General features: G+C 41.6%; 3 protein-coding genes, 1 non-coding gene and 2 pseudogenes across 4 annotated transcripts; 2 read left to right on the top strand and 4 right to left on the bottom strand.

Annotated features, from left to right (window-relative positions):
• Positions 1-11,940: 11,940 nt before the first annotated feature.
• LOC121826923 (U6 spliceosomal RNA) lies at positions 11,941-12,048 on the bottom strand. The gene has a single exon (XR_006069084.2). It is a non-coding gene; the product is annotated as a U6 spliceosomal RNA (small nuclear RNA).
• Positions 12,049-12,948: 900 nt separating this feature from the next.
• Positions 12,949-13,944, bottom strand: LOC102922982 (olfactory receptor 13A1-like; annotated as a pseudogene).
• Positions 13,945-29,995: 16,051 nt separating this feature from the next.
• LOC121826766 (olfactory receptor 13A1-like) lies at positions 29,996-40,301 on the bottom strand. Its single transcript, XM_076566964.1, has 3 exons — positions 40,094-40,301; positions 39,287-39,392; positions 29,996-33,324 (listed from the first exon to the last, which is right to left on the bottom strand). Exon 3 carries the CDS (start codon positions 33,214-33,216, stop codon positions 32,284-32,286), a length of 933 nt encoding a protein of 310 aa, XP_076423079.1. The 5' UTR covers positions 33,217-33,324; positions 39,287-39,392; positions 40,094-40,301; the 3' UTR covers positions 29,996-32,283.
• Positions 40,302-42,766: 2,465 nt separating this feature from the next.
• On the bottom strand, positions 42,767-43,647 carry LOC102922184 (NADH dehydrogenase [ubiquinone] 1 beta subcomplex subunit 10 pseudogene; annotated as a pseudogene).
• Positions 43,648-54,095: 10,448 nt separating this feature from the next.
• LOC143271146 (olfactory receptor 13A1-like) lies at positions 54,096-55,019 on the top strand. The gene has a single exon (XM_076563109.1). The coding sequence runs from the start codon at positions 54,096-54,098 to the stop codon at positions 55,017-55,019; it is 924 nt and encodes a 307-aa protein (XP_076419224.1).
• An 8,670-nt stretch (positions 55,020-63,689) lies between these two features.
• LOC102921876 (olfactory receptor 13G1-like) lies at positions 63,690-65,753 on the top strand. Its single transcript, XM_042270622.2, has one exon. The coding sequence runs from the start codon at positions 63,709-63,711 to the stop codon at positions 64,621-64,623; it is 915 nt and encodes a 304-aa protein (XP_042126556.2). The 5' UTR covers positions 63,690-63,708; the 3' UTR covers positions 64,624-65,753.
• The last annotated feature ends 6,336 nt before the right edge of the window (positions 65,754-72,089 follow it).

The following is a 72,089-nucleotide window of genomic DNA, read 5'->3' as shown; positions in this document are numbered from 1 at the left end:
CACTTGGCTATTCTTCAGATTATGATGGTAAGACACTATCACTGGAGACACCACTTTATGGGATCTCTAAACATGGAGAAATAAAGCGTGGACTGACCTGAAAGCTTCATCCCTACTTGCTAGCTTTTGCAGTTCTGGAAGATGCTATGTACACCACTTGAGGAAGAAAATCATCATCCATCTCACCCAGTTCGGAACTCTATGAACTACAACAGCAGTAGCTTGGCAAGATATGGCCACTGATGCAGGAGTGGCACAGTGCACTGGCTTTCTGGAGCCCATTGCCTATGGTGGGTGCCTTGCTCAGCCTTGGCACGGGGGAGGGGCTTGGTCCTGCCTCAACTGAATGTACCAGGCTTTCCTGACTCCCATGGGAGGCCTTACCCTTTTGTAGGACAGGACAGAGGTGTTTGGGGGAGAAAGGCTGAGGAGGTAGGGAGGAGGGATGAGAGGGGAATCTGTGGTTGGTATGTAAAATGAGTAAAAAAGTTCTTAAATAAAAAATAGAGTGGTGCAAATGTTATGGAGTAACTAACCACTTTCTGACTGAGTTTAAGGCCCACTTCATTAGATGGAATACACACCTGGTACTGTTCAAAAGGCCAAGACTATGTGGTTAGATAGATCATAGGTCTAAAGAAAACCTACTACTTTTCCTACTAAATAGATACAGTGTTAAAAAGACTCCTAGTGATTTACTGCTATACCATAGATCAGTCCATCATACAATCCTCATCAGAGATATTTCTTCTTACGGTAGATAACAATGAACAGAAAGGCTTATGATTGGTCAGTGTGCACAGAATAAGAAACTTTGGGGTGCTCAGACCTTATGGGACGTCTAGATCACTCTCCACAAGATTTGGAAATCTTCATGGAAGGGGAGAAGGAAATAAGATTGTAAAGGCCAGAGGAAGTAGATGACTTTATTTAGAAAGAAAAATAAATTCTAAGACTCTGCATCATATAGTGTCTACACTCTGGAATAGTTTTTTATTTATTAGAAATAGCAAAAAGGGGAGGAGCTCAAAGCTTGAGAAGACAGAGATGACAAAGTTACAGAAACACAAACATTTACTGAGAATGTGTGTAAAAATATTGACACATCAACCCATGTCCTGTCAACACATGCAATGATTTCTTGTTACAAGTAACAGTATTGACTGACAGCACTCAGGATAGCTACTGTTATTCATAATATCAACCCAAAAAAATACATCACAGAAAAGAAAGTTATAAACAAAGAACAGTGTGGCTGGAGTCCAAAATTTAAGATGTGCAAAATAGATGTTCACAGTGAAGTTATATGCTTTCATGTGGATGGATATGTACTCAAAAATGATTTGTAGCAGAAAATGCACATCTGTGTTACCTCTTAATTATTGTGACCTGAACAAGATCATTTAGAGGACTTTCAGTATCATGAAAATGTCCTCCATCTTTATGGAACTAGGATACATGAAAGAAAGCATCCTTAAAACACAAAATAGTTAAAAAAATGCAAACCTCTTCTTTAAATGTACATTGAAAACTATAAAGAAAGATTACTTTAATTTTTAAAGTTTTCTTTAACCAAAGCCTGGCTTGAAAATATTTTAAGTGTGTTAGAGCAAATGTTCAGAGTAGTAGATGCATATTCAGAGTAATGGGAGCACACACTTTAAAGTGGAGTCAGGAGACACCAATAAGAAAGTGGAGGGAGTGGGGAATTGGATTCTTGCTGGAGAGGTCACGATGGAGACATATGTTCTGAGCAGTGTACCAATGGCAACATCTACACTCATGCATTCATCATTGGCAATGATAGATAGAATGTGAGTGTGTGCACAGCACCAGGTAGGTCTAGAATGAACACAGGAAAACATCAATGATTCCTTAGCTTGTGTGCTGAATTTTATGATAAAACCTATACCAACCACATTGAAAAATAATATGTTCCAATCAATTCTACTTTGAACACTTAGAAGCCAGAACAGAACAATTACAATGAACATCTGAAGCCTGATAAACATGATCTCTCAGAAAAGGGATGAAGAGCTTGTTCAGGGCCTGGGCACAGACACTGCAGTGACAACTCTTAAGATCCTGTAGTGCCATGATGAATAATAAGCTCCTGTCCTAGGAGATAGACACCATGAGGGTTTGAGAACCCTGGAGCACCAAGAACTGGAAGCACTAGTGACATCAGACAGGTGTCTGATGCTGGGATTCCCAAGTCCACATTGAGACTGGCTAGCACACTGGAGGGACCTTTGCTGTTGAAGAACAAACTATGGGAAGCAGATTAGAAGATCATGATCATGAATCTGTGATGGGCAAATGCTGGATAAGATACAGGACTTTCACAGTCTCAGCTCCCTGCAGAGAATGTGCCTCTTCATAGGAAAAGTACTAACTTCACCCTGTGCTCCTCACCAATGGTACCAGTTGCTGCTTCTCATCAGTATGACACCAGGTATGCCCTGCAGAGTATCACAGAGAAGCCTCAGTATCTGTACTATCAGAGAAGATAAACCACAGAGAGAAGAGGTTGGTGGGAACTCACTTTGGTGGACAATGACTGTCATTTTGTCAGGTCTGGCCACCTGGGGCATGCTATGTACTGGTTATCCAACAGTCAAATGCAGAGATTTTCTGTGGGATCCTTTGCATGCATGACAGAGAGGAGAATGACACTTCTGGAAAACCATAGGTCACCAGTGAGTCTTCATACATGCTGTGTTTAATAAGCAATATTTTGATGCATGACATTCCTACAGTCCTAGCAGACAAGGCTATCTTATTTAGATGTGATACTGTCATACAGAGGGAAAAATAATTAATTTGCTTCCCAACTGTTCATCCATGTACACTGTGAAGCAGAGAGACAAGCTGCACCTACCTGAGCACTCTTTCTATAATTCCATCATGCTCTTTTGGGAATTAAGCTTTTATTGCTAGTGTGCTCGGTTGTGCCTAAGTGGACATGGAAGAATCTAGGACCCAGATGGGGAGTTTGTGGGAAGCAAATTCCCTACAGCCACACATGGCTACATGTAACTCAGATCTCAGCAAGACTGACTTGAAAACCTTCAGAAGCTGAGCCTCAACCAGAACCTAAGCTGCTGAGGATCCTCACCATGGTCACAGAATTGAGTGTCTGGACATTCCATGGTTTGTCCAGAAAATTTGGTGCAGGAAAAATCTACACATACTTCCCTGTTATCATAGTCCTTTCCTTCTTTGGCCATTTTATTGATACTTAAAGTTAGATACCAGGAATTGTTTCTTTAGGTGACTCCCAGTCATGCCAGCCAAGCTTTGCAGCAGACATGGCAAGGCTAACACCTATAGGGCTGGGCTGGTGCTTTTAACTCCATGGAAGGTGAAGGCCATTTCTGCCCCAGAAGAGTAGACTCTGGACAACAGGGCAAGGGAATCCCTTCTGTGGCATTTTCTTACCATTCTCTTTATGGCATGGCCAAAGAGGATAATATTTAAGTCCTTTCTAGTCATCAATATAGGTCTTAGATTCATCTAAATCTGTTGGTTTCATTTCTAAATTAGTGTGAGCACTGTGGGTGATGAATGAGTAAATATGAATTTGAACACAAGGCAAAATAACAGACAGGAATAAGCTCTTTGATCATAATTAGAAACTAGACAGTCTCCTGTCTATACAGTGGAGCATGAAACCAAATCTTTCTATCATCTTCTGACCTTTGACCTAGCCCTCTTCTTCATCAAACTCAGGACTCATTGAGAACATGGCTATCCTGTGTGCTTGTCCCTCTGTGCTGATTTCCAAGGTCTGGGACAAATGTCACTTTTATAGTGAGATATCTTTTTGCTTGGGAGTTCCATTATTAGCCTGAAGAATCACACAGTAGAATATAAGCCTTCACTCACCTTTCCCTGTCCCAGTGAGTTGAGGTGATGGGTGGGTCTCACACAGTGAATACTGCTGAGCACAGAGTCTCATTTCCTGCAAACATGGAGTCTTTAGTGTCCCTCTGAAGCTCTGTCTTCCTTCGTGCTGAGTGGCCACTGACCTTCAGAAATTCCTGTGATATTCTGAGACCCGGGGCAGGTGTTTGTCCTGGTGCCTCCTGGGATAGAAACTCAAGGAGAAAGCTCTTAGGATCAATTAAAGAAAGCTCTTGGCTTCATGACCCAAACTCCCTGAAGACTGGTGTGGAAGAGAGTGGTCAGGGGAGTCTCATAGTGTGGGTAGGAGTAGTTCACCCTCCAGATCCTCCTTCAACACTCTGCACTCATCTCCCAGAGTGTCTTTGGGATTTTCGTGTTCGTGTGGAAGGTCTCACTGTGGTAGAAATTGACTCCTCTGTATTCTGCTGAGAGTGCTTCATCTGAATTTGACATACATGCAATGAGTTTATTCTAAGAATCTTTTACTCTCTCTGCCTCCCCTTCCTATTCCTACATCTAAGCCTTCAATGTATTGTTATGAATTAATATAATCAACACTTACATTCTATTTGCTACATTTTTTAAGCCCTGAGAATATACATGCAGGTAGCATTATATAGACAGATCAAGTTTTATTTAGTAATATAGATATCCTTATATGCATTTAATATAATTAGTAAATTAAAAAGGGACATGAATTTGAAGAAGAGTGGTGGTTGGATATATGGAATGATTTTGTGAGGAAAATATGGGCAAAAATATTATAATCAAATTATAATCTCAAAAATTTCAAAGAAAAAATGTATTCAAAGTTTTAGATGTCATCAGATCCATTATAAAGGAAAACTTAAATAAAACCAATTTAATTACAATTGTTAACTGACACAATTTTTTTTCACACAAAATATTCTGATTCTGGTTTCCTCTCCCCATACTACTCTCAGAGCCTCCCACCACTCAACTCCATGTCTTTTCTTCCTCTCTGTCTTTAGGAAACAAACAAACAAAAAGCAAATAAAACAATGGGAAAAAAGAACAAACAGAAGAAACAAACACACATGACCAAAGACCATAAAAACACAAAACCAGCAACCATAATATACAAGCAAAGGGCCATTAAGACACATAAATGCCCAAGCAAAGAAATATGAGAGACAAAGTCTACAGAAACACCATTGAGCTCATTTTCTCTTGGTCATCTACTGCTGGTCATTGGGCCTACTTGTAAGTGAGGTTTATATATATTGTCATACTCTATTGGTGAAAATGGATCTTCCCTGAGTGTTCTAGGATTATCACTATTTGCACATTGTACAGTTGTGGGTTTCTGTATTTGTTCCATGTACTGCAGGGGGTGGCTTCTCTGAGAATGGGGGGAGTGAGACACTGATCTCTGCCTATAGTAGAATATTGTCAGGAGTCATTTAATTGGTACTTCCCTTTTGCAGATGTAGTATATAGTGTTTCCCTTGGTTTCTGAACTATTTCAGGTTCTTGGCCACATGAACAGTGTCAGGCATGGGTTCCATTTCATGGAGTGGTACTTACATTCACTTAGATACTGGTTGGTTACCCCTAAAACATTCTTGCCATTGTTGCAACAGTTTATCATGCAAGTACCAATGTATTAGATTAAGGGGTTTGTAGTTGGGAGGAATTTATTCTTCTCTTTCGATTTTTGTTATTTCTTATTTATTAACACCTGAAAGATTTCATTGTGTATATCTACCACTAATATTATGCATTCACCCATTGACAGACATCTAGAGTGTTCCACTTTCTGGGATTTATGAATAAAGTAGCACTGACATGGATTAGCAAGTGTCCCTGTGGTAGAATGTAGAGTCCTTGGGTACATGCCCTAAATGGTAAGCTTGATCTTCCCGAGGAGCCACCACACTGATTTCTATAGTGGCTGTACAAGTTTATACTACCACCAGCAATGGATGAATGTTCCCCTTACCCTACATTCTCACCAGGTTGAGCTTTTATTTGTTTTATTGAAATTAGCAACTCTGGCTGATGTAATATGAAATCTCAAAGTAATTTTAATATACATTTTCCTGATGACCAAGTATATTGAACATTTCTTTATGTGTTTCTCAATCATATGTGCTTCATCTTTTGAGAACCCTCTGTTTAGTTCTAATCTCAATTTTTAAATTGGGTTGTTTCTTGATGTCCAGTTTTTGAGTTCTTTATATATTTAGGTATTAGCTTTCTATCAGAGGTGTAATTGGTAAAAAATTCTTTTCCAATTCTGTAGCCAACCACTTTGTCTGAATGATGGTGTCCTTTGTCTTACAGAAGCTTTTTCCTTTCATGAGGTCCCATTTGTTAATTGTTGTTCTTAGTGCCTGTGCCATTGGTGTCCTGTTCAGAAAATCTTTGTTTGTGCCAATGAGTTCAAGATTATTCCCCATTTTCCCGCCTTTCAGAATCAGCATATCTTGCCTGATGTTGAGGTCCTTGACCCATTTGTGGTTTAATTTTGAACAGTGTGATAAGGATGGATCTACCAGGACCCTTCTACATGCAGCCTTCACATTAACCATTTGAAGATGCTGCCTTTTTTTCTCGAGTGTATTTCTGGCTTCTTTATAAAATATTAGGTGTTCATAGCTGTGAGGATTTATGTCTGGGTCTTCCACTTGATTCTATTGATCAATGTGTCTGTTTTTATATCAATAAAATGTTAATCACTATAGCTCTGTAGTACAACTTCAGATCAGGGGTCTTGATAACTCCAGCATTTCTTTTGTTATTCAGGATTTTTTAAACTATCCTTATTTTGTTCCATATGAAATGAAAATTGTCCTTTCATTTTCTGTGAAGAATTGCATTGTAATTTTGAGAAAGATTGCATTTAGTCTGTATATTGCTTTTGGTAGCGCATCCATTTTTACCATATTAATCATACTGATCCAAGTGCATGGGAGATATTTTCATCTTCTGATATTACTTCAAAATCTTTCTTCAATGTCTTAAAGTTTTTATCATATAAGTCTTTCACTTGCTAGATTAGAGTTACCCCAAGATATTTTTAAATTTTATTGTAAAAGATTGTTTCCCTGTTTCCTTTCCCAGCCTATTCATCATTTTTATATAGGAAGGCTACTGATTTTTATGTGTTCAATTGTATCTTTCTACTTTGCTGAAAGTGTTTATCAGCTATAAGGGTTTGCAGTGGAAATTTAAAGGTCTTTTATGTAAACAATTATTTCGTCTGCAAATAAAGACACTTTGACTTCTTCCTTTCCTATTTGTATCTTCTTGATTTCATCCAGTTGTCTTATTGCTCCAGCTAAGACTTCACATACTACAGAATAGGTGTGGGGAGAAAGGACATCTTTGTCTTGTTCCTGATTTAGTGGAAATGCTTTGAGTTTCTCTTTGTTTAATGTCATGTTGGATGTGGGCTGCTGCAAATTACCTTTATAATGTTGAGTTATGCCCTTTTATCTCTAGTCTCTCCAAGGCTTTTATTATAAAAGGGTTTTGAACTTTGTCAAAGGCCCTTATTGCATCTAATTAGTAATTTTTGTTTTTCAATCCATTTCTGTGGTAGATTACATTTATTGATTTACATATGTTATATCACACCTGTATCTCAGGGATAAAACTTATTTTCTCAAGGTGGATGACCTTTTCTATGTGTTCTTGGATTCGGTTTGGAAGTTTTTTTTTTTTAAATTGAGAATCTTATGTTTATATTTATAGGGGAAATCAGTGTGTAATCTACTTCCTTTGTTGGTTTAGGTATCAGTTTAATTGTGGCTTCATAGCAGAATTAAGCAATATTCCCTCCATTTCTATTTTGTAGAAAAACTGAGGAATATGATGTTAATTCGTTTTTGAAAGTCTGGTAGAATTCTGTGCTCAATCCATCTGGCCCTGAGCTTCTTTTGACTGAGAGACTTAGTTATTGTTTTTATTTCATTACGGGTTATAGGTCTGTTTAAGTTGCTTATCTGATATTGATTTAGCTATGGTAAGTGGTATATATCAAGTAATTTATCCATTTCTTTTAGGTTTTCCAGTTTTCTGGGGTACATATTTTTAAAATGTGTTTTAGAAATCTCTGAATTTCCATGTTTGTGTCCTTTTGGTCTCTAATTTTAATTTGAATCTTCTCTCTCCACCTTTTAGTTAATTTGGCTAAGGGTTTATCAACCATTGATTTGTTTCAATGAATCAAGTCTTTGTTTCATTGATTCTTTGTGCTTTTTTGTTGTTGTTTCTTGTTTATTGATTCCAATCCTGAGTTTGATTATTTATTGCCATCTACTCCTTTTGGGTGATATTTCTTCCTTTTGTTCTAGAACTTTCATTCTATGTGTGCCTTTAAGTTGGCAATAGGAATCTCTCCAGTGTTTCTGATGTGTGTAATTAGTGCTGTGAACTTGCCTCTTGATACTCCCTTCACTGTGTCTTGTAGGCTTGAGTATATTGAGCTTTCATTTTCATTCAATTCTAAAAAGCTTTTAATGTCTATCTTACTTTGTGTCTTGGCCCATTTTTCATTCAGTATGTCCAGCTTCCATGAGTCTGTACTTTCTGTTGTTGCCTTGTTTGGTGATATCCAAGTTTAATCAATGGTGGTCAGATAGAATGCAGGGTGTTTTCCATTTTTTTATATCTATTGAGACTTTCTTTGTATCTGAATATGTGACCAATTTTGAAAAAGTTCTACGAGCTGCTAAGAAGAAGGTATATTGATTTTTGTTTGGGTGAAATGTACTGTGCTGATGGCCATGTCAGAGGAGCTGTAGACAGCAATGGAGCTTATTTCAGGATATCAAAGCTACTCTGGATACATCCTGGAGAGGAAAGCCCTGGGAGGATTGTTAATGCCCCCCAGGTTCTGCTGGTCTTCCTTCTGTTTGCTGCTACTGGGTTTCTGCTCTGGGTTTTGGCATGGTATGATTACTATATGAAGGGATCTTACTGTATCTAGTATAGTGTGATTGTTACTTGGGAAAATCCCACTCCTCACTGGGCAATTTACTTGTGGATCATAATGAAGATGATTTTTATAAGAGCAATGATGATTAGCTAGATCTATGATTTAATTGGAGTCTTTGAGTTAGCCTAAAAGATACAGGTGATTAGACATTAGTAAAGATGATTAGGGACATGATTTAGGTTATTCTGACAATTGCTCCAATAAGAGATACAAAAAAGATATAAACAGGCTAAAAGTTACCTTCCCTTTAGTTAGATATGAGATTTGCAGAAGATGAAAAATAAGAACAAGGAAGTTTCATTCATTAGAGACCCATTAATTCTGCCTGTGGAAAAACAGGTTGATGATCAAAGAAAGCGATTATGTCCCTACACCCAAGGTTAGGCCTGAGTTCCTTGGTCATGTAACTTACAGAATTAATCACAAGCCCCTGTATGCACTTTGGAAAATAAAGCTGTGAAAGGAAATTAGATGACCCAATTGTGTGTAAAGAAAAATAGATGGTTAGCTGAGTACTCCTGTAAAGTTTCTCCAGAGGAGAATTAAGAATAGAAATCTGCTACACCAAAACCACCAACAGCTGCCGGCAGGACAAAAGAAATGGACTGAAATATTCTTAGTTTGCCCAAAATCATTGCTTTAGGGTGAAGATGTTATGTTGGGAAAATTAATACAAAGAAAAATGTTTAACTAATTGTGGGCTTCTAAAGTAAACATGTAACTTGTGATCCTTTTTAAAAAAATTTTATAGTTAATTTAATTTTACATATCAGCCACAGATTTCACTGTCCTCCCTCCTCCCACACCCCCTGCCTTTCCCCCTTTTGAACCCCCATTCTCACCTCTTCCAGGGCAAGGACTCCCCTGGGGATTCAGCTCAGCCTGGTTGATTCAGTCAAGGCATGTCCAGTCCCCTCCTCACTCTATCCAGGCTGAGCCAAGTGTCCTAGAATAGGACCCAGGCTCCAGAATGCCAGCTCATGCACTAAGGACAGGTCCTGGTCCCACTGCCTGGGTGCCTCCCAAACAGATCAAGCTAATCAACTGTCTCACTTATCCAGAGGGCCTGATCCAGTTCCATTGGGGCTCCCCCCCAGCTATTGGTTCATAGTTCATGTGTTTCCACTAGTTTGGCTATTTGTCCCTGTGCTTTTTCCAATCATGGTCTCAACATCTCTGTGATCTTAATATGATTCTTATGTAAAGATTTTAAATTGCTTTTGGAAAATATGTAACTTGTGGTTATCAGGTAATCTTTTCTTGAATAGAAATATTCGTACTAGGAGGTGTAAAGGGTTAAGAAAAAATAAGAGATGGAGAAAGAGGGAAAGAAATAGAAATAGACATTGGGAAAGACACAGAAGGAGAACAAGTGGGGAGAAGTAGTAGGAAAATAACAGGGTAAAAGAACAGAGTAAAAAAAGAACAGAACATTCATCAGGGAGAAAGATGAAACGAAGAGTTAAGCTTTTGCCCTCGGTCTCCTGTGTGTGTATACAGCTCCACCAACACCACAACTCCTGTCCAGTTTCCCCGAGCTGCTGAAAGCTGATCTTCCAGCTGCATTCCTGGAAATATCTGCTAGGTCCATTTGATTTATGACATCACTTAGCTCCAGCATTTCTGTGTACTTTTAGTCGGGATGTCCTGTCTATTGGAGAGTTGGACATTGGAATTATTCCATAATTCACACAGGTTACAGCTGAACATTTCTGGGTGGTGGTGAAGGAGTCAGGGTTGCTGAGAACTTATCTTCCAGGAACTTGAATCAGAGATAAATGGCTACCAAGATGGATGCCTAGTGAGAAACACAGTTTCTTTAGCCATCACACCATCATGATAAGAATTCCCAAATAATGTGTTTAAGAGATGTATGCATGCATATGTGTTTGTGACCATTTTTGTATGTAGTGTTTGGGTGATTGTCAGTTGCTCTGTAGCTTACACTGCATTCAGGAGACTAACAACCGAAGGGATGGCACCAAACATGACTTGAAGCCAACAGTGTGAAAGAAACCTACAGCTGAAACAGGCTGAGGCCAGTGATGCACCAGTGTAACTCTTTATTGTCACCATAACTGAATGTAAAATAACTGAGGAAATCACTGAGGGACACTTCTGTGCATGCAGTGCAGAGTGTTTCCAGAAAGCATTCACTGAAGTAGGGGATGCACTCTCCATGTGGGTAATACCCTCCCAGTGACTGGGGGCTAGAAAGCCTGGGTTAAAGTGAAAGGAGAAATCCAGTTGAACAAGGAGTTCCTCTAATATGTGTTCTGAGCCACCATGATGGCCCCCACTTGCCCCCACTGCTGTGAGTCCCTGCCTTATAATAGGCCAAAACAAAGAGCCAAATGTCCATGCACTGAGTCCTCTGAAAATATGAGACAGAACAAATGTTTTGAAAAGGTCTTTTGCCCACAAGAATGAAGAGCTAATTAATACAACATACCTGATTTGCATCACATGTTCTGCTGTGGTACAGAATTTAAGAAGAATAAGGAAGTAAGCTGATGAAGAATGTGTTCAGTCTGAAAAGGATATAGCATCATCTCAGCAGCAATCGCTGTAGATGCTGCCCTTTCTCCACTGAGTTGTCTTCCTATCAGTGTCTTAGAGTGGCTGCAGATGTACTTCCTTTTCCTCTTCCTTTTTTTCTGCCTTCTTATTCCTGTTCTCAGAGGGTTTGAAGAATTTTAGCCAGGAGTGGTTGGTCAACACAAAACTGATACCATTTTGGTGTGTGCTTTTTGTTTTGTTTTGTCATATTGTCTTGGATTTCTTTTGCTTTTTGCACACACAGACACAGACACACAGACACACACACACACACAGACACACACACACAGACACACACACACACAGACACACACACAAACACAGACACACACACACACAAACACACACACAGAAATAGAGAGAGCCAAAGGATTGGATGGGTAGTTAAGTAGGGATGTACGATGAGGAAGGAGTTGTGGAAGGAAAAAGAATATGATTAAAATATATTATAGGAAAAAAGTTTTAGCCCTTGCACTTTTGACTATGATCCACTTTTTTTTTATATTAAAAATATGGAACGCTTCACGAATTTGCATGTCATCTGTGTGCAGGGACCATGCTAATCTTCTCTGTATCATTCCAATTTTTAGTATATGTGCTGCCGAAGCATGCACCTATGATCCACTTTTTGTTGATTTTTATTCATGATGTGAGGGAAGAGTTCCATTTTCCTATGCAAATACTCATCTACTCTCTCCAAAACTCTGTTGGAATGTCTTATCTTTCTCCCGAGTTCAGCAGTCCTCGTTGTCATCAGTAAGCTGGAGTCACATCTTTGAGCTCATTTTTGAAACTTAAATGTCACCTCTGTTCCTCTAATTGCCTTCCTCTTCATGCCAATGCCACTAGCCTTGTCTTGCACAGCTCAGAAGGAAGCTGTGAAATTGAGAACAGACCCACTCGACATGTGTCTTCTCAAGACTCTGTGGCATGCTGACACCTCAAATTTCCTTAAGAAGTTTAGCCGGGCAGTGGTGGTGCACGCCTTTAATCCCAGCACTCGGGAGGCAGAGCCAGGCGGATCTCTGTGAATTCAAGGCCAGCCTAGGCTACCAAGTGAGTTCCAGGAAAGGCACAAAGCTACATAGGGAAATCCTGTCTTGAAAAAACAAAAAAACAAAACAACAACAACAACAACAACAACAACAACAACAACGACAACAAAAAAAGAAGTTTGGATCCATTAACGGCAGTTCTGAAACATAGCCCCGCGATATTTACAGGGTGGCACTGGATGAAAGGGTTTTGTTTTGTGACTATCATCATTGTTGCCCACTGAAAATATTTCAGGAATTGGAATGCGGCCATCTACATTTAGATAAACTTAATTACTTTAGGAACAATTTGTATTTTTCAGGATATAAAGCTTGAGTGTTTTGTTTATATTGCCTTTAAGAATTATGTTGTTTTTGAGGTTACAGTAAATGGAATTGTCCAGTCCTTGCATCAGAGAATGCTTTTCTAAAACAATAATAGGTACACCCCACTCCATGGGGCTGCTCTCAGGAGGGCATATGTAGGAAGAGCACAGGCCAGGAGAAGAGCCTGCACATCTCCACTTAGTGTGAGGAAGAGGGCAAGAGTCTCGCCAGGGCGAGCTTGACATCCTTGTTCCTCAGTGTATAGATGAGGGGGTTCAGGGTTGGGCTGAGCACTGAGTACAGCACCGAAGTCATTTTGCTTCTTTCTGGGCTGTAGCTGGAAGCAGGACTGATGTAGGCACAGAACACAGATGAGTAGAACACACAGACCACTATGAGGTGGGAGGAGCAGGTAAAAAAGGCCTTCCTCTTGCCCTCAGCAGAGCGCATGCGTAGGATGCTGTCGATGATGCAGCCATAGGAGAGTAAGGTGAGGATGAAGTTGATGCCTCCATAAAAGGCATCTGCCATAAGAGTCATAATGCTATTCACATATGTGGGGCTGCAGGAGAGGAGGAGGAGTGGGGGGATCTCACAGAAGAAGTGGGTAATGACCTTGGGGCCACAGAATGACAGCCTTGTCATCAGAGCAGTGTTGATAGATGCGCTCAGAGCACAGATGGACTACACACCCATGGCTAGGGCCCCACACAGGTGTGGGCTCATCCTAGAGCTGTAGTGCAGGGGATGGCAGATGGCCATGTAGCGGTCATAGGCCATGACTGTGAGCAGCAGCAGCTCAGAGGATCCTGACCACACAAGGAAGAAGAGCTGAGTCATGCACCCCTTGAAGGAGATGGTGTTGTCATCAGAGATTAGACCAACCAGTGCTTTGGGCAGCACAGAGGAGGTGCAGACAATATCCATGGTGGCCAGGTTGCATAGGAAAAAGTACATGGGACTGTGGAGCCCAGTGCTGGAGGTGACCAAAGCAATGATGACAATGTTGCCTAGTATAGCCATCGTGTAGAGAGTCAGGAAGCAGCCAATCAGGAACAGCCGTAGACTAGGGTGCTCTGAGAACCCTTCCAGCACAAACTCTGTCACCATTGTCTCATTGGAACTAACCATGATTGTGGAGAGTAATCAGTTGACAGTTGTGTCTGCCAGCTTCTTAGAACATATTACTGTTTACCATGCCAAAGTCTGATTTTGAAATTTGATCATCTCAAGGGTCTCTGTTGTCTGAAAAGGAATGAGTGAATGTATTTCCATCAGGGAAGCCTCTTGTCCCTCATGTCCTTACCATATCATTTGGTATTTCACTTGCTTTGGTTTTTTCATCGAGAATCTTTTACCCTGAACATTTGGACCAAAGGGGACATCTACAACTTCCTCATCTTGATCATTTTGCTTTCTCTGATATTTGGAGTGGAACTACACTATCCATTGAAACCTGGTAATTATCATTCCCCATGACTATGAATCTGTGATGGGCAAAGACTGGATTAGACACAGGACTTTCACACAGTCTCAGCTCCCTGCATGGATGTGTCTCTTCATAGGAAAAGTACTTACTTCACCTGTGCTCCTCACCAAGTGGTACCCGTTGTTGCTTCTCATCAGGATCAAACCAGGCATCCCCTGCAGAGTATCATGGGGGAGCCTCAGAATCTGTACTATCATAGAAGATAAATTACTGAGAGAAGAGGTCGATGAGAACTCACTTGGGGGGCCAAAGACTGCCGTCTTGCCTGCATTTGGCTATCTGGAGTCATGCCACATACTTTTATATCCCTGAAAATAATGCACATTTTAAAAAATTTTCTTTCTTTTTTTTGTGTGTGATATTTTGTTATGCACAACAGAAAGTAGAATGACACTTCTGGAAAACTATAAATCAAGAAACATTTACCATACACATGATGTTTAGCTGTGTTTTGATGCCTGACATTCCCTATTGGCCTACCAGACAATATTATCTTACTCGAATGTGATGCTGCTATACAGAGGGAAAAATTAATCAATAAGTTTCCTTACTGTTCACACATGCACACTGTGAAGCAGAGAGTCTAGCTGCATACACTCAAGCCCCTTTTCCATAATTTCATCCTTCATTTTTGAACTTAGTTTTGATTGCTAGGGTGCCCATTTGTGCATAAATGGACATGGGAGGATCTAGTATCCAGGTGGGGAGAGTGTGGTGAAGCAAATTCACAGCAGACCCTCATGTCTACATGTAAGCTAGATCTCAGCAAGGCTGACTTGAAAACCTTCAGAAACTGAGCCTTGACCAGGAGCAAAGCAGCTCAGGATCCTCACTGTGGTTACAAACTGGAGCATCTGCAGATCCCACAGTCTGTCCAGAAAGATTGGTAGAGGAAGCATGTATACTTACAGCCCTGTTATCACAGTCCTCTACCTCTTTGTTTGACCATTTTTCTTGATACTTATATTTAGACAGCTGTAATTGTTTCTTTAGGTGACTCCCAGTCATGTCGGCCCTGATCTGTAGCAGATAAGGCAGTGCTAACACCAACAGGGCTGAGCTGGTGTTTTTAATTCCATGGAAGATGAAGGTCTTTTTTGAACCTCAACAGTGGACTCCAGAAAACAGGGTATGAAAATCTCTCTGTGGCATTTTCTCACCATGCTCTGTGGATGTCATGGTCAAACAAGACAACGTTCAAGTCCTTTCTAGTCATCAATATAGATCTTAGATTCATCTAAATTTGCTGATTTTCAATTCTCAATTAGTGTGAGCACTGTGGGTCATGAGAGTAAGCCCATTTTTGAACATAAGGCGAAAATAAGACATGAATCAACTCTCGGATCATGATCAGAAGCTAGAACATTCTGCTGCTTATACAGTGGAGCGTGAAATCAAATCTTTCTATCATAATCTGTTCTCTGACACAGAACTCTTTTTCAACCTCAAGACTCACCAAGAACATGAGTAATGCCCCTCTGTGCTGATATTCAAACACTGGGATAAACGTCACTTTCATAGTGAGACTTCTGTTTTGAAGCTCCATTGGTAGTTGGAAGAGTCACACAGTGGAAACTAAACTTTCACTCACCTTTTCTTGTCATTGTGAATTCAGGTGATGATGGCTCTCACAAAAGTACACACTGCTGACCACAGACTCTCCACTCCTGCAAGCACCAAGTCTTAAGCGTTTCCCTGAAGCTCTGTCTTCCTTTGTGTGGAGGTCATTGGTCTTCAGAAATACTTGTGATTTACTGAGACCAGGGGCAGGTGCTTGTCCTGGTGCCTCCTGGGATAGAAACTGAAGGAGAAAGTTCTGAGGATCAATTAAAGGGGACTCATAGCCTCATGACCAAGCTCCCTGCAGACTGCTGTTGAGGACAGTGGTAAATGGAGTCTCATAGTGTGGGTAGGAGCAGTTGGTCCTCTACACCTCCGTCCTCCAACACTCTGCATGCATCTCCCAGAGTGTCATTGGGATTCTCCTGGCCTGTGTGGAAGGTGTCACTTAGATATGAATTGACTCTTCTTATTCCTCTGAGAGTACTTCTTCTGACTTTTACACACATGCAATGGGTTTATTCTAAGTATCTTGTACTTTCTGTGCCTCCCCTTCCTCTTCCTACATTCAAGTCTTTCAATGTTATTGTTATAACTCTGCACCTCCATTCTGTTTGCTACATTTATAAGCATTTAAAATATTCATTCAGCCCTGAGACTATATATACAGGTGTTGTTATACAGACAGAACAGTTTATATTTAGGAATATACATGAATATACATATGCTTATATGCAGTCGGTAACAATTCATAAATAAATAAGCAGTCATGAGTTGGAGAGAGTCTGGGAGGAATATATGGGAAGGTTTTGAAGGAGAAAGAAACAGCATAAAAGTTAAAATCAAATTATAACCTCAACAAATTTTAAAGTTAAAAAATTATTCAAAGTTTTATGTGTCATTAGATTCTTCATAAAGAAAAACCTAAATAAAACCAATTTAATTAAAATGTTAATTGAAAAAGACTTTTTCACACAACAAATTCTGATTGTGATTCCCTCCCAACTCCTAGATTCTTCCTATCCACCCAACTCCATGCCCTTGCTTCTCTGTCTTTAGAAAACAAACAAAAAGCAAACAAAACAACAAACAAAAAGAGCAAACACAATAAACAAACAATACAACCAAAAACCACGAAAAACAGAAAATCAGAAATAATAATATACAAGAAAAAGACTAGAAAGAGAAAAAACAGCCAATGAAATATGACAGATAAAGTCTACTGAAATACTACTCAGACTGTTGTCTTTTCCATCTACTACTGATTACAGGGTCTACCCATAAGTAGGGTTTATATACCCAGGGATGCTCTATTGGTGAGAATGAATTATCCCTGAGTATTCCAAATCTCTCACTATTTGCACACTGTAAGGTTGTGGATTTCTGTCTTTGTGCTTATATATTGCAGGAGGAACTTCTCTGATGATAGCTGAGTGAGATACTGATCTATGGGTATAGCAGAATGTCATTAGTAGTCATTCGGTTGCTACTTACCTTTATGAGAGCTGTAATGTTTGGTATTCCCCATTTCATGTCCTATATAGCCTCAAGTTTCTGGCCATTGGAACACTGTTGGGCATGGGTTCCATTTCATAGAGTGGACATTACATCCAATTACGTAGTGGTTGGTTACTCCCAAAACTTTTGTGCCACTGTTACAACAGTTGATCATGCAAGCTCTTCACCACTGTATATTGAAGGGTTCATAGCTGGGTGGTATTCACTTTTTTGTTGCACATTTCATTTTTTTTAACACCTGAATCTACCCCTATCTTTATCCATTCACCTATTGACAAAAATTGAGGCTGTTTTCAGTTTCTAGAACTTATGAATAGAGCAGCAATTAACATGGATTATTAGCAACTGTCTTTGTAGTAGAATATAGAGTCATTTGGGTTTGTGCCTCCAAAATGATAAGCTGGATCTTGAGTTAGATTGATTCTCATCTTTCCAAGGAATTGCCAAATTGGTTTCCATAAAGGGTCTAGAAATTTGCACTTCCACCAGGCATGGATGAGTGTTCCCCTTACCTCACATCCTTACCAGCATGAGCTGCCTTTGTTTTATTAATCTTTGCCATTCTGAGTGGGGTAAAATGAAACCAAAAAGTAATTTGATTTTTATTTCTCTGATGACCAAGAATGCTGAACATTTCTTTAAATGTTTCTCAGTCATTTGTGTTTCATCCTTGGAGAACTCTTTGTTTAGTTCTGTACACCATTTTTAAAATTTATTCTATGTGTCTTTCTCATCTTGTATCCTGATCACATTCATTCCTCATCCTTTCTCTTCTGCCCTGTGCCCCTGCATCACCCCCACCAAACCAAACAAAACAAAATTAAGGGAAAAAAGGAAGAAAATAAAATGAAAAAAAAAAGGTAAAAATAAAAAAAAAATCTCATCGTGGAAGCTGCAATGTGACCCAAAAAGTCATGCTTATACCCCTTTGTCCATACATCTCTATTTGCTAGTGTTAATTGCAAAGAGTCATTGGTCTGGTTTGAGGCTCCTGGTCTCCACTCCACAATTGTTGCTGGGCCCGGCCCCCGCTAGAATTCTTCCTGACATCCTACCACTGCCCTGTATTGTGGTGATCCTGCAGCTTTGGGTCTGTGAGTCAGGTCCCTTGATGTGCTCCAACAGATCATAGATGGGGTGGATGTTGGGGTGGGCCAAGTTATAGCCCTGGGTTTGGGCCTGGGCAGCTGTTGGGTTGGTCCATCAGATTGGGACAGCTCTCACATGGTCACAGTTTTGGAGCTGGCTCACCCATACCTCTGCTAGCAGTGTTGACTCTGTTGTGCTGCCCTGTCAAGGTGCAGGGTCTGCTCTCCCAAATGTCACAGCTGGTAGGGGTCGGAGATGGCTCTTTTATTCTTAAGTCCATAGGGTCAGCTGTCACACCTGCCTCAGGTATTAATGGGCTGGGGGAAGGGCATCATTCCCCCTCCCATGCTGCCACAAGACAGATGAGAAGTGGGGACATCTTTCTCATGCTCACAATTTTGGGACTGGCTCACCCACATCTCTGCTAACAGGGTTGGCTCTATTGTGTGGCTCTGGCTAGGTGCAGGGTCTGCTGTATCCCATTTTTAGTGTGGGGTTTTTTGATGTTCAGTTTTTTGAGTTCACTATATATTTTAGATATTAGCCCTCTATTAGAGGTGTAGTTGATAAAAATCTTTTTATCCTATAGCCTTCCACGTTGATGGTGTCCTTTGCCATACAGAAGCCTTTTGGTTTCATGAGGTACGATTAGTGCCTATGCTGGTGGTGTCCTCTCCAGAAAATCTTTCTCTGTGTTAATGAGTTCAAGACAATTTTCTCTTCTGTCAGATTCAGGGTATCTAGTCTGATCTTGACCCATTTGGAATTGAGTTTTGTGAAGAGTGAAAAGAATGAATCCATCATTACTCTTCTACATGCAGCCCTCCAGTTTGATCAACATATTTTGCTAAAGACGCTGTCTTTTTTCCCCCGTGTGTATTTATGATGTCTTTGTGAAATATCAGGTGTCCATAGCTGTGTAGATTTATGTCTGTGCCTTCAATTCAATTCTATTGATCAACATGTCTGTTTTATATAAAAAAAACAATGTTGGTTTTATTACTATTGCTCTTAGTACAACTTCAGATCAGGGATGGTCGTATCTCCAGCAGTTTTTTCATTCAGGATCATTTTAGCTATCCTTATATTTTTGTTCCCATATTAAGCTGAAACTTGTCCTTCCACTTTCTGTGAAGAATTGTGTTGTAATTTTGATGAGGACTGCATCATTGAATCTGTTGTTTGCTTTTGGTTGGATGTCCGGTTTCACTATATGATTTTACTGATCCATAAGCATGGGATATATTTTTGTCTTCTTATAACTTCTTCAGTGTCTTCAATTTTTCATGTAATTTTTTCACTTGCTTGGTTACTGTTATCTAAGATAGTTTTTAATGCTACTGTAAAAGGCATTGTTTCCCACTTACTTTCCCAGTCTGTTATTTTTATATAGGAAAGCTACTGATGTTTGTATTAACTTTGTATCCTTCTACTTTGTTGAAAGTGTTTATCAGCTATAGAGATTTAGTGGTGGAGTTTTAAGGGTCTTTTATGTAAACAATTATACAATCTGCAAATACGATACATTGACTCCTTCTTTTCCTATTTGTATCTTCTTGGTCTCCTTCAGTTGTCTTATTACCCTAGCTAAGACTTCAAGAACTATAGAATAGGTATGGAGAGTGTGGACATCTTTGTCTTGTTCTTGATATAGTAGAAATGTTTTGAGTTTCTCTCCATTTATTGTGATGGTAGATGTGGGCTGCTGCAAATCACCTTTATAATGTTGAGGTATGTCCCTTCATCCCTTGTCTCTCCAGGGCTTTTATTATAAAAGGGTTTTAAATTTTATATAAAAATCAAAAGCTTTTTTTGAATTTAATTGGTATTTTTTGTCTTTTACTCTGTGTCTGTGGAAGATGGCATTTATTTATTTATATATGTTGTACCACAACTGTATATGTAAGATGAAGCCTACTTTATCAATGTGGATGATCCTTTTGATGTGTTCTTGGATTCAGTTTGCAATGTTTTATTGAGAATTTTCCATCTGTTTTCATAGGGGAAATCAGTGTGTAATTCCCTTTTGCTGTTGGGTCTTTTCATGGTTGAGGTATTAAGGTAACTGTGGCCGTGTAAAAAAAAATTTAGCAATGTTCCTTCCACTTCTATTTTGTGGAATAATTTGAGGAGTATTAATTCTTTTTTGAAAGTCTGGTAGAATTCTATGCTCAATCCATCTGGCCTTGTGCTTTTATTTTTTATTGAGAAACTTTTAATCACATTTAATATTTCACTTAGGCTTACAGGTCTGTTTAAATCAATATGGATCTTGATTTAACTATGGTAGGTGGTATATCAAGGGACCTGCCTGCAATGAGTCTACAGGTTGAACTCAGTCCCCAGGGGAGTCTTTGCCCTGGAGGAGATAGGAATGGGGGGTGGGCTAGGGGAAGGTGTGGGGGGGATCCGTGCATGATATGTAAAATTAAATTAAATTATAGAATAAAATAAAAATTAAAATAAAAAAAGAAATTTATCCTGCAAATTTAGGAGGACCCTAAGAGGGCCATGCATGATTGTCCTAGGAAAGGGAATAGATAAGATCTCCTGGCTAAACTGTGGTAGGGAGGAAGAGGATAGGGGATGGGGGATGAGGACATGAGGGAATGGGATGGTTGAGTTGGGAGGTAAGGAGAGGGAGAGTAATGAAAGAGCTATCTGATAGAGGGGACCATTATGGGGTTAGGGAGAAACCTGGTGCTAGGGAAATTCCTAGGAATCCACAAGATGACCCCAGCTAAGACTCCTAGCAATGATGGAGAGGGTGCCTGAATTGGCTTTCTCCAATAATCAGATTGGTGACTACCCTAATTGTCAGCACAGAACCTTCATCCACTAACTGATGGAAGCAGATGCAGAGATTCACAACCAAGCACTGGGCCGAGCTTCAGGGGTCCAGTTGAGAGGAAGGACAGATTATATGAGTGGGGCGGGGGGGGAGGGGTTCCAAATCATGATGGGGAAACCCAAAGAGACAGCTGGCCTGAGCTAATGGGAGCTTACAGACTCTGGACTGACAGCTGGGGAGCCTGCATAGAACCAAACTAGGCCTTCTGAATGTGGGTGACAGTGGTGTGGCTTGGTCTGTTTCTGGGGCTGCTAAAAGTGGGACCAGGATTTATCCCTGGTGGATGAACTGTCTTTTTGGAGCCCATTCCCTGTGGTGGGACACCTTGCTCAGCCTTGATGCAGGGGGAAGGGTCTTGGTCCTACCTCAACTTGATATATCAGCCTGTGTTGACTACCGAAGGGAGGCCTTATCCTCTTTGAGGATTGGATGGGTGGTGGGATGGGAGGCAGTTGGAGGAGTGGGAGGTAGTGAGGGAGGGGGAACTATGGTTGGTATGGAAAATGAAAAAAAAAATGATTTTGGGGCGATACTCAGAACAGAACAAGAAGGCCGAAGGAGGCCTCTTTGGTGCATTGGGGTCCTTGAACTTCTTTTTGGTCTCCCCTTTGTGGAGGGGATGTAGGTTTTCATTTCTCTCTCATAACGAGCCTTGTCAGCCTTTGCCATGTCTTCACATTTCCCCTTTTCTTTAGCAGACATGCTCTTCCACCTTTCTGAGCACTTCGAGAACTCTGAGAAGTTGACAGAAGCATCCGGGTGCTTCTTCTTGTGTTCCTCCCGGCAAGTTTGCACAAAGAATGCATATGAGGTCATTTTGCCTCTCAGCTTCTTAGGGTCTCCTTTGCCCATGTTTAGTTGATTTTCCTTCACAAGGGACAGAGATGCCCAGTGCCCGTCCAGCTCGCGCTGGCCCCAGCGCTGTCTCTATGGAGCTCAATGTACTGCAATGGCTGTGTGTGCGGGAGGCAGACACAGCCTCCTCACTCTCTCCGCTCTGTCTCTCCAGTTTTTTATGTATGTAATTAGTGCTGTAAACTTGCCTCTTGATACTTCCTTCATGTGGCTTGGGTATGTTGAGATTTCATTTTCATTCAATTCTAAAAAGTTTTTTAATATATATCTTAATTTCTGTCTTGACCCAGTTTTCATTCAGTATGGATTAGTTCAGTTTCCATGAATTTGTGTACTTTCTTTCTTGTTGTATTGATATCTAACTTTAATCCATGGTGGTCAGAAAGGATGCAGGGTGTCTTTCAAATTTCTCATATCTGTTGAGACCTGCTTTGTGTCAGAATATATGGTCAATTGTGGAGAAAGTTCCATAAGCTTCTGAGAAGATGATATATTGACTTTTTTGTGTGGGTGAAATGTTGTGTGTGTGTGTGTGTTTGTGTATACTGCATATATATATATATACAGCATATATATATATATATATATATATATATATATATATATATATATTAGGACCATTTGACTCATAACATCACTTAGCTTTAGGATTTCTGTTTAGTTAATGTGTATAACCTGTCTATTGGAAAGCTGGGTATTGAAGTTATCCCATATTACTATGTGGATGTCAATATGTGATTTTATCTGTAGTAGGGTTTCATTTATGAACATCAATACCATTGTGCTTGGTGCATAGATGTTTATGATGCAGTCTCATCTTGTTGGATTTTTCTTTCAATGAGTGCATAGTGTCCTTTAAAATTTCTTCTGATTAATTTTGGTTTTAATCTATTTTACCAGTTATTAAAATGGTTAATGATTTCTTGCTTGCTTCTTAGAATATCTTTTCTGTCCTTTTAATCTTAGGTGATTTCTATCCTTGATGTTGAGGTATGTTTGTTGGATGCAGCAAAGGGATGGATCCCGTTTTCAAATATGATTTGTTACTCTGTCTTTTGGGGGGAGGAATTGAAACCATTGATTGAGAGTTATTAGTGAGCAGTGCTTTTGATATCACCTTCTTTTGTTAGTATGATGGGTTTTTGCCCACTTTTGATGTACCAGTCTACATATCTCCCTGGGGAAGGCTATTGGCTAGAATCCAGAGATTTCCTTCCCATGGTCCTAATTCTAGATGCTCAGCTGTCACACAACTAACAAGGTCAAATGTACAGACCCATTATATTCTTAAAGGAGCCAAGAAATGCATTCTAATTTGTTCAGAGTTATTGGTGTACATGTGAAAACTATAGGATTGGCCTTAAAGGGAAGTTGAGTCATTATAAGTCAAAGAGATTATTCAAGTGCCTGTTTCTTGGAAATCTCCTAGGATAAGTTTAATTTCTTCCAGTACAGAGTTTGAACTTTTTGGTGTGGCAGTAGTTGTGGTGATAGAGAGACAGGCCAAGGGTATAGAAAAAGCTAATCCTGGCATTCTGTTGTTCCTTGGTCATATGACATTATAGTGTCTCTACATGAGCTAACTTCTAAGAGAGGGAGGTCCTAACATGTCATATTTTCATCATCTTTCCACACCCTACTTTGCTCATCAATACGTCTCTATGTAGGGCAGAGTTGTATGCCACATAATTGTCTGAGTATACAGTGGGAAGAGTTTTGTAATCTGAATTGTGGCCAACTCCTCTAGCCCACCAGATCTTGTTGACCTTTTTGAATTTACTTTGTTTTGAATATCTTGTTCCTGTGTAAGTAGAGGGACAGATGTTTCAAGAAAGTGTCATAGTCTCATGAAGAGACCTCTGGCTTCTTTATGTGTCACAACCTCCAAACCATAAGGAAGACCTTCAAGTAGATAAGGATATCTTTCTCAAAGTGGGGGGGAAATAGTATGTTCAGGACATTCTAGGTAAGCTTAAAAGCAGAATTCCTGGGAGAAGGCATAAATGATTCATAAGGAATTTTCCATCAACCCAATATCCTCAAACTGTACAAATATTAAAAGTGCCCCAAGTATGTTACAGGTGGAGATGAAAACCAAAGGTGGCATGGCAGCCATCATGTGGCTCAGCTTTGCTGGATCTTTGTCAAGCAGCTGTGCTGGCGTTATGACTTCTGCCATTCTATTCAGATATGGCTGTGCCACTTCAACTCCCCACTCTCACCAATGGACAGGTCTGCTATACAGAAACTTAACAGAGAAATAGTGAAAACAACTTAGTATTGGCATAAAACCTGACATGTGGACCAAGGAATCAAATTGAAGACCCTGACAATAGTCCACACACCTATGAACACCTGATTTTTGACAAAGAAGCCAAAACTGTACAAGAAAAAAAGAAAACATCAATAAATGATGATGGCATAACTGGATGTCAACATGTAGAAGATTGCAAATAGATCCATGCCTATCACCATGCACAAGACTCAATTCCACATGGATCAAAGACCTCAATATAAATCCAGTTACACTGAACCTGATAGTAGAGAAAGTAGGAAGTAGCCTAGAATGCATTGACATAGGACACCTGTGCCAATATAAATATAACACCAGTAGCACAGGCTCTGCGAGCAACAATTAATAAATGAGACCTCCTGAAACTAAGAAGGTTCTCTAAGGCAAAGGACATGGTAAATAAGATAAAACAACAGCGTACAGAATGGGAAAAGATCTTCACCAATCCCACATCTGACAGAGGGCTGTTCTCCAAAGTACAGAAAAAACTCAAGAAAGTAGACAGCAAAATACCAAACAGTCCAATTTAAAAAATGAGCTACAGATCTAGACAAAGAATTCTCAACAGAAGAATCTCAAATGTCTAAAAGACATTTAAGGAATTGTTCAACTTGTTTAATCATCAGAGAAATGCAAATCAAAATGACTCTGAGATACCATCTTATACCTGTCAGAATTGCTAAGATCAAAAACACTGATGAAGCCTTATATTGGAGTGAATGTGGAGCAAGGGGAACACTCTTCCACTGTTGATGGGAGAGAAAACTTGTACAGCCACTTTGGAAATCAGTATGGCAGTTTCTCAGAAAATTGGGAATCAATCTACCTCAAGACCCAAAGGTACCATTCTTGGACATATACTCTAGGGATGCTCAATCATATCACAATGACACTTGCTCAGTTATGTTCACTGCAGCATTATTTGTAATAGCCAGAACCTGGAAGCAACCTAGATGCCCCTCAACTGAAGAATGGATAAAGAAAATGTGGTACATATACACAATGGAGTATTACTCAGCTGTAAAAATTGATGGCATCATGAAATTTGCAGGCAAATAGATGGAACTAGAAAATATTACCCTGAGTGAGGTAATCCAGATTCAGAAAGACAAACATGGTATGTACTCACTCATATGTGGATACTAGATTTAAAGCAAAGGATAATCAGACTATAACCCACAGCTCCAGAGAAGCTAGGTAACAAAGAGGACCCTTAGAGGGATGCATGGATAGCTTCGGGAAGGGGAAACAGATGAGTTCTCCATGAGTAAACATGGAATAAGGAAGGTGGGCAATAGAGGGAATGAGATGGTCAAGCGGGAGGAGGGACAGAGTGGAAGAGCAATGAAAGAGATATCTTGATAGAGGGAGACATTATGGGGTAACTGATGCTCGGAAATTCCAAGGAATCTACAAGAATGACTCCAGCTCAGACTTCTAGCAATAGTGGAGAGGGTCCCTGAATTGGCCTACCCCGGTAATCTGATTGGTGAATACCCTAACCTTCATCAAGGAACTGATGGAAGCAGATACAGAGATCTTTTTTTTGTGTGTGTGCTTTTGTTTTTGTTTTTGTTTTTTGAGGCAGGGTTTCTCAGATACAGAGATCTATAACCAAGTACTAGGCCAAGCTCCAGGAGTCCAATAGAAGAGAGAGAAGAGGGATTATATGAGGAAGGGGCATCAGGATCATTGTGAGATGAATTGCTAAATGGTCTTATTAATAAAAAAAACCCAGAGTCAGATATTGAGGTGAAAATGGAGAGATCAGAGAAATAGAACAAGGCACAGCCAACCTCACTTTACCAACTCCTCAGCCTCCAGAAAGAGCTAATTCTTGTATACTCATGCTTATATACCTCTCTGTGCTCTGCCATCTTACTTCCTTTCTCTGTTCAGCTTCATCACTTCCTGTCTGTCTGTCCAGACCTCCAGACCTCTATAGTTATCTAGCATTGGGATTAAAGGCATGTGCCACCACATCTGACTCTGTTCTCAGTGTGGCCTTGAACTCACAGAGATCCTGATGGATCTCTGCCTCCCGAATGCTAGGATTAAAGGCATGAGCTACCACTGCCTGACCTGTATGTTTAATATAGTGGCTGTTTTTTTCCTCTGATCCCCAGATAAGCTTTATTGGGATGCACAAATAAAATATCACCACAGATCATGATAGGAAAATCTACAGAGACAACTGAACCAAGCTTGTAGGAACTCTCAAACTTTAGACCAACTGTGGAATCTGCATGAGACTGTCCTAGGCCCTTTGCATACAGTAGACAGTTGTGTAGCTTGGTGTGTGTGAGGGCCCCCTGGTAGTGGGATCAGGATCTCTCCTGGTGCATGAGCTGGCTTTCTGGAGCCTATTACCTATGGTGGGATTCCTTGCTTAGCCTTGATGCAGAGGGAAGTGGCTTAGTTCTGCCTTAATCAAATGTGCCGGGCTTTACTGACTCCCCATAGGAGGCCTTACCCTTTTGTAGGAGGGTATGGGGGGTAGTTCAGTGGAGAGGCTGGGGGGGGGTAGCGGGAGGAAGGATGAGAAAGGGATCTGTGGTTGGTATGAATAAAAAGTGAATAAAATCTTTTAAGTAAAAAAGATTGTGTACTGCTTTATCCCTATAGTTAAGACTGTGCTTGATAGTTGAACAATTGGTGGCTTATGGGGGGCACTGCTCTGGGGTAACTGGTCTCTGCCAACACTCTAGGGAACATCAGCGTTAATTTTGTTAGGAGGGAGTCTCCCTCTCTCATTCCATAATACTCTTCTCTGCTATTTTATATTCTTCTGATAAGGATCAAGTCACCAGGATGCCTGTTTATGGACTCCTAGGGTCCAGAGTGGCTATTTTTTACTGAATGTGACGGTGGCACCAATTGTCCCAACAGGACCCTACCAGTCAAGGGGTAGTGGTAATCCAGCACAACAAGGAAAGAATGAGTTCAGTACCTTGTCCACGGTTTACTTCTCAAGTGGTGTTCCAAGAGTAGGTTCTGGTCTCTGTGGCCCTTTGACTGGTAGTTCTCTTCTTAGTGAGGGTCCCAGGGGTTGAGTCAACACTTAATTGACTACACTTGTATCCACCCAGGAGCCATAGAGCTATGCCTCCTACTTTTCCTGTGCTGATAAGTCCCTGGGGGCTCTTGGTACAGAGCCATGGCCCCCTCAATTTGATCCTGTCTGATTGAGAATCTATTCTTCTTTCCCCTTACATTGTAAGTACTCATTCTTCCAAGGTCTTTTTTCTCTACAATTTGCAATTGGTCCTCTTGAGGCTGATTTGGTCACCTGGGGGTACTTTTGTTTTCTAGTAGGTACCCCTCTGAACACAGCCACCATTATTATGGCCAGCTTCCTGTCTGTCCTTTCTGGATTTCTACTGTTAAAAATCTTCTGAGATATTTCTAACAACTGTGACCTATTCATTCCCTTTAACTTTCCTAATTTTTGTGACTTTCTGTGAACATCTGGGGATGACTGGGTGATAAAAGCAATATTAATAGCCTGTTGGTTTTCTGGGGCATCTGGATCAATGGGGGTAAACCCCCAAGAAGCCTCCTGGAGGTGCTCCAGGAACCCAGCAAGAAGCCTCTTGCCTTGGTCAGTATTGGGATCCCAGTTTGTTAAAGTTGAGGGATGCTTTATTCAACTCTTCTTTCTGTGTCTACCCTGCTTACCCTTGGACCTATTGCAGTCTCCAGTCATAATTTGATCTCTCTCCTCAGAGGTAAAAAGGGTACCTAGGGGCTGCTTATAGTCATCCCATGTGGGTTGATAGGTAAACAAAACAGTTTTCAACAGGCTGATGAGGGCCTGAGGCTTCTCTGAGAATAGATCTTCCAGTTATATAAATCACTGGTCAAAAAATGCAGATAAACTAGAAAAGGAGGTCTGGGCCCTTGCACCAGCTCCTTGTTCTGTTAGGAGTGATAACCCTGCTGTGGAATGTCATTCTGTATACTGTAAATATATGTTGTTCTAATAGGTTGATAAATAAAATGCTGATTGGCCAGTAGCCAGGCAGCAAGTATAGGTGGGGTGAGAGACAAGGAGAATTTTGGGAAGAGGAAGGGCTGAGTCAGGAGTCACCAGCCAGACACAGAGGAAGCAAGATGTCAAGGAAGAACTGAGAAAAGGTACCAAGACACATGGCTAAATATAAATAAGAATTATGGGTTAATTTAAGTGTAAGAGCTAGTCAGTAATAGGCCTGAGTGAATGGCCAAGCAGTTATAATTAATATAAGCTTCTGAGTGATTATTTTATAAGCAGGCCACAGGACTACAGGGCCTTGGTGAGACTGGAGACACTTCCAGCTATATAACCCATTGGGGTTGCCTCTTTTGGGAGAATGGCTCATATCTGGCTTAACTGGCTTGGAGAAAATTCAGCATACTCTGAATCTGTGAAGGTGAGAACAGGTCTTGGGACTGCAGGTGCATGGTCCCCTTCAGACACAGTTGAGTTCTGGATTGACTGGAGGCATGAAATATAAGGTGGGGGAACTCCTTCTTCCTCCACAGGGGGGCAGAACAGAGCATGCAGACATCTTATTTAGGTTTTTACTCAGCCTTTGACTCACTGATTTGGCAACTAAAACAAAGGAGCCTTGTTTAAAGCATAACATTTCAGCCACGAAGGGGGCTCAGGAGGAGGGGGCACCAATGGTTGATGTACAGAAACTGGTCAGGATGGTTAGGATTCCCGGTGACCACTTGACAAACTCTCTTGGTTGTTTGAGCATTGAATGACCCTGAATCTGGCCATTCTAGTTCACATAGAGTACAGTACTTCCTAGGTCACAGCTGAACTCCATAGTATATCTCCTGGAGATCCTGGAAGTTTTGCTGCATGAAATTCAAGGAAAGCTTGGCTGTGTTCAGTCTGTTTCAATTTCTGCAAAAATGAAATGAAACAAAACTTACATGGATATCAGAAAAGAAAAATCTACCAGACAAAAGCACACAACTTAAAAAGAAAGACTGTCCACACAGCCAGAGGAGAGCAGACAAACACAGGCATGTAGTGTCCATCTTCACTTCTATGCCAAAACCAAGGGGACAGGAGGATGTCTCTATTCTATCACTGGAGACTAGATCTATGATCACGTCTGATCTGCCTTATCATGCTCCAAATGTCCAGACTCCCAGAACAACCCACCAATTTGTCCTGTTTCAAGTGCATGTCTCCAGAAAGTTTTACTTTCATTTTGTTATCAATTTGCAAATGTGTGGTGGTCACAGTCTGGGTTTTCCCTGGGTCCCCGATTCCATAAATATGCTCCCCTTGACCTAATGCTGTTTTTCCCCAGCCTCTGAGTTGTAGTACTTGCATACATCTAGGGCTTGTTCCAGACTAGAGACTCTTTAATTTGTGGCAGCCATGGTTGAGCTTCTTTGGGCCTCCAAGTCTGTCTCACACTTGCCTCTGCATTGGGCATATCCCGTTCCCAGGTCCTGAATTTGCCATCTGCCTGGATCTCTCCGGGGCCTCCAAATTTGGTGGAGTTCAAGTACAATGGGAAAAGATCCACAGGCTCAATTCAGATTATAATTAGTCAAGTTTATTAAAGCTGTTAGACTGGATACAGTCTCTAACCCAAATCAGAGACCTATGATACAGAAGTGGGTGAAGGAAGGGTATTTTAAAGGTGAAAACCAGAAGTCCTTGAATATCTGCACAAGCAAGCTACAGAAGCTGTTCTGCTCTGCTAAGATGAAGCAGTCAAGGAGACCCCAAAATAGTCCTTGAATATCTGTATTAGCAGATTACAGAAGCCAAAATTTAGCAGTTAGTCATATGATAACAGGCAGATGGTTACAGCTGTACATTTCCAGGTTGGAGTCAAGGAGACACGGTTACAGGGAAGTAATCTTCCAGGAAACTGAGTCAGAGACAAATGGCTACCAAGATGGATGCCCAGGACAAAATAGTTTCTTTAGCCATCACATCATCCTGATAAGAATTCCTAAATAATATATTTATGAGATATGTATGTGTTTGTGACCATTTTTGTATTTAGTGTTTGGGTGATTGCCAGTTGTTCCATAGCTTACACAACAGTCACAAGACCAACAACAGAAGGAGTGGTACAAAACATGACTTATGATGAAGCCAACAGTGTGAAAGAAACCAACAGCTGAAACAGGCTGAGGCCAGTGATGCACCGATTGTAACTCTTTATTGTCACCATAACTGAATTAAAAATAACCTAGGAAATCACTGAGGGACACCTTTTCCTATGCAGGGCAGAGTGTTTCAGAAAGGATTTACTGAAGCATGGAGTCTACTCTCTCTGTGGGCAGCACCATCCCAGGGAGTGGGGACTAAAAAGCCTGGGCTAAAGAGAAAGGAGAAGGCCAGTTGAGCACAGGTGCTCCTCTAGTATGTGTTCTGGACCACAGTGATATAAGGAAGCTTCTCCACCACATTCTCCTACTGCCATAAGTCCCTGCCTTACAATAGGCCAAAACCAAGATCCAAGTGCCCATGGACTGAGTCCTCTGAAAACATGAGACAGAATAAATGTTTTGAAAAGGTATTTTGGTCACAAGTTTGAAGAGCTAATTCATACACCATACTTGATTTGCATCACAAGTCCTGCCATGGTGCAGCATTTAAGAAGAATAAGGAGTAAACTGATGAAGAATGTGTTCAGTCTGAAAAGGATACAGCATCATCTCAGCAGCAGTTGCTGTAGATGCTGCCCTTTCTCCACTGAGTTGTCTTCCCACTTAGCAGTGGTCTCATGCTCTTCCCTTCCACCGCCTGTCCTCCTCTACCTCTTTTCTGTTGTCAGAGAATTTTAAGAGTTTATCCAGGAGTAATTGGTAAACACAAAACAGACTCCATTTGTGTGTGTGTGTGTGTGTGTGTGTGTGTGTGTGTGTGTGTGTGTGTGCATGTGCTTTTTGTTTAGTTTTGATGCTGGTTTGTCTTATGGTTTGGGTTTGTTTTGTTTTGTTTGTAGTTAGAGAGAGAGAGAGAGACAGAGAGAGAGACAGAGAGACAGAGAGAGAGAGACAGGGAGAGACAGAGAGAGACAGAGACAGGTTGGGTGAGTAGGAAAGTAGGTAGGCAGGCTTATGGAGGAGTTGTGGGGAGAGGGGAAAGAATATGATGTAGAAAAAAGTTTTACCTTAGCATTTTTGTTTGTGATCTATTTTTTGATGATTTTTAATTATATTGTGATGTAAGACTTTCACTTTACCCTTGGCATTTAGACATTCATTCATCTAGTTTCCCCAAAACTTTTTGTCAGAAATAATTAATCTTTTCCAGGAGTTTGATTGTCATCACTGTCATAAGCAAGCTGGACTCACACATGTGAGTTCATTTTTGAAACTTAAACTTAATCTCTGCTCCACAGATTTCTGCTTTCTCCATCGCAGCTTTGACTTCCACGGCTCAGTAGGCAGCTGTGAAATGGAGAACCACTCAACTTTGAATTTTAGATTCTAAGGCAGAGTTCTGAAACAAAGCCCTGTGATGTTTACAGGGCAGCACTGGAGGAAAGGGCTTTGTTTTGTGATTATCACATTTGTCACCCACAGAAACTTTCCAGGCTAAAAACATGGGGTCTCCATTTAAATAAACTTTACTTTTGAAATGGTTTGTACTAGTTAGGAGATAAAACCTGAGTATTTTGTTTACATTATATCTAAAGACTTTTTTTGTTGTTTTGAGGTTACAGTAAATGGAATTGTCCAATTCTTGTATCAGAGATTTTTTTTTCTAACACAATAATAGGTACACCCCACTCCACAGGGCTGCTCTCAGGAGGGCATGTGTAGGAGGAGCCCAGGCCAGGAGAAGAGCCTGCACATCTCCACTTAGTGTGAGGAAGAGGGCAAGAGTCTCCCCAGGGCGAGCTTGACATCCTTGTTCCTCAGTGTATAGATGAGGGGGTTCAGGGTTGGGCTGAGCACTGAGTACAGCACCGAAGTCACTTTGCTTCTTTCTGGGCTGTAGCTGGAAGCAGGACTGATGTAGGCACAGAACACAGATGAATAGTACACACAGACCACGATGAGGTGGGAGGAGCAGGTAGAAAAGGCCTTCTTCTTGCCCTCAGCAGAACGCATGTGCAGGATGCTGGCAATGATGCAGCCATAGGAGAGTAAGGTGAGGATGAAGTTGATGCCTCCATAAAAGGCATCTGCCACAAGAGTCATAATGCTATTCACATATGTTGGGCTGCAGGAGAGGAGGAGGAGTGGGGGAATCTCACAGAAGAAGTGGGTAATGACCTTGGGGCCACAGAATGACAGCCTTGTCATCAGACCAGTGTTGATAGATGCATTCAGAGCACAGATGGACCACACACCCATGGCTAGGGCCCCACACAGGTGTGGGCTCATCCTAGAGCTGTAGTGCAGGGGATGACAGATGGCCATGTAGCGGTCATAGGCCATGACTGTGAGCAGCAGCAGCTCAGAGGATGCAGACCACACAAGGAAAAAGAGCTGAGTCATGCACCCCTTGAAGGAGATGGTGTTTTCATCAGAGATTAGACCAACCAGTGCCTTGGGTAGCACGGAGGAGGTGCAGACAATATCCATGGTGGCCAGGTTGCACAGGAAAAAGTACATGGGACTGTGGAGCCCAGTGCTGGAGGTGACCAAAGCAATGATGATAATGTTGCCTAGTAGAGCCATTGTGTAGAGGGTCAGGAAGCAGCCAATCAGGAGTAGTCGTAGATTAGGGTGCTCTGAGAACCCTTCCAGCACAAACTCTTTTACTACTGTTTGGTTGGGATTCAACATCACAGTGGAGAGTATTGACTCCACTGCTGTGTCTGTTGTCTTCTGTGAAAATATCAGTTTACCACTTCAAAATCTGGTTTCCAAACTTGATTGCCTCAAAATTCTCTGCTGTCAGAAAAGGAAGGAGTGAATGTATTTCCTTCATGGAAGTCTCTTGTCCCTTATTATCTATACCACACCATTTGAAACCACATATATTTTATTTACTTTTGATTTCTCACCTAGAAACTTTCCCTGTGTAGAGTTGGATCAAGAGGACCATCTCATCCTCCCTCGTGTTCTTGAACATATGGACTGAGTGAAGCATCCTTCACTCATGACCTGTGCTGTACTTCTCTATCACCTGAAAGCTCTGTGTTCTGTAGACAGTGCTGGAAACACAGCTGTATCCTTCCCCCTACAAGTATTTGATGGCAACTTTTTGATGGATGCATACTCTTGTATTTTCCTTCATTCACAGGCTACTAGCTTCTCAATTACTTGTTTTCCCTCTGATATTAGGAGTTGGGGCTCTTCTACTCATCTCAACCTGATAATGTTCATTCCCCATAGCCAAGTAGGCATGTATTTTCTGAATTTTACTTACTGTGATCTGTGAGTTCTCCTGTGTTTGAAAGGCTCCTGACTCTCACCCACTTTAAATATATCACTTCGGAGATCATTTCTCAAAATCTAAGCATATAAACTCCAGAGTGCTTATGAAGTTTCTGTCTCCAAAAAACCACAGTGACATCAACACATCCACAACTGAAGTCATTGTATTGTCTCCAGATGTTCCTGTGTGCATTCAGTGGCCTTGTGTTGCAAGCTTACCATGACCTCCCCAGTGTTTCAAGGCACTTATTTTATAGAGCACAGCTCTGTCTCCCTGACTCATTGTCTTACCTTTAGTCTCTATCCTTGATAGATACCTAGTAGATCCCTATTCCATGAGCCAAGAATGGCATTTTGCATCCTCTTACCTCTCTCATCCAACTGACCCTCAAAACCTGCAACTATAGCTTTCCAAACATTATAATTCATGTTCTCAGTGTCTTCAGCTGTTTCATAATTTCTGGATTCTTGTCATTTCCAACATTTCCAGTTTCCTCCTTTATCACCCAAGAACTACAGAGTGTGCATTTTATGATAACCGACCCCCTTTTCCTAATCCAAATTCACTGTCTCCTCCCAGTCCTCAGCAAGTCACACACATGCTTGACATAGAAGATACATCTGACATCACCCATTAGCCTTTTACATAGGTTTTTTTCATAAGTTCATATGTAAGCATATGTAGCTAGAGTTTTCCTGCCTTGCCCACAGTCAGGACAAATCTTTGTTACCCGCCAGTCCCACAGCAGCTCAGACCCAACCAAGTAAACACAGAGACTTATATTGCTTACAAACTGTATGGCCGTGGCAAGCTTTTTGCTAACTGTTCTTATATCTTAAATTAACCCATTTCCACAAATCTATACCTTGCCACATGGCTCGTGGCTTACTGGCATCTTTTCATGTTGCTTGTCAGGGTGGTGGCTGGCAGTGACTCCTTCTGCCTTCCTGTTCTTTTATTTCTCCTCTTTGTTAGTTCTGCCTATACTTCCTGCCTAGCCACTGGCCAGTCAGTGTTTTATTTATTGACCAATCAGAGCAACTTGACATACAGACCATCCCACAGCACAGCCAAGTGCAGACCATCTCAGACACCTGCACTCAGGCCCGTGGTCCTAATCATCCTCTATGCGGACCTTCTGGGTAAAGCCACGAGGAACCCAAGAACGGGCTCTCACAGGACATACAGAACATCCCACAGCAAGCATACTATTTCACTATCTGTGAACATATGTGAAGTAATTATTTGCAGTGCTACTTCTCTGGAAATACTCTTTGCTTTGCACCTCTCTTTCAGTGCCCAAGATAAAAGAACATTATGTATCATGACTGAGCACATTCATGCTCTATTAGTCAGTGAAGTGTGTTCCACTTACTGAATCCAGTGTTTCTCATGCTCACTACGGTCCCACTTTGCCCTATACTAGTCCTCTAATACTTCATTTTAAAAAAAAAATCACATTTTTATCTCCTGTATCTTTTCTATAATGTGGCTTAAAATCTATTTTCTCCCCCATCTAATTAAGAAATGTTGAACTTAAAAAAATTACAGCTGTCTCCATTTCAAACCAAAGATACTCAAATATTATATTTATTTTCTGCAACCATACAGACAAGGTTATATCTGACCATGTTTCCACCACACTCTCAAATTTATGGCACTTCAGAATGCCAGTGCATAGTTTGGTATTGCAATTGGTTTTCCAGAAACAGAATTACAAAAGCAATTCCTCAAACAGTCTTTGCGGTTTCTGGATCTGGGTACTTAATTCAACTACATTTTAAATTGTGAAATATTTTTCTGAGAGTGCTGAGAATCTATTGATGATATTAAGTCCTAATACTCAGGATTCACTTCCCTCAGAGTACAATGAGCATTGATTAAGACTGACCCTAGGCTAAGCTAGAGGGAAAGATGTAAAAATAATTGAAACCTGTAAAAACATTTGCTGTCTGGTAGAATTCTCCTATTACCTATAGCACATCAATAAATATCTAATTACATGGACAATAACTAAATGATTTCTAAATGTTACACATGAGAAGAAATGACAGATTAATGTAAATAATAGGATTATTTGAGGACCCAGACATATGTCCACACATCTATAGACACATGGTTTATTACAAAGAAAGGAAAATACACACTAGAGAAAAGATGGCAATTCAACAAATGGTGCTGGTCAAACCGGAGAGTTACACATAGAAGAATGAAGCAAGATCCTTATCTCTCACCCTGTACAAAGCTAAAATCCCCTCAGCATAAGACTCAACATTAAACTGACAGAGGGGAAAGTATGGAATATCCTTGAACTCATTGTCACAGCAAAGAATTTTCTGATCAGGAGCACAGTAGCACAGGCATTATATCAATAATTGACAAATGGGTGACATGAAACAATAAAGCTTCTTTACAGCAAAGAACACCATCATTAGACCAAAGAGGCAGCCTACGGAATGGCAAAATACTTTACCAATAGACAAGTGATAGAGGTTTAATATCTTGAATAGAGAAATAATTTAAAATATTAAACTTGAGAAGAAAAAAAATTGTCATAATTTTTACCAAGCTCAGAACAATATGAGCTACAACAACAACCTTCTTGACAAGATATGGCCACTGATTCAGGAGTGGCACAAATGTTATGGTGCAATCAGACACTTTTTGACTGAATACAAGGCTTACTTCACTATATGGAACACGTACCTGTAATTCTTCACAAGGCCAAGAGCCTATGGCTAGATAGATCAGAGGCCATAGAGGAAAACCTATTACTATTTTTCTCCTAAATGAACATAGTATTCACACAACTCCTTATAATTTTTTGCTATACCGATAGGTCAGTGCATCTTTCAAACCTTATCAGAGAAACTTTTTCTTGCAGTATATGGCAATTAGCACAAAAGGCCTGCATCTGGTCAATGTGAACAGAATAAGATTGTAGCACTCAGACCTAAATAAGAGATCACACCACTTTCCTCAAGAACAAAAGTTCTCTATGGAAGAGGGAGAGGAAAGAAATTTGTAAGAACAAGAGATGGTAGATAACTTCAAAAAGAGAATGTTTTCTACAAACAGTGAGGCAGACACACATATGAACTCACAGTGATTTTACAGCACACACACAATCTGTGCAAACCAGACGAAATCCTAACAAGAGGAAGAGGTGGGCACATAGTCCCACTGTTTGCAGTGGAGCTGTTGGCACTTGGTAGGTGCTGGAGAAGCCAGAGTTAGTTTTATTTAATGATGTGATTTGTCTATATAGACCACACTCCAAAGTAGATCTTATACGTACAAGAAGGTGGCCAATAAAATTGGACCTAGTGCATTTTAAAAGGGAAAGAATGAAAAGTTGAGAGAAGTAGGGGAGGGAAAGTGGACCTGATCAGAATATATTGCATGAAATTCTCAAAGAATTAGTAAAAATATCATTTTAAAAGTTATATCATTTCAAAATGTTGGCATGTTGGGAATATACCTTTAACTCCAGCTGTTGGGAGAAAGGGACAGTTCAAGGCCAGACTGGTATATGTAAATGAATTCCAGATCGGCCAAAGCTATGTAATGAAACACTGTTTCAAAAAACAGAAAACTATTTCCCAAGGAAGTGAAATCAGCATATCAGAGAGACACCAACACCCCTTTGTGGAGAAGTTGTTATATTAGCAAATAAAAAGAATAACCCTAGGAATTCATCTGGGGATGAGGGGACAAAGAAGCATAATGGAATATTATTAAGCCATAAAAAGCATGATCCCCTTTTATAAACAGTAAAATGGATTGGAATGGAGAATAATAGGTGAAGAAAAGTAATCCAGGCACAAAAGACAGATACCACCTTTACCTCTCATATGTCGAAATACAAAACTCCATGTTAGTGGAATAACGATTAGCAGACATGATAAATGGCAAAGGTCAGGAAGTGTTAAGGGAGACAGGACAACGGGAACCAAGCACAGACAGACAGAAACGTAAGTTCTAGGGCTCTGCATCATGGAGTGACTACACTCCACAACCATCTCTTATGTGTTTACAAATAACAAGAAGGGAGGAGCTCCAAGCTTGAGAAGACAGAGATGACAAAGTCACAGAAACACAAACATCTACTGATCAATAGATGTAATGTGATCAATCAATGTGTGTAAACATATTGACATATCAACCTATGTCCTATCAACATATGCAGTGACTTGTTCCAAATAACAGCATTGATTGACACTACTCATAGTAGTTAGTGGTATTCATAAGAAAAATGTATTACAGAAAAGCCAGGTATGAACAGAAAATAGTGTGGATGGAGTCCAATGTTTAAGATGCACACAGTAACGGTTCACAATGAAGTTATGTGTTTTCATGTGGAAGGAAATGCACTCACAACCTGATCTGTAGCAAAAAATACACATCTGTGTTACTTCCTAATTATTGTGACCCAAATAAGACGGTGTGAGAAGACTTCTGGAATCATGAAAATGTTCTGCATCTTCATGGAATTGGGCTATATGAAAGGAAGTATTCTGTAAAACACATTGAATGGTTAAAAAAGAATTCAAACTACTTCCTTAAGTGTGGACCTTTTAAAGTATAAAGAAAGATTATTTTCACTTGTTAAGTTTTATTTAACCAAATCCTTGGCATCTAGCTTGAAAATGTTTTAAGTGTGTTAGAGCACATGGAATACACATTCAGAGTAATGGGAGCACATGTTTTAAACACCAATGAGAAAGTGTAGAGTGTGACCTCTGTGGAACTGGATTATTACTAGAGAGGTCATGTGGAGACACGTCTTCTAAACAGTATAACACAATGCCGTTGGCACTCCAGAAATCACATGGCAATATCTACACTCATGCATTCACTTTACAGCTGTGAGAGATGGAATGTGAGTGTGTGCACAGAAGCCGATGGTCTGGACTGAACACAAGAAAACATCAATGATTCCATAGCATGTGTGCTGAATTTTTTGACTAAATCTGTGTCAACCACATTAATAAATAACATGTTCCACTCAAGTCCACTGCAAACACTTAGAAGCAAGAACAGAATAATTACAATGAATATCTGAAGCCTGATGAACATAATCTTTCAGCAAAGAGATTAAGGGCTTGTTTAGGGCCTGGGCACAGACAGTGCAGCAGTGATGACCTGTAAAACCCTATAGTGTTGTGATGAATAAGGAGCTCCTGTCCTAGGAGACAGAGAGACCATCAGGACTCTTGCTTGTGAACCCTGAAGCTCCTAGAGCAGGAACCACTATTGACACCAGACTAGTGCCCAACGCTGGGATTCCCAAGTCCACATTGAGACTGGCTAGCACACTGGAGGGAGTTTTGTTCTTGAAGAACAAACAGTGGGAAGGAGATCAGAAGATCATCATGACTATGAATCTGTGATGGTCAAAGGCTGGATTAGACACAGGACTTTCACACAGCCTCAGCCCCCCACAGAGGATCTTCCTTTTCATAGCAAAAGTACTAACTTCACCTTGCACTCCTCACCAAGTGGTACCAGTTGCTGCTTCTCATTAGGACCAAATCAGGCATCTCCTGTAGAGTATTGTGGAGGAGCTTCAGTATCTGCACTATCTTACAAGATAAACTATAGAGAGAAGAGGTCGGTGGGAACTCAATTTGGGGGCCAAAGACTGTCATTTTGCCTGCATTAGCCACCTGGGGGCATGCCATGTACTGGTGCATCCAACTAACAAAATGCACAGATTTCTGTGGGATAATTTGCATGAATAACAGAGAGAATAGCACTTCTGGAAAACCATAAATCAATAATTATCCTTTTTGTACACACTGTATTTAGCAAGCAATAGTTTGATGCCTGTCATTCCTGCTGGCCTACCAGACAATATTACCTTGCTCAGATGTGATACTGCTATCCAGATGGAAAAAGAAATCAATAAGTTTCCCAAGTGCTCACCCAAAGACAATGTGAAGCATAGAGATGATATATGTCCACTCAAGCCCTCTTTACATAATTCCATTCTGCTCTTTTTGGAATTTAGTATTGATTGCTAGTGTGCCCACATGTGCCCAAGCAGACACAGGAGAATATAGTATCCAGGTTGTTGTGTGTGTGGGGGCAAATTCACAACAGCCCTACATATCTACATGTAAGCCAAGATATCAACAAGGCTGACTTGGAAACCTTCAGAAACTGAGCCTTAACTAGGAGCTAAGCTGCTGAGGATCCCCTCCACAAACATGAACTGGACTGACTGCAGATCCCATGGTCTTTCCAGAAAAAATTGTTAGAAGAAGCATTTACACTTACAACCCTGTTATCATAGTCCTCTCCTTCTTTGTTTGGCCATTGTCCTGATACATAAGGTCACACAGCAGAAATTGTTTCTTTAGGTGATTCCCAGTCATGCCTGTTGTGATCTATAGCAGATAAGGCAAGGCTAACACCTGCAGCCTGGGCTGGTGTTTTTAACTCCATGGAAGGTGAAGGTCTTTTCTGTATCTCAACAGTGGACTCTGGACAACAGGTTATGAAAATCTCTCTGTGGCATTTTCTCACCATACTTTGTGAATGTCGTGGTCAAACAAGACAACATTCAAGTCCTATCTATTTATCAATATAGATTTTAGATTCATCTCAATCTGTTGCTTTCACTTCAAAATTAGTGCTGGTATTGGAGGTGATGAATGAAGAAGTGTTTTGATGTATGGGTGAAAAACAAACATTGTAAACTCTGATCATGATTAGAAGTTAGATATTCTGCCATTTATACAGTGGAGCATGAAAACAAATCTTTGTATCATAACCTGTTTTCTGACTCAGCACTCTTTTCTCAAACTCAGGCCTCATTGAGAACATGAGTAGTCTCTCTGTGCTGACATCCTAACACTGGGACAAATGTCACTTTTATAGGGAGACTTTTGCTTTGGACCTCCACTGTTAATCAGAAAAGTCACACAGTGGAATTTAAGGTTTCACTCACCTTTCCATGTCATAGTGAATTCAGGTGACAGATGGCTTCCACCAAAGAGCACATTACTGACCACAGATTCTCCTTTCTTATGAGCGCCAAATCTTTAGTGTCCCTTTGAAGCTCTGTCTTGCATTGTGTAGAGGTCATTGGTCTTCAGAAATATCTATGATTTTCTGAGACCAGGGTCAGGTGCTTGTCCTGGTGCCTCCTGGGATAGAAACTGAAGGAGAAAGCTCTTAGGATCAATTAAAGGGGACTCATAGCCTCATGACCAAGCTCCCTGCAGACTGGTGTGGAGGACAGTGGTAAATGGAGTCTCATAGTGTGGGTAGGAGCAGTTGGTCCTCTACACCTCCCTCCTCCAACACTCTGCATACATCTCCCAGAGTGTCATTGGGATTCTCCTGGCCTGTGTGGAAGGTCTCATCATGATAGAAATTGACTCTTCTACCTGCTGAGAGTACGTATCTGAATTGGACACATACTCAATGGGTTTATTCGAGGTGTGTTTTACTTTCTATGCCCCTTCCTCTTCCTACATTCAACCCTTTCAATGTATTGTTAAGAATTTATATTACACCATAGGTAGTGGGCTCCAAAAGTCCTGCTCACACAGCTTTGAGGCAGGGGAAGAGGCTTGATCCTGCCTTTTCCCCCCCTCTCTTTAGAAAATCAACAGGCAAACAAATAAATCTAAATACAACATAATAAGCATTCACACATGCACGCACGCATGCACACACGCACGCACGCATGCACGTAGTATGTACATACGTACACGTACATACATATAAGCAAAAGGTCACTAAAACAAAAGTGTTCTCTCTCAATCAATATGAGACAAAAAGTTCCTAAAATACCATTGAGTTCATTTTGTGTTGATGGCCATTGGGCCTGCCCTTAACTATGGGTGATATATCCAGTGAGGCACCAGTATGTAGAACTAATTTTTCCTTTGCAAGCAGCTGTCAGTTGGAAATAGCTTCTTGGTTAGGCATGAAAGACTGTGTCTATTTCTTCCTCCTAGTGCTGGGGTCCTGTCTAGCCGAACCTGTGCGGTACCTGTACATGCTGCCATAGTTTCTGTGAGTTTGTATGTGCATCAGTCCTGTTCTACCTGGAAAAGTTTCCTTGGAGTCATCCATCTCCACAGCTCTTACAATCTTTCTGCCTCCTCTTCCTTAATTAAACATACTTTATTTACCTACAACATGTTACTTTTAAGTCCTATTTCTGTCCTCATTTCTTATTTTCAGTCTCAGGACAAGAACTATCATAAAAATCTATCCTAATCCAAAATATCTTGGAGACCTGCTGTTGGCTCCTTAGTTGATTTATACCATGTGGTCACCTTATTCAAGGTGGTGGGGAGGTCACTTGGCATGTATCCTCTTTAACCCTAGCAAAGAAGGCTGCCAGCCTGTGGTCGCCTCCTTCTTGGTGGCGCCATCAGCCAAGATGGCAGCAAGCCATATGGTTGTTTACTTGATGATAGGATTAGCCAGGATAACTGCAAGTCACATGGTTGTTATTTACTCCAAGGTGAGCCCATAAGGCACGTATCCTTTTTTTTTTTTTTTTTTTTGGTTTTTCGAGACAGGATTTTTCTGTGTAGCTTTGCACCTTTCCTGGAACTCACTTGGTAGCCCAGGCTGGCCTTGAACTCACAGAGATCCGCCTGCCTTTGCCTCCTGAGTGCTGGGATTAAAGGCGTGCGTCACCACAGGCCGGCTAGGCACATATTCTTTTAAGATTATCTATGCAAAGATTTTTAACTATCAAGCCACCATGTTACAAGTTTTAAGTTAACTCGTTTGTTACAGGTTTTACAGATTTTTTAAACCATATCCAATAAACTTACAAATCTTGAGGTTCAGAAAGTTTACACAATAATTTTACAAATCTTGAGATAAAGCTTATACTTTTGCAAACATTTTAGAGAATTAAATAAAACCAAAAAGAGTATGAGATGAGTAGCAGTAATCCCTATTAGGAACAGTCTTTTTTTTTTTTTTTTTTTAGCTGTTTTAAAGTACATGGTGTCCTTTCCTGTGCTGTTTTGTTTTGTTCTTTCCCTGTCCCAAAGTCAGGTTGATTGCCTAACACAAGACAGAGATTTTGGAGGAAACTTTTTTTCCCCCAGGGTCACTTTATTTCTGCAATTGTAATGAGTTCTTGGAGTGTTAGGCAGCAGCCTTGGCGGTTTTTCTCTCTTCCAGCATCCTCTGCTTCTGCTTTGCCAGGCACTTTCTGGCAGAACAACAGGCTCCCAGGTCAAAACAGCGGTCATGGAAGGCCTTAGCCCCCTGGGTGAACCGCTGCAGCTCTCTCCTTCTCTCTGCTGACAAGCCTTAAGCCTCTCCTGGATGATGTTGACAATTTCCTGGTCAACTTTGTAGTCCCTTTTCCATTGCATCTCAGCCTCATAGATACGCGGGATGTCACCCTCTTGGCATTCTGTGAGGTCCGGCACACGTCGGTACTGCTGGTGATAATAGTAGATTCTGTTCTTGGCGTGCTGTCACTCAATGAACTCTCGCACGAGGGTTACAGGCCGGTCCACGAAGAGGTCGAAGGCCTTCATAAAGAAGGTCAGGGGCTTGGGGAGCGAGGTTTGTGGTGAGGGAGCTGGCGTGCGGCGTGGGGGCTTGGGGTGCACATCCTTGTCCTAAGAGTCCGGCATGGCTTCAGCAAGGGCTGGCCTCCGACCTCCAATTCGCTCCCCGTCAGGACCAGCTTGGCCTGGCGAGGACACGGGGACCTCTACGCCTGCGGAGGAAACTTTTTAAACAAGTACGCTTGGGTCTAGAGAGTGGGAGCTGTAACCTAACTCCAGAGCCAGCCTTTCAATAAAGTAGAACAGCATAAAACAATATTTCAGCTGGGTGATGGTGGCATACGCCTTTAATCCCAGCACTCAGGAAGCAGAGGCAGGTGGATCTCTGTGAGTTTGAGGCCAGCCTGGTCTACAGAGCGAGTTCCAGGAAAGGTGCAAAGCTACACAGAAAAACCCTGTCTCAAAAACAAAAACAAAAACAAAAACAAAAACAAAAAAAACAAAAAAAAACACCCCAACCCCCCAAAAAACAAAACAAACAAACAAACAAACCAGCAACATTTCAGTATTATCCATACTGAAAGACACCTGAATCCCTGCAAAAGGGAATCTAGTGACCAGAGGCAGGTATCAAAGCAAGAAGAAAATGAAGAGTACTAAGAGACTCTGGGCTCACCAGTTACAGAAGTGAGCAGTAGAGGAGAGAGAGAGAGAGAGAGAGAGAGAGAGAGAGAGAGAGAGAGAGAGAGAGAGAGAGAGAGAGAGAGAGAGAGAGAGAGACTCAGAGACTCCCAGGGCAAGATGAGGGGTGGCAAGTGATGACATGGTTAGACACAGAGTGAGTGAGCTGCAGGAGGATGCTGAGAGACAAGCTAGCTAGTGAGGAGGCAGTCAGGAGCAGCTTAGAGGCCCAGGAGGTGACAGAGTTGGCAGCTCTGTGGTGGCACCCAAATATGGGAGAGATCACCAACAAGGTTCATTTTCCTATGTCTACCTGTAACTGGAAAAGATGAATGGGGGCACAGAAACACATGCAAGGGACAGAGACAACAAAAATGAAACCAACAAAAACGTGACACAGATCAGTGGTCACCAAGACAAGCCGGATCTAGAGGGTGTGCAGTGACATTCTGCCACGATGCTAAACTCAGGAATTCCTATGCTGTGTCTAGCTTTTTCCATGAGTCCCCCTGTACCCTACTTTCTCTTTGGGGCCACCAACCAGCTCCCAAATCATGACATGAAGATTTATTATTAGTTTTGAATGCTTGGCCTAGCTTAGGCTTGTTGCTAGCCAGCTCTTTTAATTTAAATTAACCTATTTCTCTTTTGCCTTGGGGCTTTTTCCCTTCTGTATATCTTACTTTCTGCTTCTTGTGCCTGTCTGTCTGACTGGCTGGCCCCCCGCGGGTCGCCCTCTTTTCTCCTCATCCTCTTCTCCTCCCTTCTTTCATTTGTTTTGAGCCTAGATTTCTCTTCCTAGTTATTCTCTCTGTCTGCCAGCTCTGTCTATCCCTCTACTGCCTAGCCATTGGCCATTCAGCTTTTTATTAGCCCAATCAGATGCCGTAGTCAGTCAAGGTGAAACAAATGCAACACATCTTCACCTAACCTAATTAAACAAACAGAATAAACACATGTAACACACCTTTACACAGTGAAAGTAATATTCCACAGCATAAATACATGTAACACAACTTTACACAGTGAAAGTAATATTCCACAGCATAAATACATGTAACACAACTTTACACATGAAAGTAATATTCCACAGCATAAACACATGTAACACAACTTTACACAGTGAAAGTAATATTCCACAGCATAAATACATGTAACACACCTTTACACAGTGAAAGTAATATTCCACAGCATAAATACATGTAACACACCTTTACACATGAAAGTAATATTCCACAGCATAAATACATGTAACACACCTTTACACAGTGAAAGTAATATTCCACAGCATAAATGCATGTAACACAACTTTACACAGTGAAAATAATATTCCACAGCATAAACAAATGTAACATATCTTTACATAGTTAAATATTCCACAACATCTCCCAGATGCGTCTTTCCTGGAACTCACTCTGTAGACCAGCCTGGCCTCAAACTCATAGAGATTCACCTGCCTCTGCCTCCCGAGTGCCACCACCACTGAAATTTTATGCTGTTCTACTTTATTGAAAGGCTGGCTCTGGAGTTAGGTTACAGCTCCCACTCTCTAGACCCAAGCGTACTTGTTTAAAAAGTTTCCTCCAAATTTCTGTCCTGTGTTAGACAATCGAACTGACTTTGGGACAGGGAAAGAACAAAACAAAATAGCACAGGAAAGGACACTATGTACTTTTAAAAAGCTAAATGGCATCCCAGACATACCAGAAACCTGAAACCCAGATTTAATTTTTCTAACCTGAAACCTAGGTTTATCTTACCTCTAGAGGTTCTGAATACAGATACACATGCAGACTCCTTAAAATGTTTTAGGGGGCAAGTTGGTGAGAGGTGGTAGTTAATTCCTGGGGCTGAGGAATATCATCTCAGTGGCCTCCCCTAGGTCTGAATAAGTCAAATGGAGTCTTTATTAACCTCTGGGGGGACTGTCCTAAGCAGATTAGTGGGAAGCAGCCCTGACCTCCAGTTGCTTTGAGTTCTTAAGGGCAACCCCACTCCTGCAATAGCACTGAATACAGAAAGCAAGAATTGTTTACAGAAGTGGAGAGATAACAGTTAATGGTCAAGCAGTTAACCTTTAGCTCCGAGTCACATTTTATAGGAATTTAGGGCTTGTCCAGAGATGAGTTTTACTCAAAAATGGTTTTAGTATTCTTTAGTATTCCTAAGAGTACTTTCATGAGATAGTGTAACTATAGTTCAGTAGCCTACTAAACAGCTACAAAAAAGTTTGTTCTGGGATCAGTAAACCAGTTCAGCAAACCAGTAGAATGGAAAGAAAACATGCAAAATTAGTGAAATATATTCGTATTAGTAATAAGCAATTAGAAATTCAAGTTTAAAAAACACTGAAAATAGAATGAAAACATGAAATTCTTCAATGCAGATCTGGCCACAGGTGTAAAAGACTGTAAACTAAGACTTTTACAGAAAGCATTGTTGAAAAAATTAACCTCAGGATGGAGAGATGGCTCAGAGTTTAAGACTGCTCTTCCAGAGGTCCTGAGTTCTGATTTTTTTCTCTTGTGGTTTTCAATATTTTTTCTTTGTTCTGTATATTTAGTGTTTTGACTATGATATACCACCACTGGAGTGTTTCATTTTTGGTCTTGCTTAGATGGGGTTCTCTGTGTTTCTTGTATCTGTATGGGGGACATTTTCTTCTATGATACTGTTAAAGATCTTGTCTATGTCATTGACCTGTATTCTTCTCCCTTATCTATGCCTATAATTAGATGATTTTGTCTTTGATGTCGTTCTATATCTCTTGGATGTTCCTTTATTTGGATTTTCCAAATTTTTTATTTTCTTTGCTCATTTTCTAGCCTCCTCTACTTTATTTTTTGAGTCCATATATACATACATATATATACATATAAATACACACACACACACACACACACACACATATATATATATATATATATATATATATATATATATATATATATATATACTTGATTCATTCTTCTTTTAAGGCCTTCCTTGAGTTTTCTAGTTGAGTTATTGAGTTTTTCAATTCCATCTTCATTTCAGCTTGTGTTCTCTTCAATGTTTGTATCTCTTTATTGAATTTTATTTCAAACCCTAAAGTGTCTTTATCATTTAATTTAGCCATATGTGGTAGTTTGAAAGGAAATGGTCCCCAAAGGGACTGGCATTATTAGGAGGTATGGACTTGTGGGGGTGGGCTCCTATGCACAAGCTATATCTAGTGTCACAGTTCACTTCCTGTTGCCTGTGGATCAAAATGTAGAACTCTCAGCTACTAATCCAGCACCATGCCTGTCTGCATGCTACCATGTTTCTTGCAAATAATGGACTAAACCTCTAAAACTGTAAGCCACTCAAATGAAATGTTTTCCTTTATAAAATCTGCTGTGGTCCTGGTGTCTCTTCACAGCAATTGAAAACCTAATTAAGACACCATATATTTGGACTCAAGCATTTATTGCTATTTTCTTAGAGTGTGATGAAGTATTTTCCCCCATGTCTTCTTTACTTTCCTTGAATTCTTTGATACAGTTTTATGGTTATTTGTTTAAATTCTGTGTCCTGGCATTCATCTACATAGTTCTTGTTAGAGAACACTCTCTAGGACTAATAGGTTTGATCAAAGACATACTGTCTTGGCTATTCATGTTGCTCTTGTTTTTGTGATCTGTCCTAAGCATGTGGACTTCTCTCTTTGGTTGTATGTCTAGTGTGATAATCTGCCCTTCCTTAGGCTGTGACAGTGTAGGTTGGGACAGTGTAAGAGATATGAAACTTGAACTAGGCCAGGTCAAGGTGGTGTATGAGCGATTCAGTTGACCAGGGAATGATGTCTCCCAAACCACAGGTCTTGAGCTCGGCCTGTGAGTGCAGAAATGGCAACAGGCAGGGGGAAGGAGGGAGGGGAAAGAATTGATTTACCAGTTAAAGACGTCTCTTTAAAAAAAAAAAAAGCATAGGGATGGCAAAGGGAAGAAGCAAGTTACCAGGTGAAGGAAGTTACCAGATGAAGAGGTCTAGAACTAGGCTGGCTGCATGTTTGCAGATGGGTTTGGGGAAAGGGAAGGGAAAGGAAGGAGCTACTTACCCATGAAAGGTGGCTCATGCACCTTTCACATGCTGCTTGTCCTGGCAGTGGCTGGCAGTGTCTCCTTCTGCCTTCCTGTTCTTTTATTTCTCCTCTCTGTTAGTCCCGCCTATACTTCCTGCCTAGCCACGACCAATCAGGTTTTATTTATTGACCAATCAGAGCAACTTGACATACAGACCATCCCCCAGTACAGCCAAGTGCATACCATCTCAGACACCTGCACTCAGGCCCATGGTCCTAATCATCCTCTATGCAAACCTGCTGGGTAACGCCACAAGGAACCCAAGAAGGGCTCCCACAGGACATACATTAACATCCCACAGCACATGTGTTCTGTCATATGGAAAGTCAAAGATATGGAAATCTTCAGTGGTGCTGTTTCTTCCTTAGAGTAAGATTTCTATCTGTTTAAATCCCCCTTCAAGACCTTGAATACAACAATTCGTAAATGGGTCAACAGGAAACTGAAAACTTTCTGTATGGTAAATGTGCCATCATTTAAACTAGGTGGCAGGCTACAGAATGGGAAAAGATCTTTACTAATTACATATCTAATAAAAGACTAATATATATATATATATATATATATATAACTAAAAATACTGGACATCAAGAAAATAAAAACCTAATTTTAAAATGTGGTACAGAACTAAACAGAGGGTTCTCAAAAGATGAATCACAAATGGCTTAGATACATTTAAAGAAATAGTCAACATGTTTAGTCATCATAAAAATGCAAATAAAAAACTACTTGAATATTTCATGTTACACCAGTAAGAAGGGGCAAGAGGAATAAAAGAAATGACAGTTCATGCTAGAGATGATGTGAGTAAGGGGAGCACCTTACCCATTGCTGATGGACTGCAAACTTGTACAACCACTATGAAAATCAGTGTGGTGGTTCCTCAGGAATCTGGCAATAGATCTCCTACAAGATTCAGCTATACCACTCTTGCACGTATACCCAAAGGACTCTAAATCCTACTACAGAGACATTTGCTAGTCTATGTTCATTGCTGCTCTATTCATATTGCCCAAAACTGGAAACAGCCTACATGTCTGTCAACAGATGAATGAATAAAGAGAATGTGGTACATTTACACAATAGAATATTACTCAGCTGTTAAAAATGAAATGATATTCACAGATGAATGGAAGAAGCTATAAAACAATCATCCTGAGTAAGGTAAGCCAAACCTCAAAGGACAAATATGGTCTTCACCTGTTGTGGTGGTATTGTGTTCCCCAAAATATTGTGTACTCTAATAAATTTATCTGGGGTCAGAGAACAGACAGCCACTAGATACAAAGGCTAGAAAATGGTGGCACTCACACCTTTAATCCTAGCATTCCAGAGATAGAAATCCCTCTGGATCTCTGTGAGTTCAAGGCCACATTGGAAATAGCCAAGCATGGTGACACACGCCTTTAATCCCAGAAAGCCAGCCTTTAATCCCAGGGAGTGGTGGTAGAAAGCAGAAAGATATATAAGGCGTGAGGACCAGAAACTAGAAGAATTTGGCTGGTTAAGCATTCAGGCTTTTGAGTAGCAATTCAGCTGAGAGCCATTGGGATGAGGACTCAGAAGCCTCCAGTATGAGGAAACAAGACCAGCTGAGGATCCGGCGAGGTGAGATAGCTGTGGCTTGTTCTGTCTCTCTGATCTACCAGCATGGACCCCAATAACTCGCCTCGGGTTTGATTTTATTAATAAGAACTTTTAAGAATCCTGCTACAACCTGTATGTGAGTGTTAGATGTTAAGTGTTTGATAAGGAGGCTACAATCTATCTAACCACGGAGATTAGGTATAGAGTAAGGTATTGGGGGAGGAAAGGACCTCCCAAGGAAAGGGAAATGGAATATAGTTTTGAATGGATGGGGAGGAGGAAGACTGGAATGAAAAGATCAAACAGAGAGAGGAAGGAAAGTTAGGTAAGGGAGGGAATACAAGGGAGAACAGCTAATCTAAAAGACATTTGAGGGGTCCAGTTGAAATCTACAACAATAGAAGCTTCTTAAAATACATACATATAAGGTAGAAATCTAAAAGAAATCACCAAAAAATAGGGGAGACAAAACACCAACTAGTCCTCTCTCATCACCAAGTGAAACCTTTAGTGCCAGGAATGGGTTACATTCATTGAATTGTTGGCTAAAGGAACGCTATCAGAACCCCTAAACAACACAGCAATTGCCAAGGCTATTAGTTGCTCTCTACAAACTGATGGTAAGGCCTTATTGATGAAGACAATACCTACATAAGTCATTGAAGATGAAAAAATCAAGCTGGTGCCTACCTAGAGCCTTCACCCCTACTAACCAGGTTCATGGTACTGGAAGGCACTGCATTCTACCAGAGGAGAAAAGTAAATATCAACCAAGCTACAATCCCTCCATCTACAGTGGTGAGCTATGTGAATGATAGGTTGGTAAATAGTGGAACAAAAGTTATGGGAGTAACCAAATACTATCTGATTGGATTTAAGGTCTACTGCATGGAATGGAACCCATGTCTGACACTGCTTAGGCAGCCAAGAATCTGAGACTAGATAGATCATGGATGTAAGGGAAATACAAACACTACTGTTCTGCTAATAAATTGACTCCTAATGACATTGTCACATTCCTATATCAGTGTCTTGCTCAGTCATCATTTAAGAAGCTTACTCCTGCAGGTGATGAGAACTAAAAAGGAGAATCATAACTGGAAATTGTGCAAAGAATGAGAGACCTTGGAACACTCAGTCTTAATACTATGTCTCCATGAACTCCCTTCTCTCAGGTTCAAAAAAACTATGTGGCAGACAAGGCAGAAAGATTGAGCAGGTGGGGATGGAAGACACCAAGGAGACAAGGCCTTTTAGACAAGGGCTGACACATAAATAGGAACTCACAGAGACTGTGGCAGCATGCATGTATAAGTCTAAAACAGATGGGGTCCCAAACTGAGAGGGGAAATTGACACAAATCCCCATTCTAACCTGGAAGCTATTTCTAATTGACATCTGCTGACAATAGAAAGACGAGTTTTCCCCAACCAGGTTGCACTTAGTATACAAACCACTCTTAAGGGCAGGCCTATGCCCAGCAGAAGATGCCAACACAAAACAAGCTCAGTGGTATTTTCAAGGGTTCTTGTCTCATAAGGCTTCTCTTGCCATTCTTTTACCTTAAAGATCTTAGCTTATATTTTATGGTTTCTAATTTTGTGTTTTTATGAGTTTTCTCTGTGTGTGAATATGTGTGTTTCTGAGATTGAATGTGTTTCTTGTGCCTCTTTCATTTCTAATGAGAGAGGGAAAGAAAGAAAGGAATGGGGGGGATTGGGAGGAGGGAAAATTAGAGAGGGGCTGGGAGGATGGAAACCATGTTCAGAATATATTGTATGAAAAAAATATGTTCTCCATTAAAAAGGAAAAAAATAAACAATAATTTATGAAACCAATGAGAAGTCTTGAGTATGTTGAGAATGGGAAGCAGGGAAGGGCTGGAGGAAGGTGATGGACTAATACACAAGTCTTTATTCCTATAAGCAGCTCAGTGAGGTGTGATTGTGCCCATGAATCCAAGAAGACAGTTAAGGCATGAATTCAGTTACCAAGGCAAGATGAGTTTATGTCAAGATCCAGTCCCAACCTGGAGAGGCGCCCTGGCTAGGGCCCAGATGTCCACTCAAGGCCAGTATGTTGCCATGACAATAGAAGAACCAGCTAGCCATGTTGCAACATAAACTGGTTTGAGTCCCTGAAGAGCCACAGAAGTCATGTGACGTTTCTGAGATTGGGGCAGCCTCCTAGACCCAGACCAACACTAGTACAGCACCATTTGCTAAGGGCAGGATGACTTCAGGTCTGGGATGAGATGTTTCTGTGCTTAGGCAAAGTTTGTTCTTGTTCACTGGGTGAGGAAAATGGACACCAAAGAGCAGAATTCTGACAACTACACCAGCCTGAGGATGTTACCACTTAGAGGAGAGAAAACTGTGGTGAGCAGTCACAATCTGTGCCAGAGGACAGCCAATAGGACTGGGAAAGTGCTCTGGCCTTGGCCTCTTAAGTGTTTCTTTCTATCTGGAATGAGGGGCTCTTTGAGACTGGAAGAAATCGTGGTTTGGGGAGAGAACTGGCTCAAGGCACAGACATCTCATCTGCCCGAGCGTCCCCTTGGGCCTCTGCTGTCACTGTGATGTTGACAGACAGCAAGTGCCTGGGCGGCGGGGCAGAGAAGCAGCCCTCGGGTAAGGGGTCCCACCAAGTGTGTGCTGCATTGCCTGAGAAGAGGCTTGGTCATCTCCCCAGCCAGTCCTGCTCAAGAGGCCAGTGTGGTTGTGCCTAATTGGCCCCTCAGGGCCTGATTTCTCCCTGTGAGCCTTGTCTCTTCTATTATAGAGGATGCAGGGCCCCTGGTCCTCACACAGACATCCTAATGTCCCCTCTTTACTTGGAGATGTCACCTTTTGCTCTTAAATTTTTTTTATTTAACCTAATTTTATTTTCTAATGAATGCTGAGAGTTAACTCCCCGTTTGTGTGTGTATGTGCGTGTGCCTGTGTGTGTCTGCCTGCCTGCCTGCCTGTCTGTGTCTGTCTGTCTGTCTTATGTTTTGCTAAGAAGCAAGTTTCTGGAGAGGACATTTGAGAAGATTCATGCTATAGGCTTACCATGTGAGTTTTATGTTAATTGTACATGTACATGTGTTTAAATATTAATTACAATGTTTTTGTAATAGCTATGGGTTATTGAATTTTACTGTGTGATCCAGATTTATGAGATCACTTAAACTGTCATTATTGAGAAAGTTCTGCAAACATCTGAAAAAAAAACACAACTTGGACAAATCATAGCATAATTTCCTTTCAGAGCCTGCCTGTATCTCTCTATTCTCAGTCTCTCTCTCTCTTTTCTGTTTTTCTTTTCTTTTCTTGGTACCTCTATGTATTTTCCCATATCTGTTTGTATCTTTCTTTGCTTTTATATCTGTCTCCATCTCTGTCACTTGCATGAATGTGTGTGTGTGTGTGTGTGTGTGTGTGTGTGTGTATTGTCTCTCCTCTTTGCCTCACAGTCTTCCTGTCACTCTGCTTATGTCTCTGTCTTCCTATCTCTCTATCTTTCTATCCCTGCATCTTTATCTTTTTTTCAATGTACCCACGTCACAGATCTCACGTTGAACTACATAGCATCTCCTGTGCCAGGGAGCACACCTCACAGGTGATGTGGTCTGCTACCTTCTGGCCACCCCTACAGGGACACAGTGTTGTAATCTTCAGATAAGATCATCAACCTTCCAGACATTGACTGAGGCAGATAGGAGAGTTGATGTCTAAGCCCAAACCAAGGAATAGTTTCTTACAATACTGCTGTATATGGGCTCATGAAAATAACAATGCTCTTTAAAAATGAGGATCACCTAGTAGATTATATTTGCAAATGTAAACTTTGAGCTCCAGTACTCCTAAATTTAAGCAACAGTTTACATGAGAAGTCACACAGTCTGCTCTTTCCTCATCCCTATAACTGTTCCATGCTCCAAACCCCTTTAGACCCCCAAGCATACTTCTCCAGAACTGTTCTGTAGCCTGCCTCTGAGAAGCCTGGCCCACCCCTTGATAAGGCTGGTCATCTCTAGGTCCAAAAAGCCTGTGCTGGGGACCAGATTGGCTCTTGGTATGCCTTAGCAGTCTGGCATATATGTTAAAGGGAACTCCAGGTCTCAGGGTATCATGGGACATGATCAGTGTCAAAGTGAACAGAGACCACAGATTGAAACTGCCCACCACAGACAGGTTCTGGGTCTATTGTGTGCAGAGTGGAGAGTTCAGAATCTGCACCGTGTTGAGAGATGACGTCATCCCTTTAATTATGTGCTTTCTAGAGCAACGGTGCCCATGACAAGCATTCCTAGTTGCAGATGGCCGGACCCTATGTGAGATGATGGCCTCTCTACACCCCGTGTCTCCTCTGCTACACCCAGCGGTGTCACAGTGATCCCCAGGGACTCATTCTCAAACGGCAATGAACAACTACACGGCCGTGGTAGAGTTTGTCCTGCAGGGTTTCTCCATGGATCCCGGCTTCCAGGTTTTCTTCTTGGCCTTTTTCTTCATTCTTTACATCCTGGCTCTGGCAGGAAACACCCTCATCATCATGGCCATCAGCCTGAATCCAAGTCTTCACACCCCCATGTACTTCTTCCTTGCAAACCTGGCCCTGTTGGACATTGTCTGCACATCCACTGTTCTTCCCAAGCTGTTGGAGGGTCTGGTGGGTAAGGGCAGCCGCATCTCTTATAAGGGATGCATGACCCAGCTCTTCTTCCTAACCTGGTTTTTGGGGGCTGAGCTGCTGCTGCTCACTGCCATGGCCTACGACCGCTACGTGGCCATCTGCCGCCCACTGCACTACAGCATGCTGATGAGTTGGCCCGTCTGTGTCCTGCTCGCGGGCAGTGTGTGGATCATCAGTGCAGTCAACACATCTGTGCACACTGGCCTGATGGCACAGCTCGATTTCTGTGGCCCCAACCAAATTCGTCACTTTTTATGTGAAATCCCATCCCTGCTACTGCTGTCTTGCAGCCCGACCACCCTCAACAACATCATGATTGTCATCGCAGATGTTTATTTTGGCGTGGTCAACTTCCTGTTGACCATGATATCCTACAGCTTCATCATTGCCAGCATCCTGCGCATCCGCTCTGCAGAGGGCAAGAAACGTGCCTTCTCTACCTGCTCTGCCCACCTGGTGGTGGTCACCTTGTATTACTCCACTGTCATCTACACCTATGTGCAGCCTGGCTCTGGATCTTCCTTGGAAAATGGCAAGTTGGTTGCCTTATTGTACACTGCTGTCAGCCCTACCCTGAACCCCCTCATTTACTCTCTGAGGAATAAGGATGTCAAAGTGGCCCTCAGGAAGGTGTTTTCCTGTGTCTGTTGAGGAGGTAGGAAACACTGGTGTGGCTTGATCCAGCTGTTGATGAATTAGTTGGAACATATGACTGAGAATCTGATAACGCGGCAAGGAGCAGAAAGACAATTTGTGTGACAGATGTGCATGTAATGTGCCTCTCTTGGAGGAGCCACTGGCCATTTCCTTCTGTCAGTGGCATCCAGGTTTGGGACGGGCTGCATGTCTATAGCCTGGTGTCTCTGGTGCAGGGGTTTTTGGTATCCTATGTTGGAGAAAGTCATCCAGACCCTGACATTGGATTAACTCCTCGATGCATAGACTTGAGGAGAACTGTGTCTGGTGGCTTCATGGTCTCCACACCGCTGAGAGGAGAGAGAACAAGCAATCTGCTTCCCATACTAGTGATGCCCAGGAAGGGGTGAGTTGACTATTTATTCCTCTTCAGCTGGGAAGCTCTGCGGTCGTAGCAGAGGACGCCAGCCTTTTCTTAGTTTGGACAGAAGCCTCTGCATTGTGACTCAGAGTTCATTCTGCCTCTGGCCTCTGGATGCTAATGTCCACAGCATCCTCCTGGACTCTCTTCTCTCCTCCAGGTGATTTGCTCTGGACTGTGATAAACCCTGTATTGTTCGGTGCTGTTAGCAGCAACGTCCAAATGTCCAGCTGCCTCTGTGCCTCTCCTCCGAACCCATTGGTGTATCTGGTTTTTGAAGACCTTAATTTCTTTGCTAACTGTTTGTTCATTTGGGGATCGAAGACCAGGTTACAGGAACCAGCTCTTTCCTTCTACCGAGTGGGCTCTTAGACTTGAACTCAGGTCGTCAGGCTAGGCAGCAAGCGCCTTTGTCTGCTGAGGCATCTCACTGGCTCTACACAATTGTTCTTGAGATGTGTTTTCTGCCCTGTACCCGGGTTTTAACATCCACAGCATCTTACTGAAAGAGCTCAAGCATAGTGAATTGGACAGGATTCAGCAGGCCACCTATGTGCTTATCACCACTGCTCTACTGTTGAGTTGTTGCTCGATATCTGAGTCCTAATTTATTTACCCATGTGTCCATCTGTTTTACTCATTTCAAAGCAAGCTGCAAACATGAATTTATTCTTCCTTAAATACGTTCATATTCATATCAGAGACCATCATTTGTTTATAGGTTTTTCTGGTTTAGAGTTCTTAAAGTAAAATTCAGACAGTGAAATGCATGGGTTAGGGTATCATTTACTGAGTTTTGGCACATACATATAACTTGCAACCCAAGAGTCTGGAGAGTGGAGATGGTAGCCTTCAAGCTAGGGTGTTTCACCCAGGACTGCTCAGCCTGTTCGGCCTGAGATCATCACTGTCCTTTCTGGAGGTCATCACTGTTCTGATATTTTAGCTGTAGGTCAGTTTTGTGTGTTATAGAACTTTGTACAAATGGGATCACATAGCACACATTCTTTTGCATGTATCCTCTTTCACAGCACAGTGTTAGTTTCTGATTTACTAATTTTATTTTATGTGCACAAATGTTCTTGCTTTCATGTATGTATGTGTACCACAAGCATGTCTGGTGCTGTTGGAGGTCAGAAGAGAATGTTGGAGCCCCTGGAATGGAGTTACAGATGGTTGCCAGCCAGCCAGTGGGTGTGGAAATAGAACCCAGGTCATCTGTAAGGTAAGAACAATAACTGCTCGTAACAGCTGAGCCACCTTTCCAGCCCCACAGCAGTATTTTAAAGACTCACTCCTCTGCGCATGTGTAACCAGTACTTTGTTGGTTTCTATTCTTGGTGCACACTAGAGTCTAAGATTACTAATGCAGCTTCCATAAATAACTGGGTGCAAGTCCTCTACTATGATTTTTTTTCTCTCCAGTAAGTGACTGTGAGTGGCATGGCAGGGGTTTCAGGGTGTGTGCCTGCGGGGTGTAATGAAGTTTTCATCTGGGTTTTACCCTTCACACTCCCAGCAACAGTGAATAGGGTTTCTAACTGTCTTTTATCACCACCTACATCCATTGATAAAAAGAGGCTCAGAATTGGCAGCCTAATCATTTCCAGCTCCTGCACATCTCCTGAGAGGTTCCGTGCTGTCTGAGAGTGATGTCTGGCTTTGGGGTCGGTCTGCACACAGTTTTTCTTTACTACAGAGGGCCATTCTACAAACTCCCTCCTAACTACTACTCCACATTTTTGTTCTAATTTCATTTTCACCAACAACCCCTTTTGATTTCTTGTTTGATGAGTTGCTTAGGGAGGCATTACTTAATTTCTAAATATTTAGTTATTTCCCAGCTGGCTTTGTTACTGACTGCAAGGAATCCTAGAGCTGGTTTGGTCTAGCTACCATGAGAGGCATGTGTCATAGGTGTAAACAGATGGTTCTCTCCTGCCCACCAGTTCCTGAATAACCACTCAGAGCCTTAATATTAATTATAAATGCTCAGCCAGTACCTCAGGCTTATTACTAACCAGCTCTTCTACTTAAATTAATCCATAATTCTTATCTATGTTTAACCATGTGGCTTGGTACCTTTTCTCAGTATGGCACTCTCATCTTGCTTCCTCTGCATCTATCTGGCTGATGACTCCAGACTCTACCCTTCCTCTTCCCACCATTCTTAGTTCGGTCACCCGCCTATACTTCCTGCCTGGCTACTGGCCAGTCAGCATTTTATTAAACTAATTTGAGTGACAAATCTTTACAGTGTACAAACCACAACATATAGGTTTTTCAGTCTGGCTCCTGGGCACTGTGGGCTTTTCAGTTCCTGAGAAACTGAGGCACTCCCTCAGGCAGTGAAGCATTCAGGCTGCCTTCTGTTTCTCTGTGTTCCCTAGAAATCAGTGAAGCACACAGAAGCTTGACAGAACTATTAGTCTTAGACAGTAAACCTGAGTGCTCTGTATAGCTTGAAAACATCACTGTATCCTGGCAATTACACTTGTATTCTTCCTGGTAACCACCAATGTATTCTGCTTCTGATAAGGAGATAAAAATCTGATATTGCTTGGTTAATCTTTATAAGTCTTTATTGATTGCAATAAACTTGTCTCAGCCTCAGTCTTACTGAGACCCCTCCATCCTGACCTGGTTTTCATTTCTCACTGATCTTATCAGGAAACCCTGGCTTAGTAAATAAGTGCTGGCACTTACAATTGACTTTAATTCTGCAACATACTTTATATCATTTAAACGTGATGAGACTTGTTTTATGGCCTAGTACATGGTAAAAGTCCCAAGGGGCCTCAAAAAGACCCTGTATCCTGCTGTGGTTGGTGGGGGGCAGCACTGTGGCGGTCTCGCTGGTCAGAAGGCTGTTAGTCCTCACTGACGTCTATCTCCTTGTTCTGTTTGTTACTGAGAGGACCAAAATATCCCACTGTAATAAACTAGTTTACCTTTTCTTGTAGTTAGACCGATATTCTTCATGTGATTAAAAGCTGTGCTCCTAGATAAGTTTTTCTGTCACAATGACTGCTTCTAGCTCTATTTTAGCCCTTTTTTAAAATCATAAAGTAAGTTTTTTTTATTCATGCTACTAACTTTTGCTCTGAGATTGAAACTGTATGAAAATAGTTAGTTGCTCCAGTTTTCATTGGACTGTTAGTATGGTGTATTTTTTTTATTATTATTTTGCTTTCAGCCTAATTGTATCTCTATATTTTATATATTTTTGCAGGCAACATGAATGGTTATACTTTTGTAGTTTGGTTATGCTTTATTCTGCAAACCTGAAAAAATGCGCAGTTGTTAATTTAGATATTTAACTGTATTTTCTGTGCCTACTTCTTCATTTTTGAAAGGTAATTTTGCTGTGTATAGAAATCTGGGTGACATTTTTTCCTTCAGACTCAAAAATTGTTGCTTTTTTTCCTGTTAGCTTTTGTCCTAGTAAGAAACCTTACTTTATCTGTGTTCTTCTGCATATGACATGTAATGTAATAACCTTAAGACAAGAGTCTATGGTGTTGTTCTGTATGGTAGGCTCTCCTACATGAGTAATAACAAGGCAGGACCCTTTTTAGCTTTTGAGACCAGACAAGTTTGAATGTACTGAGGGCAGTATGGTGGCAGACTGGACTGAATATTTGTTACAGAGACGTGGTGTGACTTTCCTGGAGAGACTGTTAAAGCATCATCTACATATTCTAAATACTCAAAGGACTGACAGACCAAAGGAAGATTCTGTCAAGTCAAGCTTGGTGAATTTGTGATTCTATGGGCAGCTGCATTAATCAAAAGTCCCACCCCTGCTCATTTTTAGTATCTATATACCTTTGCATTTGTAAGCTTTTATACAAATGGACAGGAAAGAATGGTGCTTGGATTCTCAGGAGAACATCTTGTGACCTCTGTTCTCCAGTGGAGAATGTCAACAACCCCATCACCATTACCATAGATCTCACTCCATGCTCTGTTGTTCTGATTATTTCATTGCCATTACTGTAGACCAAGCTCTTCTATGGGCTATCAAAGCCACCTTGCTTCAGGGTGGAAATGGATGTGTCAGGCCATACTGCAGGAGGCCATACTTGCTGGGGGGAACCATCATATTATATCTGGAAAATTGGGGTCCCTTCTTGGGTTCCAAGTCTTATTAAAATATCAACTTAAGAGCTGACTCACAGAGAAGAGCAAGGACAACTTATTAGAGCAGAAAAGAAAACCCTCGGGTTCAGGCGAGCTGTAAATCTTGCAGCTGCCCAGAGGAAACTGATGGGGACAGGAAGGTGGGATGGAGCCATTCTGTTTGAAATAAAACAAGACAACCAAACCACCTCGGAGGTCAGCCACATGGCTAGGGGGATTGTTTAGAAAGAAAGGAAGAAGGCCTAAAGTGTGAGGGAATTAAAGAAAAATCCAGGGCAAGCAGCTCTAAATCTTGTGACTGCCCTGGAGGAAAGGAATGGAGAAAAGAAAGGGAAAATAATCCACGCATGAAAATCAGCCTGAAGGAAGGTCTGTCACATGGTAGCAGACAGCCACAAGATGGGCAGCAGAGCTTGAAAGAGAGAGTAAGGAAGCCTGAAAGTGTTAGGGAGTTTAAAGGCATGTTCTGTCCAGCACCTGAAAGAAAAAGACAGGAGAAAAGAAGAGGAATAGTTCTGTCTCTTGGAATCAGGACTCAGAAAGGCTGGCAGATGTAGCCAAGCCTCATGGCAGCCTCCATGGGCTGCACTAGGGGAGAGACTCCTAGGACAGAAGGTATATTAAGGTGAACCCACCTTTCTAAGGGTGACACCCCCCACCCCAATGCCACTCAGCCAGGTCCTTGACCTGGCCAGCTGGATTAACACCCAAGGGAGGCAACAAGGGCGTGTCTCCACCTAGAGGCAGATTTCATTTTTACTATGGCAGGCTCTGTTTGGACTGTGGATTTGAAACCAACTCCTAGCCGGTTCCCTGGGTGATGATGGTACATCCTGGGCACAGAGAGCTGACAAGAAGAGGGCAGGCTGATTTCTGATTCATCTCCTTCTCACAGTGATTAGGGCCAACTCTGAACACTTCATCTCCTGTCTTCTCTTTCATTAACACAAGCATGTCATGAAAAGCCAATGCCCAAATGGTTTCCTCTAAGCAGCATGGACAGAGATTGTTCAATAAAAGAAAAAGGCTATGACATAAATACAAAAAACTCCTCATGGTCTTATGTACTGGGGTCTTGTAACTAGCTGATGGGCTTTTGTGAAGTATCTGATAAGGCATCTTGGTCTCAACATACAATGACATGGTATGGGGGTTCAGTCCTCGCCTTGATCACAGATCTGGGAGGAAGCTGAGCATTTGGAAGGAATAACTAAAGCTTGTGTACACAATGTGGTCTCCCCCTCACTGTGCTAGCAATGCTTCATGTTGGCTTGGAGGGTGGGGTGGACCTTGCTGAGGCAAGCCCAGTGCTGTTTCCTGAAATTGTTTGACCACATAGATGGACGGACCACAGGCTGGAATGGTGTGCACTGGGGCACAGGATTCAGTGTATGCATGTCAGTAATTGTTGGTAATGTGGAGAATGTGGAGTAGGCAGAAGCAGGGAAGGGCTGGAGGAAGGTGATGGACTAATACACAAGTCTTTATTCCTACAAGCAGCTCAGTGAGGTGTGATTGTGCCCATGAATCCAAGAAGACAGTTAAGGCATGAATTCAGTTACCAAGGCAAGATGAGTTTATGTCAAGATCCAGTCCCAAACTAGAGAGGTGCCCTGGTTAACCCAGATGTCCAGTAGCTTGCCATGACAATAGAAGAACCAGCTAGCCATGTTGCAACATAAACTGGTTTGAGTCCCTGAAGAGCCACAGAAGTCATGTGACCTTTCTGGGATTGGGGCAGCCTCCTAGACCCAGACCAACACTAGTACAGCACCATTTGCTAAGGGCAGGATGACTTCTGGTCTGGGATGAGATGTTACTGTGCTTAGGCAAAGTTTGTTCTTGTTCACTGGGTGAGGAAAATGGACACCAAAGAGCAGAATTCTGACAACTACACCAGCCTGAGGACATTACCCACTTAGAACAGAGAAAACTGTGGTGAGCAGTCACAATCTGTGCCAGAAGACAGCCAATAGGACTGGGAAAGTGCTCTGGCCTTGGCCTCTCAAGTGTTTCTACCTGGACTGAGGGACTCTTTGAGATTGGAAGAAATCGTGATTTAGGGAGAGAACTGGCTCAAGGCACAGACATCTCATCTGCCTGAGCGTCCCCTTGGGCCTCTGCTGTCACTGTGATGTTGGCAGACAGCAAGTCCCTGGGCGTCGGGGCAGAGAATCAGCCCTCGGGTAAGGGGTCCCACCAAGTGTGTGCTGCATTGCCTGAGAAGAGGCTTGGTCATCTCCCCAGCCAGTCCTGCTCAAGAAGCCAGTGTGGTTCTGCCTAATTGGCCCCTCAGGGCCTGATTTCTCCCTGTGAGCCTTGTCTCTTCTATTATAGAGGATGCAGGGCCCCTGGTCCTCACACAGACATCCTAATGTCCCCTCTTTACTTGGAGATGTCACCTTTTGCTCTTAAATTTTTTTTATTTAATCTAATTTTATTTTCTAATGAATGCTGAGAGTTAACTCCCCCCTGTTTGTGTGTGTATGTGCGTGTGTGTCTGCCTGCCTGCCTGCCTGTGTCTGTCTGTCTGTCTATGTTTTGCTGAGAAGCAAGTTTCTGGAGAGGACATCTGAGAAGATTCATGCTATAGGCTTACCATGTGAGTTTTATGTTAATTGTACATGTACATGTGTTTAAATATTAATTACAATGTTTTTGTAATAGCGATGGGTTATTGAATTTTACTGTGTGACCCAGGCTTATGCGATCACTTAAACTATCATTATTGAGAAAGTTCTGCAAACATCTGAAAAAAAAACACAACTTGGACAAATCATAGCATAATTTCCTTTCAGAGCCTGCCTGTATCTCTCTATTCTCAGTCTCTCTCTCTCTTTTCTGTTTTTTTTCTTTTCTTGGTACCTCTACGTATTTCCCCATCTCTGTTTGTATCTTTCTTTGCTTTTACATCTGTCTCTATCTCTGTTACTTGCATGAATGTGTGTGTGTGTTTGTGTGTGTGTGTGTGTGTGTGTGTATTGTCTCTCCTCTTTGCCTCACAGTCTTCCAGTCACTCTCCTTATGTCTCTGTCTTCCTATCTCTCTATCTTTCTATCCCAGCATCTTTTTTCTTTTTTTCCTTGTACCCACGTCACAGATCTCATGTTGAACTACATAGCATCTCCTGTGCCAGGGAACTCACACCACAAGTGATGTGGTCTGCTACCTTCTGGCCACCCCTACAGGGACACAGTGTTGTAATCTTCAGATAAGATCATCAACCTTCTAGACATTGCCTGAGGCAGATAGGAGAGTTGATGTCTAAGCCCAAACCAAGGAATAGTTTCTTACAATACTGCTGTATATGGGCTCATGAAAATAACAATGCTCTTTAAAAATGAGGATCACCTAGTAGATTATATTTGCAAATGTAAACTTTGAGCTCCAGTACTCCTAAATTTAAGCAACAGTTTACAGGAGATGTCACACAGTCTGCTCTTTCCTCATCTCTTGGAAGTTGGCACTCTGTATCCAGGCACACTCTGTTCAAGGCTTTTCTAAATACAGCTGCAGTTTTAGCTCAGGCAAGTGTGTGGCTGCCTGGGGTAGGGGTGAGGCAGGGCTCAGTGTGCCTGGTGCCCTACTGTAGAGCCCTTGATCCCCAGCTCCAGTGACACACAGATGAATGACTGAGATTGGTATAGGTGAGTGTACTGGTCACCCTTGAAGACAGTGGTTGATGATGTCTAATATGACCAAGTGAGAGTCACCTGCCATCTTCCTCATTCCTCCCCACCCCCACCCACTGTCTGAGCCCTTGTATAGAAGGGAGCCGCAGCTCTCCCTGCTACCAGGACACACATCCTTCCACCTCTGGGGTTTTCCTGGCCATGCTCCATGCTCCCTGAAGCCTGGGGAAAGGATCCTCCCAATAGAGAAATACCCTGAGTCCCAAGGTTTATGAGTGGCCACATCAGTCTCCTAGAAGTCCTACATCTAGAAAGATACCTGCAGCATTGGGTGGCACATTGCTCTGTTTTACCCCAGGAAGCCTGAGAGTTGGATGGGCCTCAACACACCTGGGGTGGGTCATTAGCCCAAACTGGGACTGGAGCATGTATTTCCTCTTCAGACACTAATCAGAGCTGCCACAGAAAACTCAGCACCTCTGGATCCTGAGGCCTCTCCAGCTTTGTGATGAACGGGACGCTGGTCACTGAGTTCCTCATCCTGGGATTCTCAGAAATGCCTCATCTTCAGGTACCACTTTTCCTCAGCTTCCTCTGCCTCTACACAGCTGCCATCTCAGGAAACCTTCTCATTATGGTGACAATCAGTGCCAGCCCAGCCCTACATACCCCCATGTACTTTTTCCTGGTCAACTTGGCTGTGGTGGACATCCTCTGCACCTCCACCATCCTGCCCAAGCTACTGGACAGCATGGTCGGGGGGAGGACCATCTCTTATGGGGGCTGCATGGCCCAACTCTATTTCTTCACATGGTCACTGGGGGCAGAGCTTCTGCTCTTCTCAGCTATGGCCTATGACCGCTTTGTAGCCATCTGCTGTCCCCTGCACTATAGTGCCTGGATGGGTCCCAGGGTGTGTGCATTCCTGGCTGGCCTCGTCTGGGCCATCAGCCTGACGAACACCAGTGTGAACACAAGCCTGATGCTGCGTCTACCATTCTGTAGCTCCAATGTGATAGAGCACTTCTTCTGTGAGATCCCCCCACTGTTGAAGCTCTCCTGTGCTCCCACACAGCTGAATGAAGTCATGGCCTTTGCTGCAGATGTGTTCCTGGCTGTAGGGAACTTCTCTGTGATTATCGTCTCCTATGGCTTTATTGTGGCCAGCATTCTGAGGATCCGCTCTGCTGAGGGCAAGCAACGTGCCTTTTCCACCTGCTCCGCCCACCTCATCGTGGTTACCATGTACTACTCCACCGTCATCTACACCTACATCCGCCCTTCATCCAGCTACTCACTCAGCAAGGACAAGGTGGTGTCCGTCATCTACACCTCGGTGGCACCCACCTTGAATCCCCTCATCTACACTCTGAGGAACAAGGATGTCAAAGTTGCTCTTAGGAGACTTCTGTCCTGCTGCTGAGCCCATGCTGGCACCACTGCCTTCAGCTCTGCTCTCCTGGGGGGTCCCAGGTTTGGTAGAGGTCCCTGTTCCTTCTCCTGAGGACACACCTGCCAAACCAGAAGGGGTGACTCTTCATTTGCTGGGATTCACTGAGCAGAAGATCTGGGATCTCCATGTGGTGTCCTGTAGGACCATAGGGTATCCATATAGTTATTCACTTCAATTTTTAAGTGAATCTCCCAAAGCATCAAATGTGAGCATGACCTTTTCCTAGTTTTCTTGGCTTACAGTAGTCACATGAGCCAGGAGCTCTGGGTCGACCCTGCCTTGTACATCTGTTCTTCTTTAACCCCCAAAGGCTACTCAGCCTTGATTGTGGCTGGCATGTAGGTAGGTGATTTGAGAATATAAAGGGGCTTGGAGGTTTTAGAATAATTGTCCTGTCTTGTAAGTGAAATATCTAAAAAAAAAAATTACTTCCTTCCACTTTTTAGTACCTTTGACAGAGAATTTTTGGGGCAGGCTTTTGTCATGCTGTCAGCATGCTGTGACATTGTGTGATGAGAGAAGGCCCACCTTTGCCTTCCATCCTGTCCAATGTGAACCACCAATGCTAGTCAGCAGCTTCCCTGTCAACGCTACCACTCACCCAGGAGGGTTCCCGCAACAGACAGTTTGCTAGCAGCAAGAGGTTTCATGGAGTCCTGGGCCTTACCATTCCCACTGTGGAGAAATCTAGCTGGACTGGTGTATGCTTGGGAGCTTGTTGGTTTGGAGGGTGTGCCCAGAAAGGGAACTACGGGAGGGAACACAGCTGTTGTCCTTCAGGGCTGCTGACTTTGGGAGCAAATCCAGAGACCTTTGATGCCCCACCCAAATCTTCACTTCTGGCCTGGGCTGTCTCAAGGTCATGGACTAACTCTGGTGGCCTTTTGACCCCTCTGTCTGCTCCTGGTTGACCTGTGTTCCTTCCAATGGTTGGTTTTCATTTCTCCTTTCAATGCTGATTCAATTAATTAGTTAATTGTTGAAAATTTATTTCCAAGCTGACATATGTGTATAGTATTTTTATCATTTCCGCTCCTCCTTTTAACCCTTCCTATGTCCTCCTACTTCCTTTCAACTTCATGGCCCCTTTTTCTTGATTATTATCATTGTTACATATATATGAATAAATATGTAAGTACAACCTGTTGGGCATTAATGTTCCTGATATTTATATGTGTTTAGAGTTGACCTCTTGGTCCTGGATAGCCAATTATGGGGCTAGTCCATGGGGAAGACTGATTCTCCCTCTCAGAAGTCACTAATTGCCTATAGCTCTCCAAATTTCCATTTTCTATGTTAGCATGTAAACTGGTGCTGTAATTGTTCAGGTCTTGTTTAAATAACCATATTCTTGAGGGCTTGTAAATACAGCTCCCCTGTCCTACATAGATGACACAGTATTGCAGCAGATATCTTGGTCCTCTGGGACATAATTTTTCCACTTTCTCTTCTGTGATGTTCCTCTAGACTTAGGTGTGGGGTTGTGTTATAGATGTATCCACTAGGACTGAGCACTTCACAGTCAGTTGTAACTTTCTGAGTTGGCCTCTGTCTGCTATAAAAAGAAGCTTTGATGAGGGGTGAGAGCTACACATATCTGTGAGTATAAAGGTAAGTGTGGGAATGCAGTTAGAGTTTATATTGGTTTGGGAAAGTGGCAGTGGAAGGTTCTCCTCTATGTCTGTGACCTGTCCAACCACAGGTAGTTGGCTGGGTTTACAGTACCAGGCATGAATTCTGTCCTACTGAGTGGGCTGTAAGTCCAATCAGACCACTGTTGGTTACTGCCAAGATGTAAGTGCTGCTGTTGTACCTTTAAGAATATCTTTTCATGCTGCTCATTGTTGTGGTTCATAGGTACCACAGTGGGAAAGATACTGATTGCTTTTCTTCCTTAACAGCCTGTATATCACCTTCTGGTACTATGAAAGTTAGTCCTCATGGAGGAGGCTTCTGGGTGAGATACAACTGGATCCCTCCAAATCTTGTATCTGATGATGTCTTCATTCGTAGGGACTTACCACCAATTTTGAGAGGCAACCTAGGGCAACAGCCCTAGGAGATATTTGGACTGCCCTGCCCAACAACTCAAAGGAGTTTCTTGTTCATGGTACTGTTGTCTTTGTTAGACAGTCATTTGTTTCAGGGAGGCCATTATCATCCCAAGTGGTATAACTTCATTTAAACTTTATATGAAATATATAGTTTCAAATATCCTAAGTAATATTTATCCTTCCTCCCTGTTTCTCACTAGTACTCTCCCCCACTGCCCGGTTAAAGACTCCCCCAATTTCAACTATTCCCTCCATGAAGATTCTAGGCTTTCATTAGCAAGACAATGTCTTGTTCTTATTTCTGCTCTAGAGACAGTGTAGGTACCCAACAAACATCAAGGGACTGCCACAACAAACAAAAAATACAGTGATTATTTTCATCAATTAGATCATTACACATGAATTTGGAAGAGGAAGTCAGATAATTGAAGGAGCAATTCATTATTTTTCTTTAATCTGAATTAAGTGTCATGTTCTTATGGAAAGTGTCAAGCCATGCTTGAATGGTACCAAGTGAAAAAATTTGCAATTTAAACTTGGAGTCTCTGAAGTTTTTGAAAGACACCTATGGGTATTTTGTCAGTGGAGATGATACTAGTCTGGTGGTATCAAGAGTTTAGACTTCTAAGGATGCTGCTGTGCCTGATATTGGTGGCAAAGAAACCACAGGAAGTGCTTTCAGAGGTAATTCTGAATACAGAAGTCTGTATGAGTGTGGTACCTACAGTGTCAAGACTAGAAGGGGCACTCTGTGCTAAGGTGAGTGCCCATGCCAAGTATGATGACCCAGCTCAGAGATCCTCAAGGGACATGGCACTACTAACACCTGGTTTCTCTTGCATTTCATTTTTCCATCCCCCAAAGAACCAAAGATAATTTTCATTATGTGATGAGTTCTAATAAAATTAGGCATGTACAAGGGAGAAATGAGAAAATACTCATGATTGCATGCAGAAGCTGCCATGATGAGAGTCTCATCTCAGTCCTTATGTGTTACAATTTTTTGTTTAATTTTCAAATTCTATGTCCTGGGAATCATCTAGGTAATTCTTGTTGAGACACATTTCTACAGGGCAGGCAGATTTTGCAGAGAGGAAACTGGTTTCACCTTCCATCTTGTTGGTGTTTTGTGATGAGTTTTTCACATGTGGGCTTCTTTTTTTTAATTGCCCATATTAATATTAATATTAATGGACACATTTATTTTGCATTTCTAGGCATTGACAATAAATGTAGCATATTGATAACAACATTAGTTATTAAACAAGCTATGGTGGTCTCTGCAAACACCAGGGTCAGTAAAGTAACAATCCATCCAGGGAAAGAAGGAAATATGTTTTAATGGGACTCAGTAGCCAGTGTTGTTTCAAAGTTCTACAGTCTAACACCGGGCAGTTTATTTTATCCACAGTTAAGCACAGCACACTTTTGGAAAAAAAGGTTTCCTGATATTAATTAATTCAACCTGTGTGTACAGTGAGGTTTAAGACATGTTTATATTAAAACTCTTTACAAAGTACATATGGCTTCTTGACTGAGAAACACTGCTCAAGAGAAGGGTCTATGGAGAATGACTGAGATAGACATAATACTCTGTAGGAGTCAGGCATGTCCTGGTCCTACAGAGGTCACCGAGGCTAATGCCAAGTAATGTGACATCTCCCATAAGGCTGGGTTCTATTGACTGAGAAACAATGCTCAAGATAAAGGTCTAGGAAGGAAGAGTCTGCAGTAAACATAATGTCTTGGGGATTCAGGTTCAGCCAGGCCCTACAGATAGCACAGATCACCAGGGTATTAATTACATCCATTTCCAGCTTTCAGGATGGAAAGCAAGTATACATCTCTTTCATTGAGGAGACAACACTGTGTGTTTAACACTCCTGGTCACCCTAGTGCTTATCTGTGAGCACAAGGACCTCATGCCCTCTACAACAAGCAAACAGCAAAGCAGCAAAAGGGAACAGTGCTGATGAAGGAGAGGACTTGTCTTCCTGCTTTAGTTCTGTGAACATCAATAAAAGTAGGGCCTTGGTATTAGTTCTGTTTCTATTCTGAGGAAGCGTCTGTAGCAGTACTTTGCAGATCAATGTGTCAGTAAATTTGTATGAAACTATTAGATTTTTCAGCTCTGTTTCTAGCAAGTCATTTTGGTAGCCATTTTTTATTATTATACCATGTGGGGTGATTAGAATGTCTAACTTTAGGTTGTAGACTGTGACTTGCTCTGAGCTCCACACAGCTGCCGGATAGCACTTCATATTTTGGAATCCCATCTTCACCTACAGAATAATAATTAACTATCTACCAATTTAAAGGAGAAGGTTGTATATGAGACCCAAATGAGATCGCATAGTATGTACTATTTTTGTAAACCATCAAGCCCTAAAAGATAAGATCTTCCTTCCTTCCTTCCTTCCTTCCTCTCTCCCTCTCTATCTATCTTTCCTTCCTTCCTTCCCTTTCATCATTTTGTTCTGTTTTTCTCTTTTTTTTCTTGAAAACAAACTTTTTTTTTTTTTTTTTTTTTTTTTTTTTTTTTTTTTTTTTTTTTTTTTTTTGGTTTTTCGAGACAGGGTTTCTCTGTGTAGCTTTGCGCCTTTCCTGGAACTCACTTGGTAGCCCAGGCTGGCCTCGAACTCACAGAGATCCGCCTGGCTCTGCCTCCCGAGTGCTGGGATTAAAGGCGTGCGCCACCACCGCCCGGCTTGAAAACAAACTTTTTTATATACAGTATATTCTGATCATGGCTTCCTCTCCCTCAGCCATCTCCATGTTCATTCTTTCTTCTAGAAAACAGACAGACAAACAAACAAACAAAATCAGAATAAAACAAAGCAAACATCCAGGAAATGGTGGTGCATACCTTTAATCCCAGCACTTGAGAGGCAGAAGCAGGAAGATTTCTATGAGTTTTGATGCTAGCCTGGTCTGCAGAGTTAGTTCCAAGACAGCCAAGGCTACTATATAGTGAAAAGTCTTGAAAAACAACAAAACAAAAAAACAAAGCAAGCAGAGAAAAAAAGAAAAAGCACAAGAAACACATACCCACCCAGAGATATACATGTGTACACACAAAACCCATGGAAACACAAAATTGGACTGTAATTGATAAGTAAAGGACAAGTTATGTTAAAAAAGTCAAACAAAGCATTGAGACAAAACACCTCCAAAATTACTATTGAGTTTATTTTGGGTTGATCATCTACTGCTGGGCATGGGACCTCCCTTAAGTTTGGCTTGTACATCTATTGAGATTCCATTGAATAAAACAATAAGTTTTCCTTTGCCAGTGGTTGTCAGTTGGAGATAGCTTCTGGCTTAGGGATGGGGGCTCATGTTCACTTTCCCTCTCAGTGCTGGGACCCTATCTGGCTTCCCCCTGTGAAGACCCTGTGCAAGCTGCTACTGTCTCTGTAAATTCATATGTGTACCAGTCCTGTTGTTTCTAGAAGGACTGTTTTCTTGGTCAATTCCATCCCCGTTTGCTCTTACAATCTTTCCACCTTCTCTTCCACATAGTTCCCTGAGTCTTAAGAGTAAGGATTTGGAAGAGACATGCCATTTATGACTGACTGTTCCAAGGTCTTAAACATTGTCTGGTTGTGAGTCTTTGTATTAGTTACCATCTCATGTAGCTTCTCTGATGATGGCTGAGTAAGACAATGACTTATAGGTATAGCAGAATGTCATTAGGAGTCATTTTATTCTATGTTACTTTAGCAGAACAGTAGTATTTGGTCTTCCCTAAGTCCATGGCCTATCTACTCTCGGGTTCTTGGCCACCTGAGGAATGTCAGGCATGGGGTCCATCTCATGGAATTGGTCTTAAAGATAATTCCAGCAGAAGGCACAATCCTTCTGGAGTATGTAGAAGTTGTGTCAAAGGCAGACATTGGACTAATGAATGCAGATCAACAAGGGACAGGCAAAGTAACTCTTTGCCATCGGAAAATGACTTAGGGGGCCTTTTGCAGGCCCCAATGTCAAATTTGGTTCAATCATTCCCTGTCAGCATGGGGAAACTCCTCCACAGAGCAATTAAAGGACCTAATGCCCATTGTTAAAAATCATGCTGCACTGAATGACAAAACACCTTCAGTAGATAAAACAAAATTTTCAGGAGAGACCATATAACAAGTATTTTGGTAAACTTCTATAAATGGTCAAAGACCAAAGCTAAAAAATATGTATAAAAGGCATTGCAATTGAAGGTTTTGTTGACACAGGCATGGACATAACAATAATTTCACCATCTAGATTGGCCTCTTCAGGAGGTAAATATTCAACTTCTAGGCATTGGAATTAATCTCAGATAAAACAAAGTACAAGGTGGGTCAAATGAATAGGGACAGAAGAACAGAAAAAAATTAGAGCCTTATGTGGCTAACATAACAATGAATTTATTATGATTTGTTACAGCCATAAAAAACACAGATCAACATTCCTCTAATATCATATACAAACCAAAAAATAAAGAATGCTTTTGAGAGAAACATTAAAAGGTATTATCAAGAACAGTCACTGACTACTCATGTTGTACATAAGCAAGACACAACTGTTGGTGGTCTTTCAAGGGTATCAAAAGCCCTACCTTTAAAATGGTTAAGTGATAAACTTGTATGGGTGGAACAATGGCCTTTGACATCAGAAAAATTACAGGCACTAGAACATCTGGTACAAGATCAGCTAAACACTCAACATGTTGAACAATCGACCAATCCTTGGAATTCTCCTATATTTGTCATTAGAAAGAAATCTGGAAAATGGAGAATGGTAACAGATCTGAGGGCTGTAAATAAGATGATTCAACCAATGGATTCTTAACAGCCTGGAATTCCCTTGCCTTCCTTATTAACTAAGGGGTGGTCTATTATAGTAATTGATTTAAAAGTCTGCTTTCTACTATACCTTTACAAGAATAGGATAGAGAAACTTGCCTTCATGGACCCTACTTATAAAAATGCCTAGCCTGTTAAAAGTTTTCAGTGGAAAACTCTTCCACAAGGGATATTAAACAGCCCCACTTGGTGTCAATATTTTGTACAACTGCCATTGGAAATTTCCTCTTTTTAGATTATGGATTAGCCTATAGAAAAATATTTGCCATAAATCAAACTGCGAAGGGAAAGATGAATAGGAATCTCACTTATAAAACTTAAGTAAAACATAGCTCTCTGAGCAGATGAAGATAGGTTTCTTCTGCATCCCAGAATCTAATCAATATTTATATTTATAATTCAGCTATCATTTGGCTTAAAAGGGCTTATTGGGAAATGCTATCATTTTTACTATTTTCTACAGAGAAAATATTTTACTGTTTAAAATAACCCTGGACTTTTTAATTGAACGTAACCTATTTTTATGTTCAAGCTATCTGTG

This window comes from Peromyscus maniculatus, chromosome 1, assembly GCF_049852395.1.
Source record: "Peromyscus maniculatus bairdii isolate BWxNUB_F1_BW_parent chromosome 1, HU_Pman_BW_mat_3.1, whole genome shotgun sequence".
Taxonomy (NCBI): Eukaryota; Metazoa; Chordata; class Mammalia; order Rodentia; family Cricetidae; genus Peromyscus; species Peromyscus maniculatus.
The sequence above is the reverse complement of the archived record's forward strand: the minus strand, read 5'-3'. Positions and strand labels throughout refer to the sequence as shown.

Bases quoted from the DNA above. Each gene is read 5' to 3' on its own strand.
- LOC121826766 (XM_076566964.1), bottom strand. From the start codon at position 33,216: ATGTTGAATCCCAACCAAACAGTAGTAAAAGAGTTTGTGCTGGAAGGG.
- LOC143271146 (XM_076563109.1), top strand. From the start codon at position 54,096: ATGAACAACTACACGGCCGTGGTAGAGTTTGTCCTGCAGGGTTTCTCC.
- LOC102921876 (XM_042270622.2), top strand. From the start codon at position 63,709: ATGAACGGGACGCTGGTCACTGAGTTCCTCATCCTGGGATTCTCAGAA.